We start from the raw sequence: 71,018 nt of genomic DNA, 5'->3' as shown, positions 1-71,018 counted from the left end.
TTATAGTGGTTTTTTTTTCAAGTTTCTTTGGTGAGGTTTACAGAAAAAGTAGATGAGATATTAAGGACTACTTCTCAATTTGCTTCCCAAATTCCAGGAAGAGATTTTTGTGTGTGTGTCTCTAAGAGTTTGAAAGAGAAAGGTCATGGCACGGAAGTCTGACTTCTGACAGGGGACTTCCCCCCTTAACTAGTTGGGCTGCAGTGCCAACTAATTTGAATAAAATGGAAGTGTCACAAACATCTCAAATGAAATAATATCTCCAGTGAAAGCTTGTCAAATATAAACTGTGTGCACTTGTTTTTTTTTTTTTAATCAATTACCTGTGACAACAGCTCTGCGCTGACTGTCGTCTCAGAAGTTGCCTGGAAACTGGTTCAGGGGTGTTCCCTTTCACTCCCATTACCTAACACTTCCTCAGCAGAGGCCTGGGAGGGTCTCTAAAGACCCACTTTAGAAAAAAAAAAAAAAAAAAAAGACCCACTTTAGAGATGGGCACTTCTCTGCACCAGGTGCATCCCAGGCATTATCCCTCATGTTTACAGACCTGGCTAGAAGCTGTCAGTCGGGTAGTTTAGACAACTTGGTGGAGATCCCATAATCAGGAAAAGGGAAAGGCAGAATCCGAACACAGGTCTTTTGAGTGCCACAATCTTGCCAGGATCCCACCTTGCTCCTCAGTGTGGATGTGTTGATGCTGAGGGAATTGGGCGTGGCAGTGGAACAGTAGTATTTCTTTCACACTTGCCTAAACTTTGACTCCTCCTCTCTAAAAAGCATGAAGCAGATGCACTATATTCCCATGTTACAGGTGAAGCACCAAAGGTCAGAGGTGCAAAGTGATTTGAACCCCCACCGTCTAGAGTCCCAGCCTGTATGGGGCCTTGACTACCATGCCCTGCAGCCTCCTGGTGCACTGACTGGAGGGAAAGGCCTCTTCAATTGTCTCGATGCTTGGCAAGCACACTTCTATCAGGAGGTGTGTTCATCTGCAGTGGTTTGTCGGGGACGGGGTCTTGGATGGTAGGTTGTGAAGGGAGGTTTTTACGATGCCATTGTGTTGAGTGAAATTTATAGCCTTAGAAGTCCTTGGATCCTATATTATTCTCTAAATTACTTTCATTAATTCCAAAAGTGTTTATCGAGCACTTAACACATGTGGGCATCGTTCCAGGTTCTAAGGACGCACAGTGAGCAAAACAGTCTCTTCTCCAGGCTCAAGAACTGGAAGGCCTTTCTTCTCCCGGAGGTCCCTTCGAACGTGCCGTTCATGTGGGGGAGTTTCAGTCCTCCCAGAGATCACCCTCGGCATTTGCCTCGTGCCCTGGGCTTCAGCTTTAGGTCTCACCAGAAAACAAACCAAGCAAGTGACAGAAGTAATCCCAGGCTGCCGGAGGTCTGCACTGCACGTCCCCAGCAGAGGGCCCTGAGGGGAGAGTCGTCCGCGGACTGGCCCAGTGGCCTTTTCCTCTTGGCATTCTTGCCTGTTGCAGGTTGGCCGCATCCTCTGCCATCACGTTTGGAGGGCACTTCCAGGATGGGCAGCCACTTGTGCCCTTGCTCCCGGGGCGCCCATAGAGAGGGGGTCCTCCCCAGGCCATGAGAACCGTGCACCGTGGTGGACGTGCCTTCCTGCTGTGGCCTCGCTTGGTCCTCTCTGACTGGGGCGGGAGGAGAGGCCCTCTCCCCCAACATGCTTGGGGGTCATGTGCTCGCGCTGATGCTGGTGTCCCATTCCTGGGAATGTCACCAGGCTCCCGGCATCGGGAGATGCTCCTGAGCTGGGTGTCCCGGTATTGGTCTGGGATTCTCAGGTTGTTGTCCATCCTCACCTCTCTGGTGACCACCCACATACAGGCACAGGTTTCCCTTTTCAAGGCCAAGACCTGAGAGGTGGGTTACTCCCTCCCTGCTGCTTCCAGAAGTTTCCCCAATCCAACGGTTGCACCCATTAACTTACCACATGCACATCAGGAGCAAGAATAGGTCCCTCGTTAATCAGCTCTTTTTCTATTTTCAAAAACCCTTTAAGTAAAATTACCCAAAAGATCGTGTGTAACTATATATTCATTTTATAAACTTCAATCAAAATCTGACATAGTTTTCAAAATATATCAATCACTACATGATCAATGTTGTCCATTCCTCTCTTCTCCACTAACTGACTAGGATACTTGGAAAGCAAGTATCCTGGGACTTCTGGAAGATACGGTTTAAATGCCTGCCCCAGATGCTTCAAGTTTTTGAAAGCCAGCTCTGAGACACATGTGCCTGAACAACTGAACTTTGCCTGATTTGTGCCCTGATTCAGGGCCCTGGCTTCCCAGCTGGCAGGCAGCCTGGTTCTTTGTGTTGTGGTGTGTAGGACATTTAATTCCGTTGCCTGCATTAGTGGCCAGTGGCCCTCAGGCCTTGGCTGCTACCCCATTCTCTTGCTTTCTTCTCACTACATCTTGGGGGAAGCCACAAGTCTTTTTCCTCCTTCTGTCCCTCAAGTGCTGACATTTCTGCTTTGAGGTCCAAGGAAGAGAAGCTCACACCCTCCGTCAGGCCTCTAGGAAACTTCTGAGGAGAGGGATTACGGGATCGGAGCAGGTAGAACCTAGGGCAGAGTGTGAAATAGGCCTTTCCTTCCCACGTGCTGGAGGTGGGATGTGGTGAGTGCGTCCCCCAGGGGTTCATGTGCTGGGGGGCTGGTCCAGGGTGGTGCTGTTGAGAGGGGTTGGGACCTCTAAGAGGCGGGGCCTAGGGACAAGAGGCAAGCCAGCACCTCCCCTCACCCTGGCTTCCCATCTCACCTGTGCTCTCCTCCTCCCTTTCTCTGTGTCAGGGAGCAGCCAAGGGGAGCCTTCCCCGAATCTAGAGCTATGCTCTTGAGACTTCCAGCCTCCTGGCTGTGATCTAGACAAACTTCTTTATAAATTCCTGAGCTTAGTGTAGTTCAGTACAGTAATGCAGAACAGACCTGTCTTGAGTGCCAAGGACATCTGCCTGAGGCTCCAGCCCCTCTGGCCTGGCCCCCTGGAGCTGTCCCTTCCTCCATCCATTAAGCCCTTCGTTACATTATCTCATGTGATCCTCTGACAGCCCCTCGGGCAGATATCGCTCCCCTCTTTGGGCACATGTGGAAACAGAGGGAGGCTCAGAGAGGGCGAGGAGCCTGCAGAGCTCAGGGCTGGACCAGCTCTCCGCCTTCAAACCCACGTTCTTGTCCCTCAGTGCCGTTTGCCCTTCTGAACCAGTGGTGACTTTATGGTGGAAATCCTGGCTGGGCGGGAGTGGGAGTTGTCAGTGGTGGGGCAGCGAGAGAGACGTATTTGGGTTGGTGGCACCTGCCTACCCCTCTGGTCAACCCAGACTTGGGCTGCCCTCCCCCACCATCGTTGGCTTCACAATTACGTTCAGAAAGAAATAATGGAAAGAAGAACAAAGTCCAGAGACAGGCACAGCAGCGAGTCAGATGGATCACTTGGCCTATTGTTCCTGACATGAGTGACAGGTGAAGAGAGGAGGCCAGGAGGGGGTACCCAGGGGTACGCTGGTACCCCATGGGACGCTGCTTCCAGCTGGAAGGAAAAGGATGCTGAAAGTGGTGGAGACTGACAATGGGGCTCGAAGAGACCCCCGGAGACAGTCAGTCTGGGCTGGGCATTTGGGTTTGGGTTTGGATGGTTTTTAGGGTGGGCTCCCTCATGCCTAGTACTCCCTCTCAGGCCACAGGGCCACCAAGGGCACCCAGGCTGGAAGCCAGAGGGAGGGACCCCGCTCCCCTCTGCCTGTGTGGTCTGGAGGGACCCTCATCTGCCTCAGAGTCTGTTTGGTGCTGTATGAAATGAGGTGGTGAAATCAATCGATGTCCATTTTCTTCAAGGATCTTTTTGTTGTGACACCAAGGAACTGACATTTCAGGTCAGTTAGCTGACATCTCAGGTCACTCCAAGTCAGACTTCCTGCTTGCTCCGTCTCTCCACTGATTCATTTAACCTGTACATGTGGGGATAAAGATTGGATCTTGGACAAAACAAAAATATAAAAATCTCCAGCTTTCGCTATTAGAATACACAGAGTAATAAATGGATATACACTCTGTATTATTAAAATTAGCATTTAATGGGGAGTACGGTCAGGAAAAAATGTTTTAAAAAGCTCCTTATGGGCAACATGATGAGAAAAAAAGAGAAGATTGAGAAATGTAGATCTGACCGCTGTTGGGGGCTGTGCCATGTTGGTGGCGCCAGGATGGCGCCTGATCACATCGGCAGCGAGGAGGTTAATTGACATAAGCACACTCAGGTGATTTTCTCGTCCACGCACACAATGTATGCACATGTGTTCTTGAGCACTAATTGCCTGCTCGAGCCTCTCGCCTAATCTTTGCGTAAGAGGCGTGGCCCTGCTCTCCGCCTCCTGGAGGTGATATAAGCGTAGGCGGAGCGAGACAGAAAGACAGCAGCCATTAGCAGAAAAGCTAGTAGAAGAAGAAACACCCGCAGCAGCAGCTAGAGGGAAAAACGGCGGCAGGTAGCAGGCGTAGCAAGTCTCTCTTCCTCTAAGCAAAGCCTGTCCTTCTTTCAAAATCTCTCTTAAGCAAAGTCTCTTTCTCTGATAAGCAAAGTCTCTCTCTCTCTCCTCTTAAAGCAAGTAAACCTCATTTCCTCTATCCTCTATAAACAAGCAAGAAAGCAGTGCACTAAAGAGAAAGATAGAAGTGCCTCAGTTTCCACTCCACCACCCATAAGACCCGTGCAAGTTGTTGCTGCAGGCAGTGACAAATATCCACGGATTTGGGAACTGCAAAGAGCCAGCGACAGACCACAAGGTGTGTGGGGTGGGTGATGGGGAGCTGGCTTTGAGAGAGTGAAGGTCCTTTACCCCCAAGAGTCCATCTGGGGCACCCACCTGGCTGGTTTGGTTCTTCTGCACCACGTGTCTTTCCTTTCTTCAAAATCCTACTAAACGCTCACTTTCAGCACGTCTGTGGATACATCTGTGGATTCTGGTGGCTGTGGTTTATTTTTCGTGGTTTTCTTTCCTCTAGCTACGGCATTGCTGGCTCTACCAACGTGACAGGCGACCAAGTTAAAAAGCTGGATGTCCTCTCCAATGACCTGGTTATGAACATGCTAAAGTCTTCCTTTTCCACCTGTGTTCTCGTGTCCGAAGAAGACAAACACGCCATAATAGTAGAACAGGAGAAAAGGGTGGGTCTGGAAGCCCCTGCCCAGGGTTTGAATGGAGCCCCTTTTCTTTTTAGCTGCATAAATGACTTCACTTGTTTATTCAGACTGGTCTCCTTTCTGTCATCTTCCCACCAGTTCCACCTACTGGCGTCTCTGGAGTCTGCCCTCTCTCCCCCACGGCCACCCTGGCCGGGGGTCCCGCTGTGTCCACCTCTCCCACGGACTCGTCCTTGCTCCTCGCTGCTCGAGGGCACATTCATGCTCTCCAAATCTGGCTTCTGTTCACTGCCTCTTCCACTGAATCTCCATCCCAAATTCCCAGCCTTCTCTGCTGACCTTGCTGCCAATGCCACCTGCTCTGAATTCTGTCACTGATCTGTGCACTGGAATCCATGGGGTGCCCAGTGGCAGGACGGCTCCCCTAGGACAGGGGACAAATCATCTTCTCTGTATCCCAGCGTCTACCACGATGCCCGCCACACGGTAGGGGGTCCGCACCAGGTGCCTGTCAGAGAAGACTGTGGAGTGAAAGAGTAAACCAGCTCTTACCAAACAACAGTGATTCTGATGAAGACTGCTGAGACCCCCAGTGCGGTTGCATGGGCTCGTTACCTTGTCCTGGTCACCATGACTGGGGACATGGAGAAGGATTAGAAAAGGAAATCAGAAGATAAAGAGGCTGCTGTCCTCCTAATGAGGGTAGAGGACACAGCATATTAACTGGCTTTACATCTTTCCTAGAACAGCACGGCATGTCCGATTCACAGTTCATGGTTTTCTCCGCTGGACTTTCATGGCCTTTGGCAGTTTGGGGACACATGGGTTGAATTCATTTTTGAACATTCTCTACCAGACCAAGCTATTCTGACTGTCATGGTAGACCATTTCCATTTTCCAGTTTCTCCTGCTAGCACAGGGTGATTTGTTAAGAGCAACAGGCCAGAAAATGATCTTAATCGAGTGCAGAACATTTAAAAGGAGGGTAATTTGAAGAAGGCAAATTCCCAGTGATGTGCTGGTAAGCTGGCTCTCAAAAAACAAACAAACAAACAAACAAAAAACAAAAACAAACTCTGATTTGTAGTATTTACCAAAGTCAATGGTGTAAATACACTAACCATAGACTGACTTTAAGCTACATCATGACGTCTTTGAAAGCAGAATCAGGTGGGCACCATTGACTCTTGAGAGCCCATATCAGCCAGCCTCAGCATACCACGGAAAATTCCATTCTAGGAATGGATCTTTGGTGGCCCCACTACAGCAGAGGGTCGGCTCCTCTGGGAGTTACAGTAGGGGTATTGTTGAGAACTGGCAACCTCCTGTTGCATCTTGAGACCTGCATGGAACGTTTCTTATAGGTTTGAATGCTAGGAAAGTCTTCATTTCACCTGAGAACTTGTTTCTTCCCTTACAAATGAGGAGAAGTAATTACTCATCTCGCTTCTCTTTTTTTGTGGCTGCCTGGACTCTCAAAAACCAAAATTGTAATTAAATTCTACCAATGGTGTAGGACATTATGACTTTTTTATCTGTGTTCTACCGCCTCCATGTGTACTTCCTATTCTAAATGGCATTTTCTCTGATTAATCATCTTTTGCAATCTCTTTCTGTCTCTCGTATCTTCCCTCACAGTGTAAATGAATGACTCACATTTCTTAAGCTGTGCTCTAGAGTCCCATTTTGACCACTTGGTGTAAACTCCCTGTCTTGTTACCATGTTTAAAAATTGTATTTCTTTGTATTATTAATATTATTTTAAAATTGTGCTTCTTTTTTCTTTGCTCAGGGTAAATACGTGGTCTGTTTTGATCCCCTGGATGGCTCTTCCAATATTGACTGCCTTGTGTCCATTGGAACCATTTTTGGCATCTACAGAAAGGTAAAATGTGATCTATCAAGTACCTGGTTTTGGATCAAAAGAAAAGTTAAGGTGGAGAATCCCATCCTGTTTCACCAGGGGAAGCATCTAAAATGTGCAGGACGAAACTCTGAGGCCTGAATTCATTTGCATGTCACCTTCTGACTTTTCAACATTAATTGCTGAATAAAATCCATGAAGCTGTTAGGAGAAAATATAGTAGTAAAATGTGAGGGGAAACAGAAAGATAGTTCACTCTTTTAGCTCTATCTTACTTTCTTTTATGTTGGAAAATTAGATTTTTAAAAAAAGTTTAGTGATGATACTACGGAATTGAGAGAGTAAGAAGTAACTGAGGTTATTTATATAAACATTGTCCTTTAAATCCTATAAATCAGGGGTCTTCAAACTAGGACCCTCTCATGCAGGCCAAATCCAGTCTGCTGCTGAAACTGGGTGGCCTATGAGCAAAGAATAACCATTTTACATTTTTACATGGTTGACGGAAAATCCAAAGAATATCTTTCACTGGTCCCTGAAATTCACGTGATACTCTTTAGTGCTCGTGAAGTCTTGCTGACGTAGGATCACGCATGTTTATGCACACATCGCCTTTGGCTGATTTTTGGCCACACTGTCGGGGGTTTGACAGCCTACAGAGCCTGAGACGTTTACTCTGTCTGTCTGTCTGTCTGTAGATCCCACCGTTGGTCCTAGGAAGCACACTGGTGCAGGACAGGGCAGGTCCCTCTGCTGAGGCCTGGAATTTCGTGACTTGGTCAGTCACTCCATCCCCAAGAGCCTCTTTCCTTCATTGTCTTTAAGAGTGTGTGTGTGTGTGGGGGGAGGGGGGTGTTCAAATACAGAGAAAAGTGCAAAGGAGAACGACTGTCCCTACTGCCATCCTAAGATGTGCCATCTGCAGCGTGCTCTTGGCTTTGGCTCTCCTTTATTTTGTTTCACGATTCTGCAGCCCTGGGACAGGACTCAGGGTCACTGCACGCTAGGCCATTGCTCCACGTGGAGCTGAGCCCCCAACCCAGCCTTACCTACTTAGAAATAACCGCTCACAGGTGACAGCGGCCCCATCTTGTCCCTTCATCTTCATGGAGGAAGTGGCTCATCCCACTGAGCCATATCCTGGTGATAAAGGCTGGAGCTTAGTTGTGAGACCCAGAGTCCCCTCTGCTTCTAAAAGTGACTTCCTGTCTACCGCTATTGCTGGGACTCAGCTCCTTGGTGAGCATGGTCAGTGGAGAGCTGGGATCAGACCTTGTCCACCTGATGCCGGGAAATAGGCTCAAAAGGGACCTGGATGGGTGTGTGGCCCAGGGTTCCAGCTGTTCTTGCCACAGCTCACCCTACTTCTGGCTGGAGACAAACGCACAGGGCAGATTTCCTCGAGGCGCTGGGCCACACCATGGCTAGAATGTCCAAATGCTGAGTCGACAGCTGTCTTGTTCTGCTCCTTTGGCTTTTCAGAGCATCCTACAAGATTCTTTTATGTGTTTGGGAACAGATTCCCTACCCCCCTTTTTTTCTTCTTTGAGTTAAATACCTCTCATCTTTCCATCTGAGATGATTTTTGGCCTCCCTGTAGCCTGCACCCTCTCCTGGACACACAAATTGGCAACATACTTTGAAATTATTCAGTCCCCACAACTAAAAGCAGAGATTCCAAAGGAGGGTTAGTGGCCTCTATGAGGAAAGTCCTTTGGAGACATGATAGTCCTCTTCCTCCCCTTTCTGCCCTCTCCTTCGCCACCCCAAGCTTCAGACTTCATGGCCCCATCCCCTGTACTGTTTTTTATTTACTTTTGGTACCAGGGATTGAACCCTAAGGTGCTTAATCACTGAGCCACACCCCCAGTCCTTTTTTGTGTTTTAATTAGAGACAGAGTCTTGCTGACTTGCTTTGGGCCTTGCTAAATTGCTGAGGCTGGTTTTGAACTGAAGATCCTCCTGCCTCAGCCTCCCGAGCTGCTGGGATTCCCCTGTACTCTTCATGGGTGATATGGAATAAAACAGAAGCCAATACCTACAGCACATGGTAACCTCGGGTAGAAACTTTCTAATTTTGCCAAGTGCTTTATGCCCATTACTCGCCTTCCCAGGCATCTGCAAAAGGATGGATTAGACAACCTGGGAAGAAAGACATGCGTTGCTTGGGGTTTGGAGGAGGAAATTCATGCACTGGAATGGTGGTGGGCTGGAAAAGAACTCCTCCCAATCTCTGATTCCATGTGTTTCTTTTCCCTCTTTTGAGAATGTGGTGTCATAGAGGAGGGGTGTCTTCCTCCAGTGGGAGAGAGTGTTTCAGGGAGTGGTGGTTTACATTAGCATCTTTGCTACAGGCAGGCATGGATGGTTCTGGGCCAGGTGACTCTGGAGGACTGGAATCCTGAGTAGAAGGGGAGGATGGCTAGAGGCCCAGGTCTTCCCACTGTGTCCCGGATTCAAGGGAAGCAGCTAATTGTCAACATGACCTCTGACAGGTGGTCCATATTGACCAAACCATTAATTTCCCCTTTTCAAGGGGGTACATTGGCAACATTTGCCATTTAGGGAAAACAACTCAAATTTTTGATCCTGGTTGAGTCCATACTATACTATCTGGTGAATACAAACCAAACTAAATCAAATGACTGGACCACTTAACCAACCAGCCACCCAGGCGAAAACCACAAGGAGGAGAGATGGCGGGCGGAGCGGAGAGGATGGCTTTCATTTTTCCTTGTATATGAATTAGTTGGTACAAAGTCACGTGTGGCACCTGATGAAATGCGGATTCCAGACCATCCTGGACAGGTGGGTGAGTCTGGGCTAGAGCCACAGAGTACTCGTTTTTCATAAGTATCTCAGGTGATTCTGATCCAAATGGTCTATGGGCCACATTTTAAAAAGCTCTAGGAAGAAATGACGTGGATTGTTTCTGCTGGGAAGCTTGCCGTTCAGCTCCTTGTCAGAGACACTCTCAGCTTCTGAAATCTCTGGTTGCTGAGGAAGTAAAGGAGATTGGAAGAAATTGGCCATTTTAAATTTCTGTTTAAATTCAGGCAGAGAGCATCAAACTTTGGGGTTTGAGAGCTGAAGAAGCCAAGCAAGTGTTAATAAAGAACATAATTATCAATAGGAAATCACTGATTAGGAGCCACTTTTTAAGCTATTTCCCTCCTTTTTATTAGACAAACTGGGTCACATGACTCAGTGGGCTATGTTTTGAAAAAAATATAGTGTACGTCACATTCTAAGTATAGGTATTGTTGGTTGAATTTGTGTGTGTGTGTGTGTGTGTGTGTGTGTGTGTGTGTGTGTACATAAGCATGTGGGTTGCACTGGTTCCTGATGTGTTTCTTTTCTCTTAAACTGACCACGATTACTTATGGGGTCCCACGTGATGCTTGCTCCATGCACACATGGTGTGATGTTCAAATTGGGGCAAGCCTATCTTTTTCCTCATTTCTCATTTCTTTGGGTGAGAACATTCACAATCTTTTCTTCTGGCTTTTCTGGAATACACGGTCCATTATCATGATCGGTAGTCACCCTACCATTTGGGAGAACACAGGAGCTTGCCTCTCCTGCCTAAATGGACAGTGTCACTGCCTAACCTGCCTGGCCCTCCTTGACCATCCTTGCCAGCCTCTGCTAACCACCATGTACTCTCAACCTCTATGAGATTGACTTTAAAATGTGTTTCTTACTGTGGGTCATGGTCAAAAGCTGGAGAGCACCTGCCCTTCCCTGCAGTGACTCTGGGGAGATACTGCAAATTCTGGGCATTTCTTGGACAGGAGACAATGTGACCCCACTGAACATGTGCTGTGATTGGCAAGAGCTTGTGAAATTGATTTCCTCCCCAGACTCTCTGCCCTGCAGCCTGGTGTTAATTTGTTTAAATAAAGATAAAGTAGGCAGGTAAAAGACATTGATGCCCATAATCAGATTAAATTAGAGGGAGCTGGCAAGAAGCATGCTGTTTTTTGGGAAGTGATAATGGAAAGATGAAGGATTATCAAATTAGGAGAGTGGGAGGAGGACCCTGATTGGAAAAAAGCATCCAGATGCAGGAAATTCAGGGTCTGGTGGGAAGGCTGCCGTGGTAATGTAATAAGGATGTGACTGATGTGGAGGAAAATCCCCTGGGGAAGATGCCTGCTTTGTTAGGAGAACACCTGGACAATGCATCCTGCTAATGGTTGACACGGAGGAAAGAAGCACAAAACAAAACAAACACATGGTTTGTTTTCTTTCTTGCTCTAGCAATCCACTGGCGAGCCTTCGGAGAAGGACGCTCTGCAGCCAGGCCGGAACCTGGTGGCGGCTGGCTACGCCCTCTACGGCAGTGCCACCATGTTGGTCCTGGCCACCGAGAGCGGGGTCAACTGCTTCATGCTGGACCCGGTGAGATCGCGTGAGAGGCTGGGTGCTGGGCAGAGGCTGTGAGTCAGTGTCTGCCGTGCGTACACAGAGGTGGGCCACGAGGGGTGGGGGTGGGTGGGAAGGGGAGGGAGATGGACACAGAGGGTCGGGGAGGTGAGAGACCATGTCTGTCCAGAGCACAAGAGGGGTCTTTGCTCCAGGGTGCATTCTTTCAAACGGCTATTACTCCGATGACCCAAATGTCCACAGTGCCCAGGCAGGTCAGATGAATCAGTGAAGTGTGCTGGGGAGGGCGGGCCAGGGGCACTGGTAGGGACTGGGGTGAATGGTGAGGTCCAGCAGTCGTTACTCCTTGGGAATAGAGGCCCCTGTCTTGCCAAATTTCAAGAAACATTGGATTAAAAAAATTGGATCCAAAGTTTCAAGAAACATTGGATTAAAAAAATTGTAATGTTTCTAGACGTGTAAACACTCCAACAGCCAACTCAAACACTGTGGGGACAGATGGGGCCTGAGAGGGTCTGCTGGCCGCCCACCATGTCCATTGATAGCGTTTCCACCTTATTCACCAAGACGGGAATTCATGAGGGGAGCCCAGAGGAAACAGGGGGGTACCTCTTCTTCAAAATAGCTGTCGGGAAGGATCACAAGTTCAGGGCCGGCCTGGGCAATTTAGTGAGACCCTGTCTCAAAATAAAAAGCAAAAATGGCTGTGGGTGTCGTGTAGCTCAGTGGTAGAGTGTTTGCCTAGCAGGTGTGAGGCTTTGGGTTTGATCCCCCGTCCTGTAAAAAGAAAACAATAAGCAGCTCCCAAATTAAGTTGGTTTTATATGGAGGTGCACAAAGTCTCAGTTCGCCCTTACAGTTTTGATAAGACTTTGATGAACTCAAAGGAAATGAAAATAAAGAGAATGAAGATTATTCCTTAGCGTACCATATAGAGAAAAGTCACATTGCAGGGAGAACCAGGCTGCCTCTCTGAAAAATGTTCACTAACAGTTTCTTAAAAAAATATTTTGTTTTAGTTGTAGGTGGACACAATACTTTTATTTATATGTGGTGCTGAGGATCGAACCCAGGGCCTTACACATGCTAGGTGAGCGCGCTACCACGGAGCCACAGCCTCGGCCCGTCATTAATGGTTTTAATTTATGGATAGTTTCTTCTACATGTCCATGAACTTGCCCATTTTTTATTTATTCAAGTAGATGACACTTCTAACAGAACTGGTAAAATTAGAGAAAGAAATCTCTTTAAGTACTTGGTGTAACTAAGCCCACCTTTGAAACGACTCAAAAGACTACTCGCCAATGCCTTGACACAGTCATGATGCGCTTGGTCCAGGGCACCGGGGGACATAACTGGATTTTTAAATTCCTTTTAATTTTAGAAGTGTCTTCACATGACATTAAGGACATGCTCTCAAGGTATGGGCTGCACACTGGAATCCCCCGTAAAGGGCAGGTTGCTGACGGGCCGCGGGGTGGTGTGTGGGGGCAGGTGTGTTAACCAGAGCAGGGCCACCTTTGACCCACGCACTCCCAACAGAGCTGGACTTTCACCTCCTCAGAAGCACGGAACTTAATAAGTCAACAAGGGCAGGGTAACAGCCCCAGTTAACAAATGAGGCGACCTGGTGGAAACTGTGGGGGAACCAGAGCAGAGTTCAGTCTGAGCCGGGACCCCGCTTCTGGCGTCAGTGAGGTGTGCTCATGCCTGGCCTGGCAGGCACCGCTTCCCCACGTGACCTTCTGGTGCTCTCCCTGTTACCTGTGGGTCGTGGACATGGAGGGAGATCAAACCTCTTCTTGTCTCCAGTGTGGAGACTGGGTCTCCAGGAGCAGGTGTCTGTGTATTTGATGGTCTTTTCCTGCCTCAGGCCTAAAGGTTTGCCAGAACAAGGCGGTTGCTAGGGTTGCGCACTGCTGGCTGCCCCACTGCTTCCTGACCATCTGTGCGGGGCAAGCCTCCCAGCAGGGAGATGCTGAGGGCTTCCTCCTCTTGGTGTAGACACGCTGCCGGGATGGGCAGACGGTGTCTGCTAAAACCACTGCCGTGGCTATCCCAGCATTCCTAGCAGGCTTTGACTTTTGAGGAGCTTTTATGTCTCTGGCCTCCCTACCTGGGAATCTCCCCTCCTAGCACCCTGTTCCTCAGCCCTGGTCCAGGACAGGGGACTGGGGACTGGTACCTATTGCCTTCATGTTTCCTTTTCCAGATGATTTTTTAAAAAAATATTTATTTACTTATTTTGTCTTATTGATTATAAAAGAATGTTCTTATATATTTATGGTCAAAAATTTTGGAAGTAGAAAAATAAAAAAGCAAAAAAGTAAAAAGGAAGAATCCTTTGCAGGGATACTTTCAGTGACCGCAGGATCGTTCCCCCTACCTGCCTTCTGGCTTGAACACCCGCCTCACCTTCAGGAACGATCTTTGTCTTCTTAATGGTCACCTCAGTAGAGCCCCAGAGCCCAGTCATCTTCTGCCACACAGGCATCCATAACAAAAGAGCAGCAGGAGTTATGGGCACTGTCCCTCCCAGTTCAAGTCTCCTTCGAAGGACCAAAGCCCCAGAGGCCTCTGCTCAGCACTGGGCTGTGTGGGAGGAGGTGTCTGTAATCGAGTTTGCACATCAGCGAGCAAAGGTGCCTGAAGTGACGTACACAGGGACTCCAAACTTGGGGCTCCACTTTGTTCTACGGAAACACACAAATGGGCCAAGATAGAATGAAACGCAGCTCGGAGACTGTGGTTCTGCAGTTGCGTGTCTTCCTTGCAACGCCTGTGACCTCTGACACAACACCAGTGTGTGGACAGCCACACAAGAGAATTGCTCTGGACACACAATTCTTACTCTCTCTGAAGCCTGCTGCTGTTTTGTACATTTCCGCTTGCTCTTTATCTGTATGGCTTCTTCATTTACTGAAATCATTTGCAAAGAATCAGAAGTCCCTTTATCACCCTGTTGACTTTTGCAGTAACCTCTTGCCCTCTCTCTCTCTCATTTTATTTTAGTTTATTTTTTGGTACCGGGAATTGAACACGGGGACACTTAACCATTGAGCCACATCCCCAGCCCTTTTTATATTTTATTTTGAGACAGTCTTGCAAGACAGTCTCGCTTAGTTGCTTAGGGCCTCACTAAGTTGCAAAGACTGGCTTTGAACTCAAGTTCCTCCTGCCTCAGCCTCCTAAGCGCTGGGATTACAAGTGTCCGCCACCGCATGTGGCTTTTTATTTTATTTTTTGCAGTACTGGGGACTGAATCCACAGTGCTCTACTGATGAAGTATATCCTTAGCCCTTTTAATTTTACCTTTAATTTCGAGACAGGGTCTGGTTCCTTTGCCCAGGCTGGCCTTGAGCTTGCAACCTTCCTGCCTCAGCCTCCCCTGTTGCTGGGACTGCGTCTCCTTCCCACTCATTCTCACTGCTCTCTCTTATCTCACCTGCCCACGGTTCTTGGGGCATTTGGCAGGAATCACTGGTGCCCCGGGGTGAGGTATGACCATAGGCCATGGGCCTCCCCGTGCAGCCCCTGCTGGCCATTGCACACCTTGACCTGCCGGGGGAGGCTGATCGAAGCCTCTGTCTTTCCTTTCTTGTTTCAAAGGCCATTGGAGAGTTCATTTTGGTGGACAGGAATGTGAAGATCAAAAAGAAAGGTAACATCTACAGCCTCAATGAAGGCTACGCCAAGGACTTCGACCCTGCCGTCACTGAGTATGTCCAGAGGAAAAAGTTCCCGCCTGTAAGTGAGGGGCAGGGTGGGACTGGCACGGGGCTGGGGCCTTTGGCACCAGGGGCAGCTCTCGGGGGAGGGTTGTCCCCTGAGAGGGAAAGGGCCTCTAGGATTGAGAAGGGCCCTGGACCTCATTGGGAGCCTTGAGTCATGTGGAAAGCTACTGATTCATGATTTAGCCTCCTTTCTGCAAAAGGAGGCAGGGACGGAGTGAGCTGGATTTCAGTCTGGGCCGAGCTGGGATTCGGCTTTCACCTGGGTGCTGGGAACAGTGGTTCTTGCCCCGAGATGTCAAGATTGGAGAGTTATTCCAGCCTTTGTCACTTGCTCTTTGAAGAAGATCAGGGGAATGACGATGTCAATCAGATGAACGAGTTCAGGACACAAGCACTCCTGTCTCGGGGTCCACGGTCCCAAGGGTACAGAATGTGCTACTCGCACACAGACACCTGTCAGGTGGTGGGTCCCTGCAGCCCACGTCTGAGGTGGGTCTCTACCTGTTGTCCCAAGACAGAGCGTGTGCTTCCTGGCATCTCTCTAAAGAGCTAACAGTTGGTGACGAGGAAGAAAAGCGGGGCTGGTCATGCTGCGGGCTGTATGTGGGCACGGCTCATCTTGTGGTACCCTTGCTTGGAAGTCACTGGTGATGGCCATTTTCTCAGGATGAGGCCCAAATGTCGCAGATGCCAAGATGTGTAATACGCTGACACCCAGGGTCTCTAGAGCAGCCCCAGGCTCTCTCCCCTTTCACTCTGTCACTCCATCCCCTCTGGTGCCCAGCCTGCTCGCACACCCCACCGGGCAGGCCCTGTGTGGACAATTTTTGTCGAGAGCCGTGCAGATTCTTCTGCCATAAAACCTACGGTGCCGCTCTGCCCGGCTCCGTAGGCTGCCCAAATCCCCCCGACTTTCACGGGGCTGCCAAATGGCCCAGTTTTAGAGACGCCTGCTTCATTCCCTTGGTCAGAAGCAACCACACTCACTTGGGGTGGTGGGCTTCTTCCTGTAATTTGCCCTATTGGGAGATGGGTGGGAGGCCGCTTCCATGATTCCATTTTCTGCTCCTTGGACTCGGGCTTTCATCGCGTTTCTTAGCGCAGCTCTGCGGCTGCTCCATGAACGACTGGGATCAAGTGTGCCGCCTTTATCCCTGCACTCCTGCTTACTGCTCTTCTTCTCTTTGTAGGACAACTCAGCACCCTATGGTGCCCGCTACGTGGGCTCCATGGTGGCTGATGTTCACCGCACGCTGGTCTACGGAGGGATCTTTCTGTACCCTGCCAACAAGAAAAGCCCCAATGGAAAGGTGAGAAAATTCCCTGAACAGTGACCAAGAAGCAGTGGATTTCATTTTTAGCTGGGGGATTCGACTTCACGTGAAAGAAAGATTAAGACAGATTTATGTTCTCTGGTTGCTGCTGAAGACATTCGTGGCATGTTCTTTACTAGATTCAAGGTAAAGCCAGACGACATCAACTACACATAAAAACCTTCTCTTGAGAGCCCTGCCAGTGCTACAGCAAAGAGGATTGATGGCATTTCAGTCAGGAGGGGACTAGAAGGGCTTGGAGCTTCCAGGGGGTGCGTGGTTTGGCTCCGACAAAATGAGTTTCATTCATAAAGTGAAGCGAAATGGTCCAGTCTCATTACCAAGGCAGCAAATCAAATATATGTCACAAGTAGAGGTCTTTGATCATTTTCAAGGCATAAAGTAGAAATAACCAGTGAGCCTGACATTTGCTGCCTTAAAAAGGATACCTTTTAAAGAAGGATTGACTCTGGAGAACCTGGAGCTTTTCCCAGGCCTGCATGGTGCTATCGAGACATGGGGTGGGCCAGGCCTTCTTATGCTGACTGAGGACCACCCCGTTCTCTACACAAAGTGACAATGGGTTTCCTTCCCCAGTATTATGTCCTCTTTATTTCTCCAGTGGACACATTCCTTTTTTTTTTGAATATGCAAGAATGAATAGCAACAATAATCTCCTTGGGACAGTGAGCAATTGATATGTCTGCATCCCTGTCTGTGGCACATGGTGGCCAGTGACACAAAGGCCTTCTTTACCTAAAACCCCAGGTTTCACTGCCACAGGTATACTCCAGCCGGTATGATTAGCCTGCTTTCTAACACTTTGTCTAATGCCTAAAAAATTGCTCCTTAACACAAATATAGAAGCTCCTCCCCTTTTTCCATTTTCCAAGCTTGGAGCTGACACCTATGTAGGAATGAAGTCAGGAAACATCTGCACAGAGCTGTCTGCTCAGGAGGCAGACTGCAAGAAAATGCATGTGAGAAAAAAGTTTATATTTAAAAGTAAATGCCAAGATGTGTAACACACTAAACCCCAGCCCTGGAGCCATAGGAGAGTTGTAAAAGAAGCACAGAATCTCGAACAATGTCACACTGTTTGGAGGCGCCCGTCTGTTCTCCAGATGTCTGCAGCCAGACACTACTGTGGATTTTTAGAAATGCTTTTAGAATCGGCACAGCTCCATCCAAAACACGCACAGAATCCGTTGTTAAGTCCAGTTTCTGTGCTGTAAAGAGGAGGGGCCACCAGTGGTGCCAAAATGTCATTTTGTCCTAAATCCAGGTGGTCGGCCTCACGTTGGCATCAGGGCCTCTCTTGCTGGCTGGGTGAATGGCTCTATTTAACCAAACGGGTAACCATTTTGTCCCAAATGCAGCCTGGGGTGGGGAGGGAACTTTTGCAACCTGGAAGAAAAGAGATGGGTTACCTTGGGAACATGGGTTACCTTGGGAACTCCGACCAACTCTGCCCTGCTGGGCTATGGAACAAATCCCCTCAATTTTCAATACCTTATGGTGTGAGGACACCGGTTTCTGGTCTTGTTTTCCAGCTGAGACTGCTCTATGAATGCAACCCGATGGCTTTTGTCGTGGAGAAGGCAGGGGGACTGGCCACTACCGGGAAGGAAGCGGTGTTAGACATCGTTCCCACCGACATCCACCAGAGGGCGCCAGTCATCTTGGGGTCCCCCGACGACGTGGCCGAGTTCCTGGAGATATATAAGAAGCACTCTGCCAAGTGAGGAGTCGCCTGGCCTCACCGCAAGGAATCGCCTCTCACCTCACGCACTGACCGCACTGTGCATTCCCAGACGGCAGACAGAAGGCACGGTGGACACCTTCACCCCATGGAATGCGTCTCAATAATGCCACCTGTGGGCGAGATGGATTCTGAGTGGAAGGAGGAGAAATAAACTTGTTCTTCCTGTTAAAAAAAAAAAAAAAAAAAAGATCTTCATTGCTTTGTGTCCAATGATGATGATTGTGATAGCAACGTGCACAGAACCTTAGGTCACTCCGTGAACCTTCACGCTGACGTATGCATAAACACCGTGAGCGACCGAGTGACCCGTTTTACAGGGGTGATGGAGAACCAAGAGTTGAAATCCGCCCAAGGTCTCCAGTGAGTGGAGACCCATCTGTCACTCAGTCAAGGAGTGACAGAACTGGGATATGAACCCAGACTCAGGGTTCAAGGGTATTGTTTCTCCTACGTGTTGTTCCATAAAGTCAGAACTAACCTGAACAAGAAGAGGAAGTCTTATTCAGTAGCTATGTTTGGGGGTAGCTGTGTGAGGCTTGGTGTCCTCCCCCTGTGGCTGTAACTACCTGTCATCAAAGAAGGTTTGCCTGCTAGTCAGTGGTGATCTTCCGCAAGAGTGTTTTATAAACAATTATTAATATTAATAAAAATCAATCTATTAATAAGTTAATAGCGCCCAATAATTCCAATGGTCTAGTTACCATGAGGAAAAGGACTCATCATAAGATCCATATTTAAGGAAATACAAGTTAGGGCAAGCAAGAGTGTACCTCACTCAGCTCCCTCTACAAACAGTCCACCCCTTTAGCTAAGCTTGGGTCTTTCTGGACCAGAAGTTCAAGATCATGGCCTGTTATATCACATATTAAGTAACACCAGTGGCCTTCCTTGGCTCTAGATTTAAGTGTGTGTGTGTGTATGTGTGCATGTGCATAAAATATGTAGTTTTTCACTTGCTAACTTAAAATAGTGGTCTGTGTAAATCCTGCTTCTTGCCCTCCAAACGCTCCCATTCATTCCATGATTCTCGGACAGGAAATTGACTTTAATCCTGAGGGTTGGATCTGGTTTTGTCCATTGCCTGGACCCAAATCCCAGCATTTCCCTGGCTCCAGCTGTGGCTGACCTTCTCAGGAAAGTCTTCCGACTCACAAAGCACCTGTTGAGTTTTGACCTTGTAGCTCAGTCGGTGCCTGGTTCTCAAAGCTCTGGAGGGGATGTAGCAGTCTGGGGCGTCTTCCTCTGCTTGGGACTGCTGTATGGGTAGCAGCTCTCCCCCACCCTGGTGCCTGAGGAAACCGAGCAAAGTAACTAGGGGACCCATTTCCCTGCTTGTGGTTGTCATGTTCTGAGTGCTGGCTTTGGTGGAGGCCTGGGTTCTTTAAGAGGAATATTTTCAGTTGACACTTATTTGCATTCTACTGTGGGTATGCCCATGTCTTTCTGTGTCCTGCCCTGAGAAAGCTGGACACGGAGCCAGCAGTGCAAATGGCGATTCTCCTCTGGCGATCCCTAGAATCTCAGTGTGGGATATGACCTGGGAGATTCTTGGATGCTGCCCTTGGACAGAGGTTGGGAAGGATTCGCACTCACTGAGAGTCACGCAGAGATGTGCAGAACCCCGGGCCCCACAGTCACACTGCCCCTAAAATGGGAGACTTTGCACTTCTAACCAAGCACACGTGCCCCGGTGAAGGAAGCACACAGCTGGCTGCTAAGTCTCTTGACCTTATCAGTGTTGGCACTGGCGGGATTTGTGGAGGGGCCCCTTCTTCCCCTTCCTGACTTCCAGGTCTGATCTTTGCTGGCGGTTCCACATCCCGCAAGTCACCTTCCAAGGTCAGACTTGGCCCACAGCCTACATTCTGAGTGTTTTAACACAAATCAGCAGAAGGGTTTCTCCACAAGAGTGTCCTTGCTGCTTGTGTCCTTTGCCAAAAGCTCAGAGAAGGGCTTTCCGGTGTCATATATGCCCTTGGTTTGTCACGGGGGGCAGGTTAGACACGGCTTATGCCACAGAGCATTTGATGGAACACACCGGGCGGGGACGGAGGCAGAAGTGCCACTTGAGCACCATTGGCTCCCAAGTGCCAGAGTGGCTGTGATCTGGCCCCACCTCAGAGGTGGGGCTCTTTTCAAGATGGCTGTGGGGGCTGAAAGGCGTCCCCCACGAAGACACGCCCCTGCCCAGATCTCTGGGCCCCCGAATGTGAACTCTTCTGGCAAAAGGGTCTTTGCAGATGTAATTAGATAAGTGATTTTGAGAAGAACTCATTCTAGATTGCCTGGGTGGGTCCTAAATCCAGCAAGGGTTCTTCCAAGAGACACCCGGAGGAGAAGGCGATGTGAAGATTGAGACAGAGGTTGGAGTGAAGTGCCAAAAGCCGACGCCACCAAGGAAACACCCAGAAGCCGGAAGAGGCGTGGAAGGACCCTAACTCCAGAGGGAGGGTGGCTTTGTCATGGCCTTAATTTCAGGCTTCTGGATTGAAGCCATCTGCTCTGTGGTAATTCTAGAAAACATCTCCTATTCATGTTCCCCAGGGGGTATAACTTGGGGTCCCTCCTGCAACAGAGCTCAGGGCATACTCCTCCTTCATGTGGCCATTCTCAGCAAACGGGCCCTGGGCACACAGGCTGTTAGGACACCATTCTGCGAATTTGAAGGATTAAGCTCAAAGTGGCCTCACTCCTTCACTGAGATGCTATTTCTGGTTTCCTTGAAGCACCGAGCTGCAGGAATGCCCTGAGACTCCATAGACAAGGTGGCGAGGGTGGAGGGGTGGTGAATTGGGACTCTGCTGGGGGTCCTGGCAAGCTGCAGGGAAGACAGTGTGGCCACAGGGATGACTGAGATCCTTTATGCTGGGGTCAGGGTGAAGTGGGTTCAGTCTTGCATCTCTCCTTACCCGCTGTGTGAGCCAAAGAAGAACCCCCAAGAAGACTACATTTCCCAGCTTCCCTTGCAGCTAGGCATGGGCCATGTGACAGGGTTTTAGCCAGTGGGATGGGGTGGAGATGACAGACTGCTTCTGGGCTGACTGGCAAGGCACATCTGTTCAGTCTCTCTCTTTCCTTCCTTGCCACCTCCGAAGCTGTGCGTTTTCAAGATGATGGTGCAACATGGCAGCAGTCTGGATGTCTGAGCCGCAGTCCATTTCAGATGGAGACGATAGAGAAAGGGACCTTTCTTTCTGTCATGCTATGGGGCCATGTCCTAGGCCCTACGGACTAAGGTGGAGCTTGGTGATGCTTTTTAACCTCTTTGAGCCTCAGTCTCTTCCTTTACAGATGTGAGTTGTAATAACATGTTGGATTGATCTATTGTTGTAGTTAAGGCCATTTTCACTGTAAGTGATAGCCACTGGTCAGGGCTAAATCAGAAAGGGGATCTGATGGAGAATCTCAGAGGGATCTTGTGAAGCCCAGAGTCCATTGCTTTCCTACCTGCAAGGACACATTTCTCTTAGTTCCAGTATCATTATCCAATTCACTGATGTCTCTGTGTCCCACCCTAAGTTCCTAGGAGAAAAAAATCTGATTGGCTCAGCATGTGTCCAGTGTCTACCCCTGGTCCAATCAGCTGTGGCTGGAGATCAGAATCACTTAAGATAAATGTGACCACGAATAGGGCGTCCCTTCCTCTCAGTCTGGAATCATAGGCTGAGCAGGTACCCCAAAGTTGTCTACCATGTTCTAGGCAGGACTGCTGAGTTTTATGAAGGAGCGCGTGTTGGACTTACTCGAGAGGGGGCACCCACAGTTTCTCAGCAGAGTTTTGCCAGCAAAGAATGATCTTCCAGTTAAAACTCTGCAGGCACATTTCTGAACTTTGGGAGGATCTCTGAATGCTCCCCATGAGCAAGACTGCCTTAACTGCTCAGAGGGTTTGAATGTCCTGATGCACTTAGACTTGGGCTGGCGAGCATCTTTCACCAAGCACAGCAGGTCATAAATAGCTTTGTGGTCACCCACGGATCAGTGGCAGTGAAATCACTGTGAGGGAATGTGGCCCTCCCTGCACCCCTCCGGCTTTCAGCAAAGCCGCTCTGTCTCCCCTCTGTTCCGTGTGCCCACTCTGGAAGAACTTTGGCATTTGCAGAAAGGTCAGCAGCTGCAATTTCAGGCCATGTGGGTAACTTGAACTTCTAACATTTAAATGTAGCTGCAAAGGGTATGACTGTCAGGCCTGGTGTCAGCCTGGGCTAGAGGGGGGTGAAATAGCAGGCCTTCCTTGCTCTTTGCAGGCGGTAGTTGATTGCTTATAAATGGCACAAGTCAATGTTTCTCCCCCTGAGTCCCGATTACCCAAACTTTTCATTCCTGACACCTGCAGAGTGCCCAGTGGCCTGTGTCTCTGCAGCGATCTGTGTTGAAATGCTGGCTTGGTTCGTCTGTCTCATTGCTGATTTGTTGTGAATTGTTACATTTATAAAACATAATAAAAAGAATTACCGGAATGGCCAACAGACCTATGAAAAGATGCTCAGTATTGCAAATCATGGGGGAAATGCCATTCTAAGCCACAATGAGACACCACTGTATACCTGTTAGAATGGTTATTGTAGGAAAAGGGAAGTAAGGAGTGCAGGCCTTGTTCATGGCCGGTGGGAATGTGCAATGGTGCAGCCCAGCAGAAATGGAACGGCAGCTTCCCAAGAAATTAAATGACATTATGTGCTCCAGCAATTCTTCCTCCTAATATATGCCCCCAGAGAACTAAAATCGGAGACTTGAACAGATGATTGCTCATAGCAGCGTTATTCACAACAGCCCCAACGTGGGGCCATCCAGGTGTCCATTGACAGATGAATGGATCAACAAAATGTGATATACACATGCAATGGAATGTTATTCAGCCTTAAAAAGGAGAAAAATTCTGACACAGGTTACATTGTGGATGATTCTGGGAATACTATGCTAAGTGAAATAAGGCAGTCACAAAGGAACAGACGTTGCCGGGTTGCATTTACGTAAGGTACCTAGAGTAGTCAAGTTCATAGACACAGGAAGTGTAACAGTGGCTGCCAGGCCTGGGGTCCGGCGAGGTGGGGGTTTATATTTAATGGGGATGGAGTTTCAGCATGGGAAGCTGAAGAAGTTCTGCAGGTGAATGGTGGGGCTGGTTGTCCAGGGATGTGAAGGTGCAAATGCTACTGAATTGTGCACTTACAAGTTGATAATGTTGAGGCCCTGGGTTCCATCCCCAGGACTCCCTCACCCGGCCCCCCAAGATTAAAGTGGTAAAAAGAATTACTGAAAAATGACATGAAAAAGAAATATATACAAAATAATGTTAGATGGTAGCTTTGCTTAAATTTAAATGACACTCCTCGTTAAGTTTAAATTACATCTTCAGAAATAAAACGAACATAATTTAGAAAAATTGCTAAGACATTTCTAATTTTTCTATTGACCCCCTAAGCAGACCAATAGGGTTTGCAGACCATGATCTACTTTGTATTTTGACAGTAAAACAGACTTCTGAAAAAAATGCAGAGTTCTATCTATGAATTTAACCTAAAATGCAGATTAAAGCAAATGTCTTCGTAATCAGGGCTCAGAACAATTTGGTCATGCAGGACTCTCCCTTGGCTGATGCTCTCCCTGGACCCTCCCCCTTGGCAACCTTGGCAACCATTGCTGTCCTGTTGTCCTTTTGGGAACATCACACACATGGAATCACGCATACGCAGTCCTTGGAGACGGCTTCTTTCACTCAGCACAATGCCATTGAGATCCATGTGGTAACAGTTTCTTCTCTGTATTGTGGAGCAGTATTCCATTTCGAGGATCTATCAGTTCCTTTACCCATCCCCTGTTGCGGAGCATTTGAGTGTTTACGGTTCCTGAGAGTTAAAAATAGAGCTGACAGAAACATTCACACATGGGGTTTTTGGTGAATACACATATCCATTTTTCTAGGGTGGATGCAACGGTCCCCTCGAGCGGTGTTATTGTGCACCATCCCCTGGGAAACCCTCTTCACCAGAGGACAATGGCAGATTGTGAAAGAAACTTGAAAACCATTCAAAGACTGCTCTCTTCATCTTTCAGTCATCTACTGGCCCAGAACTCCAAAAATCCAGCTGCTACTTTTTCTATAATCATGTCAGAATTGTCACTGGTCTCCCCATGTGAAACATAGTTCTTTGTTACTGGGGAAATGACATGTAAGGATCAGAGAAGCTTCCAGGAGCCTGGTGATGTCGAGATTGAAACCTTCTGACCCAGCAGCTCCTCCCCCAGGTCTGTATCTTACTGAAGCACTTGCAGCAAATTCTCTTCTGAAATTATCCAGATGTCCACACACTGGAACTCAGTAAGTCTCTGTGACTGACTCAGATATGTTCTGCTGTGTGGACACTTTGGATTGGTTGATCCAATACCAGTGCCCAACTCTTATGTCACAGGGTCCACATATGACAGGAATCTGGCCAATGCTTGGTTAAGTGGATATCTACTGGGGGTGGGTGGATGGGTTGGGGGAGATTTTTCTTTCCTAATGAAAGGGCACTAATATTTCCTTTTTATTTTCCACTCTTTTGAGTCTTCAATGTGGGTGAGGTGGTCAGAGCTGGAGGCCACTTTGTGATCACAAGACGACAAATAGGCGGACACATGCCAGCAGACCTGGGGTGACAAAGGGACACAGGAGGGTCCCCAACAGGACCTCTGAATAGCTGAAAGAAGGCCACAGCCACTGCCCAGCAAGTGCACGAGAAACAAAACCAAAACAACATGCATGCGTACCAAGTGCTTTGTGTTTATTTTCTATTACTCGCCGCTAAAGACGTAGGTGAGCGTCAAGGGGAAAAGACCAAACTGAAGAGCAGGTGTAAATTCTTAGCTAGTCTGTATACATATTGTTACAGGCACACTGAAAAACTGCGAGTGAAGATTGCTAACGAAGTATTGAGCACATCCGGTCATTTTTTTTTTTTTTTTTTTTTTTTTGGTGGGGGAGGGTACCAGGGATTGAACTCAGGAGCACTGGGCCACTGAGTCACATTCCCAACCCTATTTTGTATTTTATTTACTGAAAGGGTCTCACTGAATTTCTCAGGCCTCGCTAAGTTTCTGAGGCTGGCTTTGAACTCTGATCCTCTTGACTCAGCCTCCCGAGCTGCTGGGATCAGAGGCCAGCACTGCCACACCCAGCTCCCCTCCTCATTTTTAATCCTTGATCTCGCAGGTGAGTGCTTTGCTGCTCCCACATTAATGAGCCAGAAAACTGGGGTTCTGAGGGGTTTAGTAACATTTCAAATTGTATAACTAGCAGAAAAGGAGCTTTGGACTCAGAGCCAAGTCTGTCCCTAGACAAAGCTCTGGCCAGCATCTGCAATGTCCAGGGTGCCTTTCAGCCACACTGACCCCGGCAGCTCTCAGCACAGTTATTTCTAGGGGGTGGGATGAGGGGCCAGGCTGGTGGTGGGGAGTCACTTTTTCTTTATACACTTCTTTAGCAAGTATAATTTTTAATAAGTATTATTTTTGTTCTCAAAACACAAATCCAGAAAAATTGGTAGAAAGAGACTGGTGCTGGCCACTATGCTTGGGATATATTTTTCCCCTCTGGATTTGGATATGGACTCTGGGCCTCCATTCAGTCCGATCATACGTGGCTTCTGGAGGCTCATTTATTTGAAAGAACCTGGTTAGGAGATCCCGAGGCTGGCATCATGTTAGTATGTGACCCATGCCCCAGATTCCATCTCTGCCAATCCGCCTCGGATAACCGTGGGAGATTCGGGTTCTGCGGGAGACCCACCGGAGGAACCCCTTTGTGTCCTTGAATAAGAGACTTCTAGGGGCCACTTTTTATGGGCTGGATCCCGCCCACTCCGATTACTACAGGGTTGCTTCTTGGGATCCTGGAAGAGGGGCGCTCGGGCAGGGAAGCGGCCTGGGTTTCCGGGCAGCCCAGTTCTATTTACGGCTTGCTCATGGCGCGTTGGCAGCTGTCGCGGTCAGGGAGGCCAGGAGGTTTCCTGGAGGGCTCGTCCAGTTATTTCTGTCACGCGGGTCGGGGCCCTTTGCCTTAAAGGGCAGGTTTCCACCAGCTTCCACTTTGCAGAGCCACAACCCCTCAGGATCAGGCAGGGACCGCAGGGAGGAAGGTCTGAAGCATCGCCGGCCACCATGACGGACAGGAGCCCCTTCGAAACCGACATGCTCACCCTGACCCGCTACGTTATGGAAAAGGGGCGGCAGGCCAAAGGCACCGGGGAGCTCACCCAGCTGCTGAACTCCATGCTCACGGCCATCAAGGCCATCTCCTCCGCGGTGCGCAAGGCCGGCCTGGCCCACCTGTGAGTCGGGGCGCATGCGCGGAGCGGGCGCAGGGCCGGGCCACTGGGTGCGGTCCTGCGGGTGCCAGGGCGGGAAACCCAGTCCAAAGCGTGTTTGCTTCGTGTGCCCCCAAGGAAGCTGTGTATCTAACTGCATGCTTTGATCAAGGAGCCCCTAAAGTGTTTCAGAAAGGAACAAACTACTCTGAGGCGCCACAGAGAAAAATAGATCAAATGTCCCCAGTTACTACTTATAATGATACCGTGGCAGTGACTTGTTGCAAAACATTGGATTCTCATGACTTGTATCTGCATAGAGGGATTCTCGTGGCAGCCTGAAATTTCTCTCCTCGTCCTTTGCAGATCTGAGTGCTAGTCGTGACCTTCGTCAATAGCCAGGAGCTAGAAATCATTGACAAAACAGAAAACTCCACAGTCGCCCATCCTTCACCTCCCCTCACCATGGAAACGTTTTTGCAGGCGACGTTTTAAAATTTCTTCTCTGTGACTCTCTGTCTCCACTTGGTGTGCAGGAAGCTGGGGGTGCTCCACCTGGGAGTGGCGTGAGGAGGGCCCTTCTCTTCGTTCTTACTAGGGCTTTTGCCAAGTGCAGAATGAGGCCAAGTTCATGCTAATGCTGCTGAGGGTCACCGCCAAACGTCCAATTCGAATCTTTCTTCCAGCTTCCACTTTCTTGGTAGTAATTCCAGGGGAGAGCCTCTTAGAAATTGAGGGAGCCACATTTTGGGGGTGAGAGGAAACGCCAAACGAAAAACTAACAAAGTTCAATTATTTCAGTTATTTCTTCTTAACAATGTAGCACTTCTAACATGAAAAAAATGTGACTTTCTATCACAAGATGTAATCACAACAAGATCATAACAGACTTTCTTTATGTAAGGATTTGGGACCTAGTAAGGGGATCCAGGTTAAATAAACATTAGGCTCCGCTTGTTTCCCCTGTGAATCGTTATAACTGTATTATCTCATTTGACAATAATGGCCAAGCTCTGCCTTTAAAGGCCTTCCCAAATGTGAGGGACCCTGTCTTGCTGCTGCCAGGGGGTGGGCCCTCCTGAATGACACTAGATAGCACCTTTGTCTCCCCTTACACAGGCCCTGCTCTACTCAGGGCAATGCCCTCAGTGATACCCCAGGATTATTTGTCTACACTAGTGGGGTTCCTCCTCACTGCAGGACTCTGCTGGCTTGAAGCCACCTGGCTGAGTCCTTATGTGCTTTGTGGTAGTTTAGCGTCAAGACAAAGTGGTCTTAGGAACTGGAGAATCAGGGTGCTTATTTAACTTGGCTTTTCCTACCGAGTGATCACAGCAATGGTTTTCTCTTGCTGGACCTGTTTCCCCATTTGTAAAATGGAGAGGCTACTCATTGCCCCTAACTCGTAGGGTCGTGGAAGGGGTTGGAAAGTTCATGTGCTGGCGATTTCTACAGTGCCAGCCCCATAATAAATGCCCTGTAAACGCTCAGGTTGTTACTACCAGGTGGCCAGCGCAGACCTGGAGAAATCTGCCATCCAGCCTATGCAGCCAATTGACCACTAGGTGGCAGGCACAGCTCTAGAGACGTTGTCAAGATCCCATTATTTTTTGCAGGCGTGGTTGTGGCTGGGGGCTTGGTTCCCTAGAATCTCATCTCAGAGGACCAAGTGCAGAAACCCTGGCCCCTGTTACAAGAGCAGCCTCACTAATGCCTGTAGGACTAGGACACGTTCCTTCCGCTGTCCCATTCTGGACCTCAAACCCCTCATTCCTTTGCTCCCCCTTTGGGATGACATTTCCAGGCAGAGCCTCGAGCCACGCTGTTCGAGTTATCAGAGGTTCTTGTTTTCCCCGTGTTCTCTCTTACTAAGGGAAGAAGGCTGCTGGAGTGCTATCCGGAAAGTTCTCCTTGACTTCATGCCCGCACGGTAGAACATTCCATTCAGAAGTTGTCAGTGAGCTTCAGAGCTAGGTAAAATGCTAAAAGATCCTGCCCTTGGTTGGAAAGTACTTTTCCTGTGTGGTCTTGCTTGCAAAGGGACTGGCTGTGAACTCCGACTCTTCCTGGAGGGAGAGGTGTTGCCCAGGACAGGGAGGGAGGGCACAGAGAACAGGTGGAGGTGGGGGCAGGGTAAGCTTGCAAAGCACAGGACAGGCAGAGCCTGCATCCCACCTCTGCCCACATGAGTCTGGGACGTTCTAGCTGTTCATTCCACAGCAGGAGCTGCCTCAGTAGTCCATTTTAAACAAGAGGATTGGGCTTGTGATTTCTTTAAATGCCCAGTCAAAAATCACCTCTTTTAATTGTCGCCATTATTTATTTTGCTTGCTTTTGTCTTGAGCCAGGAAGTCAGTGCTTCAGGTCAGGCTGCCAGCTGGCTTATCACAGTAAACACCAAATGATGAGTGGTGGGGTGGGGGTGGGGGAGGCTGTCATTTCGGCAGGAGGGGGTGACGCATTTGTCCCCGGCTTAGGGTAGATCAGTGGTTCTCAACTCTGGCTACCACCTGAGGATTTCTTTTACGGATAAATGGAATTAAAATAAGGATGAGAAGAAACCTTACTTTCTTCCATTCTTTCTTCAGAATTCAGGGAACATTACTTGAGCATTGACTGTGTACTAGGCCCTGTGGAAAACCAGGCAGCAAGGCTTAGTTCTTGTCTTCCGGAAGCAGCTAATCCAGCAGGAACAGTGTCCCAGGAACAGACTGTGTGCTGCAGTGGGAGGGATGATGGGTGTGCCAGTGTGTGGCGGGGACTGGCAGGAGGTCTAGGAGGCCTCTCCGAGGTCAGGAGGCAGGCAACGGGTGTTGCTGCGTGGTGGGCAGCAGGAGTAGAGGCGAATGGGGAGGAGTGGCTTGCTGGGGGCTGAGGCCACAGGACTTTTGAGGCTGGTGGAAGGCCAGTAGTCCAGGCAGGACGTGACTCACTGAGGAGGTGGGGGGTGGCCAGACTAAGGTTACAGCTGCCACCCAAATAGAGAAAAAAGGTCCCTTCTAAATCAATCTAACCAATGCGAGATGGTGGTCAGGGCTAAGGAGAAAAATGAATCAAAACGATGTGGGGGTGGGGAGTTGCTGGTTTAGGCAGGTGGTCAGGGAAAGGAGCCTGGTCAAGGCTGGAGTGGGTGGTGGCCATGCGGCTGTGGGAGGGATGTGCTCAGGTATATGCGGGGGAAGCCGAGCCAGTTGTCAGTGGGCCCAGGAAGCTGCATGCCTGGTGGGTTCCGGAGGAGGCGGAGACTGGCTGAAAGAGAACAAGAGGGCCAGGAGGTCATGCCAAGTGTGGGAACAGATCTGTGGCTCTCAACTCTCACGTGGGCTCCTGGCTTTGCCTCTGGGTGAGATGAGTGATGTGTCTGCCACTTTAGAAAGACCTCTTCTGCTGAGATGGGAGAGGGTAGGAGTGGGGAGACCTTTGCCTTTTAATGCTGTAAAACATAAGATAAACTTTCTTTGGTGGTGCTTGGGATCGGATTGTGAGCCTCCTCTGTGCTAGGCAAATTTCCTACCACTGAGCTACCCCACCCAGCCCCTAGACTGAATTTTTATAGCTCTGATCTTGTAGTCTTGGGATAGTAGTGAAGAAGCAAATGAAATGAGTGAAGTCTGTCCCCAGATTCCCTTCTTAGTTCCAGTAGTGAGTGCCAAGTTACCACAGGGCAATTCAAATCCAACCCAGTGGGACACTATGTGAGGATCCCCCGAGGTTTGGGGTTTTCGTGCTGGAAGCCAAGCCCCGTACTTCCTGGAGGCCTGAAATATGGTGAGGTGCCTGTCTCTGGAGTCTCCCGTCCTCTCCGCCTCCCAGTGCTGAGCACAGGTTTGTATTTTCGTGAGATTGAATTCCGGTTAATCTCCTGGGAGACTAAGAAAATGTGACCACGTCCCCAAGGTGTAAAGGAGGCAGGGCTGAGAGTCGCTGCCAGGAGGCTGGTGTACTTCAGTGTGTTCACGCCCGAGGCCGCAGAGATGCGAGGAAGGGCGGGCGCGCTGCTCCGCTGGGGTGTCCTTTGCTGCGTCGCGCCTCCCGGTGACCTAAGTCAGCCTCTTGTCCTCTTAGGTACGGCATCGCAGGGAGCGTGAATGTGACTGGAGACGAGGTGAAGAAACTGGACGTGTTGTCCAACGCCCTGGTGATCAACATGCTTCAGTCCTCCTACAGCACGTGCGTCCTGGTCTCCGAGGAGAATAAGGACGCCATCATCACCGCCAAGGAGAGGCGGGTGCGTCCGGGCTGGTGGCTGGGCCCTGCTGACCAGTAGAGGGCGCCGCTGGGCCGGAGACGGGGGCCTTTCCCCCTCTTCAGCTGCAGGAATTTTCTTCTGTTTCTTAGAAACTAAGATCGCACTTTGTTGTTGTTGGGTTTTTTTTTTTTTTCTTCTTCCTTTCTCTTTCTTTTATGGTCCTGGGAATCGAACCCAGAACCTTAGGCGTGCCAGGCAAGTGCTCTACCACTGAGCACTATCCCCAGCCCTTGCTTAGTGACATAAGCCTCAGTAGCAGGGCAGTAAGATAAATCAGAGGGATTTCCTAAAGTGCCTTCGTGGAGGGTGCCATTGAAGAATACCAGTGACAGGGACGGTGACCTTGGAGACTTGAACTTGTGGAGTCCTGTAAAAAGCGGAGGTTACTTTGGGGCAAGTTTTCTTCCTTTTGGGAAGAGCCGTTCAGAACAGCCTCTGGTTCTTCCCGTCCTTGTTTCTCATCTCTGCCCTCCACCCCACCATGCCTCACGGGGGTGATGGGTTCAGCACAGATGTTTCTGTGCCTGAAAAACTATCAGAATATCCCAGAAAATAAATCATATAGACCCTGTGCTCTCGCCTTAATGTGATGGTAAAGTTGGTTAGTGCAGGGTCTGACTGGAGAGGGTCTGTGTTCACTTAGTTCACAGGTTATCAGAGAGGGAGGTTTGCTGGTAGCCAAAAGTTTCAACCAATGCTCTGCTTCAGCACAGTAATAGAAAATAGATGCTGGGACTATCGGCTCTGGTTTTATACAGTAGGCCCTGGTAATGAGGGCCTATTTCTTTATGATTACACGAAGGACAAAAAAGACAGAAAAGATAAGGAAAACCAAATTTATTAAATACCTACAGCATGCCAGGTATTGTACAATTATGTGAAACTTTTGCTTTTGTCTCACATAATTTAAGCTCACACCTATTATTTTTAATATTCAATATCAATGAAAATAACCCTTGTTTTGCTCTCCAATCTAATCTACCATTGTCTTTCCTAGTTGGCTTGAGCTACCCAGATCTGCGTGCTAGTTCTGGAAAGTTCTCCATCCCTGCTTTCCATGCCAGGAGCACTTGCTAATCTCTGTCTTCAATGTGCCTTTATTCCTTCATTGAACATTCCTCATGGAATGTCCCCACTCTGTAACCCTGACCCTGCTTAGATTTTCTTTAGAACACTTACCACACCTGTTAGTCAACTTTTTGCCACCATGACCAAAATACCTGACAAGAACAACTTAGAGGAGGAGAAGTTTATTTTGGTTCACAGTTTCAGAGGTTTAGTCCATGGTCAGCTGAATCCATTGCTCTGAGCCTGAGATGAGGCAGAATATTAATGGCGGAAGGGCATGGTGGAGGGAAGCCGCTCAGTTGATGGTGGCCAGGAAGCAGAAAGACAGAGAGGAGATGGGGGAGGGAGGGACCAGAGGACAAGAGAGAGTCCTCAAGGGCACATCCCTGGTTACCTCTAGCCCACCCTACCTGCCTACAGTTACCACCCAGTACATTCAAATTATTAATCCATCGAATGGATTAATCCACTTATGAGGCTGTGACTCTCATAATCAAATCATTTCACCTCTGAACATTCCTGCATTTACACACAATATTTCCAAGGGACACCTCGTATCCAAGCCGTAACAGTCCCATGAGTGTGCCCAGACCGGTTCTGTTTCCCACGGGAATGTGGGAAACAGTACATGAACTGGTGCCTGCTGCTGCTCCTGCCTGGAAACCCACCCCCATGAATGTTTTCAGCAAAAATCTCTTGAATGTGAGACTAAATGGGTGAAGCGGATCACTCACAGGGAGGCCCAGGAAGTTCCAGGCTTATGAATCATCCCTTGTTTCCTCTCCCTTTGGCTGAGCAAGAAAAGAAAAAGAAAGAACACTGAAGTAAAGCTGGGACACTACTCATTAGGAAGTCAGGGAAAACTCTTCTGATTGGAGGGAGAAATGACTCCAATTCTACTTGATATTTCGTGACTGATGTTTGATTAGTCAGAGACCCAATCCCACCCACAAGGGCTCTGGGCACTGGGCACCTGGGAGGCTGTGCAAATTATCAGGGGCTTTCCTTCCATGGAACATTGACAGGGGCTACTGTGTCAGTGAAGGGGGGACCCAGGCCTCTCAGGACCCCAACTCGCTCTGCCTTCTGGTCTATACGTGGGACGGGTGAATTGGGGTCTTTTTATTCTCCCAATGTATTTAGGCACACCGACTATCTTAGTAAGATAGACCCAGGGGCCCTGGGAATGTTGTTTTGAGATTTTCTGAAATCTTTTGTCAAAAATGCTGCCAGATGAACAATCAAAACAGAAAGAGAGACCCCGGGGGTGTGAGCCCCTAACTGCCCTTTCTGTGGCCGGGGCGGGGCCCACCCTGGGAGACCACGCAGTAGGCTGTCTTCGCCTCCCTCCTCTTCTCTGCAAGGTGGCAGTTCCAGGCCTGGGCTCCTGCCGCCTCACAGGCAGGCTTCACCCTGGTGGGCCCAGGTGGGAGGGGAGGGCAAGACCGGAGCAAGCAGGAAGAGAGCCATTTGGGGTGGGCGGGTGGGCCCTCCCATGCCCCGTGCCCCCTTGATCTGTGTAGGGCCGTGTTGGCAGGAGCTGCAGTCCTCTCTGCCCTGTGCAGGTGATGGCATATTTGATGAGGATACACCTGTGGCTCTCAATCCCTTTTTGGTGTGGACTTGTCTGCCACGCCCAGCCCTGACCTAGAGCCCTGGTGTGGTGGGACGTGCTGATGGGTGGCTCTTCCCTCTGTGACCTAGGGGAAGTACGTGGTCTGCTTTGACCCCCTGGATGGATCTTCCAACATCGACTGCCTGGCCTCCATCGGGACCATCTTTGCCATCTACAGAAAGGTGAGTGGACGGCTGACTTTTCACACCTCCCTGCTGTGGGGGTTTCCAGAACATTCCTCGGCTGAGAGCTTTGAGTCTGGAGTCTTAGCTTTTGTCTTCCCACTAGCTGGACACGCCACTGAAGGCAATCGGGGAGCCTCTCTCTGCCTCGGACTCCTCACTGGTGGTTCTTCCTCTGCCTCCTTCCTGGCATTCCTGGGAGGGACCTTGCTCTGAAGGTCTGGCTGGAACACAAATGTCAGATGTGGTACACGTGAGGACTTGGTATCCAAATGCCTTGGACCAGAAGTGTTTCAGATTTCAGATTTGTTTTCGTTCAGATTCTGGAATATCTGCATGTGGATAATGAGCTATTTTGGGGATAAGACCCAGATCTGAACAGGAAGTTTGTTGGTGCTACATGTGGCACCCTGTGCACATGCCCTCGTGTGATTATACACAGTGTAACTAGTGCGCTTGTTTGACTGATACCTGTCACTGGAGTTCAGGTGTGGGACTTTCCACACATGACATCTTGTTGGCCCTCCAAATGTTTCAGATTTTGTTTTTAGATTTTGGGCTTTTGGATAAGAGATGCTCACAGTGTTAGGGTCTGGGTGCACCCTCTCTTTCTTTGTGCACCCCAACCTCACTGTATTAGTTTTCTGTTGCTGCCCTGAGAATTTTCCACAAATTTAGAGACTTAAGACTACTCCCATTAATTATCCCTGAGCTCTGTAGATCAGAAGTCAAGCAGACTTGGCTAGGCTCTTTGCTTAGGATCTTGGAAATCCAAGGTCAAGGTGACAGCCAGTCTGACCTTTTACCACGAGGCTGGGGACTGGGGGATGGGGAGAATTTGCCTCCAGACTCCATTAGGCTGTCGATGGAATTTGGTTCCATTCTGTAGGATGGAGGTTCCAGGTTCTCCTTCCTCTGCTGGCTGGTGGCTGGGGGTCCTTTTGAGCTCCCAAAGGCGGCCTGTATTCTTTGGCTGGTGATCTCTTAGTTTTCAAAGCCAGCAAAGGCTGGCCAAGGCCTTATTCCTCTCAAAAACTCTCTCCTCACCTTCTCCTAGTGAAAGCAGCCAGAAACCACTCCGGACATGGGAACTCACGCAAGAGATTTTATTAAGCAGACAGGCAGAGTGTCTGCCTGCAGGGTGAGAGAGAGAGAGAGAGAGAGAGAGAGAGAGAGAGGGAGAGAGGGAGAAAATAGAGGGAGAGAGCGCACGCGAGAGCGAGGGAGAGGGAGAGGGAGAGGGAGAGGAAGAGAGAGAGAGAGAGAGAGAGAGAATATGAATGGTGGTGGAGCTATTCTTAAGTGGTCGACTTCCGAAGGCTGATAATAATGGACCAGTGATGGCCTAGGATGTTCGCAGACTGACAATCTGGATTGTAAAATGGTGTTGGAGGCCAGAATACTGGCAGCAACTGATGCCAGTCCCTAGTCCCCCTTGCCTCTAGCCACAGGAAGTTAAGTGCTTGCAGGGGGCCATTTGATTAGAGTGTACAAATTGAATCCGGACAACCCAGGAAGGTTTCCCTATTTTAAACTCATCTTGCTTTTGCGAAGTCCTTTTAGCTGTGTAGGGAAACATGTCTGCAGGTTCTGGGGATTAGGACATCTTCAGGGCCTCTCTGCCTGCCCCACAAATGTAGGGGATCTTGTAGGTTGGTTTGTGTCCATCCGGCATGACCAGAAACTTCGTGACCACATAATCCAGACTGACCACTTGGCGGAGCCTTCCCGTGGTGACCCCAAGTTCTTGCTGCAGCCTTCAAGGTCAGGCCTCGTCCCTGGGGCTCTCAGGCAGAAGGAGATCACAGGTGCTTGGGAGCCTCATGGGCTGCTCAGTTGGTGACCTGCCCTGGAACTGGTTCTAGAGACTTATCTCTCTGGCTCTGGTTTTCCACTTAACTATTCATGATCACACAAGTGGAGACACCTCTGATTTTCTGTACTACCCACTTGACACTGGATCTCCAGACTCATCTCCCCTCATCCTCTGGGGACATGTTCCAGGATGCCTGGGGATGCCTGCACCCAGGGGTAGTACCAAACCCTCCCTGCACATTCTGGTTTTTTCTATACATACCTATGGTAAAGTTTATGAGCTAGGTACAGTAAGATATCAACAACAATAATTAATGCAGAAATGGACCAATTATAACAATGTGGGAGTCATGTCGACATACCTCCTCTTGGGTTGTCTAACGACCTGCTGTGCTCATCCTTCTTGTGGTGACGTGAGATGACCCCAGGCTCCTGTGACAAGAAGTGAGGTGAATGGTGTAGGTGTTCTGATGTAGGGTCAGGTTACCAGTGACCTTCCATGATACACCTGGAGAAGGATCATCTGCTTGGAGCGAGCCTGGATCACGGAGCCATGGTGATGCTTTCAGACCACAGCTGACTATGGATGACTGAAACCAAGGATAAGGGGAGGCTGCTGTCAGGAGCTTCCCATGAGTGTCCCTTCCAGCTTGCCAGCCCAGCAGAGGGTTAGCTGTGACCCAGGCCACTGGCCCCATGAGTGGTCTCCAGATAACCCACATTAGGGACCTATGTGAGCTCTGCTGATGCTTGTCCAAGGTGGGGGTGGGCTAGACTTTGCTTTTAGGGAGAACCTGTCAAAAGCTTAGCAGATAATACTCTTGAGCAGAATATGTGAATCAGCCTTAACTTTTCTGCCTGGGAAGAATACCATGGAAGTAGGAGTGTGTCATTCACTCTGGGCTTGAGGGGCGGAATGGAGGCCCACCCACCTGCACAGGACAAAACTGTAGGGGATTTTCTTTCCCTGTTGGTCTCTCTCTCTCTCTCTTCACAGGGAGAGGGAGAAGGGAACTTGTTCTGAGGGATCAGGAGAGAATGACACAAGGTACTTTGATGTCCAAGAAAGTTTGAGGATTAAGCCAAACTGAAGTGAGGAAAGATTTGTTTCTAAATATCTAGAAACAGTGTCATATGCATGCAGTTCTGAAGAAAGACGCTTAGTTGTATCTTTGGGTAGCTTTGGACCTTAGTGTCCTTCTTGGCTGATTCCAGGCCCAGACTGGCTCACTGCTGGCCCCTCACCCCTGGGCTGGTCCTCACCCCTGCCCCAGGAGGTGGGTGCAGATACCATTGCCACTTTTTGACTGATGAGAAGTAGGATCACAGAGAAGGTAATTCGTTTGGCTAAACTCACACCAAATGACAGACCAGGGGTTGGAGCAGGCCCTCTCACTCCCCGATTGCGACTTGCGATCTCTTCTAAGGCCAACTGGTTTGAAAACAAAGAGGAATGTTATCTTCACAGTACAGGTTACCAAACCCTGCATTTAGGTGAACTTGAACGGAGATTTCTGCCTTCAAATTTAAATAAAGCACAGGCTTTCAAGGCAAGACCAATAACCAGGAATTCCCTCTGATGATATTTCTGAAGATGAGTCAGATGTCAAACACATTTACAAAAATACGCTGGCATTTTCTGAGAACCAGCCGCGAACATTTATGTCCCCAAGAGCCCAGAACACCAAGCCATGGGGTCATAAGGCTCAGGATAGGACATTCCAGTTTCCAAGGCTTCTAAGTTCAACTCCACCAGAATACTCTACCTCTGTGGGCTTCATGATGTTGGATGAGTTGTCCAATTGCTCAGGCTTCCCGTTGTTCACCTGCTTAGTGGAGGCGACAGTGCCGTCTGCCTCGGAGGGCTGGTGAGTTCGTGGTGAGATGCGGCACAGAGCCAGAGCTCAGCGATCTTGGTTGATTATGCGTTAGAAGCATGGATCTTGGCTGTGCAGAGAGGTGTGACCTTAGCATCCTGGAGGGCTATCCTTGGCGGGATGTGGACACATATGCTTGGAAGACAGGACGAAGGCCATCTGAGAATGCCCTGGCTAGATGGCCTGGATATCTCCTAATAGGAAGGCTCGGTGAGTCACCTGGCGACTCATTTCCTCCGGACACACTTGCTGGAAATTGCTTCTCATGTAGGTCCATTTTTCCGCCACACACAAGATAAAGTTTGTTCGTGACATGACTGAGTGTGGAGACGGGAGGGCAAGCCTCGAATCTGCCTCCTGGGGACGGGGCTTGGGGCTGTCCCTGGGCTGAGGCCCGGGGACAGCCACTGGAGGTGAAGCAGATTCAGTCTGCAGGGATGGCTCAGGTTGCCCCGTGAGAATGGGCTTCTGCGGTTGCTCCCGGAGATCAGAAGCCCAGGCAGCCGGCGGAGGATGCCCTCGGGTGACAAGAAGACAGCGCATTTCTTCTCTCTCCGCAGACCACCGAGGAGGAGCCTTCAGAAAAGGACGCCCTGCAGCCTGGCCGCAACATTGTGGCCGCAGGCTACGCGCTCTACGGCAGCGCCACCTTGGTGGCTCTTTCCACGGGGCAAGGTGTGGACCTCTTCATGCTGGACCCCGTGAGTACCAGACACGGCGGCGTCTGTGCGTGGGGCCATCACGGGCTTCTGTGTTTGAATTCCCACCTCCTGGTCTTTCCTGACCCTTGCTTTTGGAGCCAGGGAGCTTGGTTTGGGGACCTGATGGCACCATGAAAAGCAGTCAGGACCCCTGTCCACCCAGGCACTGGTGGGGATTCTGTGAATACGTGAGGAGCTTCCTTCCTTCTATTTTTTTATTAATCACTTTATTTTAAGCTGATGCATAAAAACATGCAAATTATACATACTTATGGGGTACCGTGTGACACCTGGTGTCATGTTAAAGTCTGATGGAACATGGTCATCTTCTCAAGCATGGATATTTCTTTTTTTTTATTGTAAACAAATGGGACACATGTTGTTTCTCTGTTTGTACATGGCGTAAAGGCGTACCATTGTGTAATCATAAATTTACATAGGGTAATGCTGTTTGATTCATTCTGTTATTTTTTCCCTTCCCCCCAACCCTCCCACCCCTCTTTTCCCTCTATACAGTCCTTCCTCCATTCTTGCCCCCCTCCCTAACCCTAACTCTAACCCTAACAGTAACCCCTCCCACCCCCCATTATGTGTCATCATCCACTTATTAGCGATATCATTCGACCTTTGGATTTTTGAGATTGGCTTATCTCACTTAGCATGATATTCTCCAATTTCATCCATTTGCCTGCAAATGCCATAATTTTATCATTCTTTATGGCTGAGTAATATTCCATTGTATATATATATACCACCGTTTCTTTATCCATTCATCAATTGAAGGACATCTAGGTTGGTTCCACAATCTGGCTATTGTGAATTGAGCAGCTATGAACATTGATGTGGCTGTATCTCTGTAGTATGCTGATTTTAAGTCCTTTGGGTATGGGCCAAGGAGTGAGATAGCTGGGTCAAATGGTGGTTCCATTCCAAGTTTTCTAAGGAATCTCCACACCGCTTTCTAGAGTGGCTGCACTAATTTGCAGCCCCACCAGTAATGTATGAGTGTACCTTTCTCCCCACATCCTCGCCAACACCTGAAGTTGCTTGTATTCTTGATAATTGCCATTCTAATTGGGGTGAGATGGAATCTTAGGGTGGTTTTGATTTGCATTTCTCTTACTACTAGAGATGTTGAACATTTTTCCATATGTTTGTTGATTGCTTGTAGATCTTCTTCTGTGACGTGTCTATTCATTTCCTTAGCCCATTTGTTGATTGGATTATTTGTATTCTTGGTGTAGAGTTTTTTGAGTTCTTTATAGATTCTGGAGATTAGTGCTCTATCTGAAGTATGATTGGCAAAGATATTCTCCCACTCTGTAGGCTCTTTCTTCGCATTGCTGATAGTTTCCTTTGCTGAGAGAAAGCTTTTTAGTTTGAATCTGTCCCAGTTATTGATTCTTGCTTTTATTTCTTGTGCTATGGGAGTCCTGTTAAGGAAGTCTGGTCCTAAGCCGACATGTTGAAGATCTGGACCTACTTTTTCTTCTATAATCTGCAGGGTCTCTGGTCTGATTTCAAGGTCCTTGATCCATTTTGAGTTTAGTTTCGTGCATGGTGAGAGATATGGGTTTAGTTTCATTCTGTTGCATATGGATTTCCAGTTTTCCCAGCACCATTTGTTGAAGAGGCTATCTTTTCTCCATTGCATATTTTTGGCCCCTTTGTCTAGTATGAGAAAATTGTATTTATTTGGGTTTGTGTCTGTGTCCTCTATTCTGTACCATTGATCTACCTTTCTATTTTGGTACCAATACCAAAGCGTGGATATTTCTTTATGGTGAAGACATTCAAGCTCCTTTTGTCTGACTTTTCAAAAGGAGTTCATTTTCCAAGTGTGTTTGCCCTCCGGTTCTGGGAACACCACCCCCGAGGAGTCCCAGTACTGCCAGTTTCAGACCAGATCGTCCATTTTTGAGAGCAGCACCGTCTAACAGAATGCTCTGGTGATGGGTGGGCTCTGTCACCTGAGCTGCCCAGGACAGCTGCCACCAGCCCCTGTGACTGCCGAACCCTGGAGGTGTGGCCAGGTGATTGGGAAGTGGGACTTCACATTTCGTTTCATTTTTGTTAATGTCAATAGCCAGCAGTGACCAGTGGCCACCGCAGTGGGCAGCAGAGGCTTGGCGGATCTCTGCTGGTGTGTACCTGCTTCCAGTGGTTCAGGTTCTAGTCCTCTCCGCGCTTTGGAAAGTGTGGGAGAGGGCGACCTCTGGGAAGATGAACGGTGTCACAGAGCATCCTGACTGAGGGAAGAAGTTGCTGGATACGGGAGGAGCACTTAGGAGATAAGGCTCAGCCTTCACAGCACGTGTGCATTAAAAATGTTAGGGAGACATCTTGCAAAGATATTTCTAAATCGTAAAACTTTTCCCTTAAATTCTGGATGCTTTGTCTATCACGTATGAAGCGCTTTGTCAGATGCCATCAGGTCTTGTGGAAAACAGCAGTTTTTCCTAAAGGCCATTTCAAAGTCTCCAGCATTCACTCAGTGGAAAGTGGAAAGTTCAGTGCTTCAATTTAGTTCAGGCTTACAAGTGCTTATTGAGCATCTACTATGTCCCAAGTACTGTTCCAGGCAGCAGAGATACAGCACCGATCACACAAACACTCCAGCCCTGGTGGAGTTCATGTGTTGGTGCATTTGTGTGAAAGGGGGAAGCTGTCACATTTCAAAACAGAATAGAGTTAACTAATAGCACAGAGTTTACAGCGTGGAAGCCCAGTAACTCACATAAACTTTTCACATAAACCCCTTACACCAAGACCACCTGCTGTGTCAATTTACCAATGCCCAAATTTCCCTTCATTTTCAAGGAAGCAGGCAGAACCTGAGAAATCCTGTGGGATACAAACATGACTTTCATACAATAAAGTTGCCTCTGGAGTAACAGCTGACAGGTAGTGCCCGTGAAATGTGGGCAGGAATCTGCTGAACCCTTCACACCCCTGGGAGAACACACGCCTCACAGCTGCCCTGCAAGGGGGCCTCTGCTCACTCCCACTTCCCAGTGAGTGACTGGAGGTGACTTGCCCGGTCATGCTGGTGACCCATGCCTGGAGCAGTGCTAAGCCAGACGGAATCGCGAACAGGCCGCCTGCAGGCAGAGCATTCCCAGAGCACTCTGAAGAGGTTCTGGAGGCCGCCGGAGATGCCTGGGCCTCAGGACCTGACTGGAGGCCTCGCGGGCACTGACAGAGCCTCTGCTCTCTGCCTCCAGTCACAACAGAAGGCACCAGCCTGGACAGGGCCCTTCTGTCTAGGAAGCTTGTCTACGTGTCAGAAGGAGAGACAAACAACACGGTCATCGTTCCTGATCTCTCTTTAATAGCCTGAAACCTTTTGGGTCACATTGTCCTGCTGAAAGTGACACTCAGAGAGGTTTTTCTTCTTGCATTGCAGTCGTGTGCGATCATGGAGCTCATTTGGACATAATCATACGTGCATGGAATATAATATGCTCCACTTCAGTCCCCAGCACCTTCTTTCCATCTCCCCTTCCCGCCCTGTCCCCCTTCCTCTCCTCCACTGCTCTTCCTTCTATTTATTTATTGTTTTTAAACTGGTGCTGCATAGATGCACCCAAAGGAGGGGTTCCCTGTGGAACATTCATGTATGCACACAGTGCAATCGGTGGATTTCATCCCCCGGTCCCCCTTTTCCCACCCCCCTTCTCCGCCCCTCATCCCCGTCCTCTCCTCCGCTGATCTCTCTTCTGTTTTCATGGGACACCCCTCACCCACTCTCCCCCCTTATTTTGCTTTCATTTTTGTATATGAGAGAAAACATTCAACCTCTGACTTTCTGAGCCTGGCTTCTTTCACTTGGCATGATCTTCTCCAGTTCCATCCATTTACCAGCAAAGGCCATAATCTCATTCCTTTTTTTGGCTGGGTAGGACTTCACTGTGTATTTATACCACATTTTCTTTATCCCTTCATCTGTTGATGGGCACCTGGACTGGTTCCATAACTTGGCTACTGTAATTGCACTACTGTAAAGGTTGATGTGCCTCTATCTCCATAGTATGCTGACTCCAGTTCTCTAAAAGTGACGTTTAAGCAAAGACCTGGTGTAGGAAGTTTGGGGACTGTTAGGGTGTGGACCTGAAGCTGAAGGAGCTGTCTAGAGTGTCAGCAGTGACTGAGGTAGGACATGGAGGGACAGAATTCCCTGGTGGGTCAGTCAGAGCCTGTTGGATGGTGGGTTTACAAGGATGGCAATTTAATCACGCAGGAGCACACAGGTTGCTCAGGCACAGAGGGACAACCTCATTTTAACCAGACTCTCAATTGTGGGGTCAACCTGCACATCAGGGTCATTCATTTAAAAATGAGAGCTCCTGGGGTTGGGGACATAGCTCAGTCGGTAGAGTGCTTGCCTCGCAAGTACAAGGCCCTGGATTCAATCCCCAGCACCCAAAAAAAAAAAAAAAAAAAAAGAGTGCTCCCGTTTCAGGGTGACAAGGACATGGTGCCCTACCATCAGGGACTCTGGTATCACAGGGTCTCTAAAGCCATGTGGGTAATGGTTGTGGTGAGGGTTCATAGCCACATCTGCCCCCCAGGTGGGAACAACACTGAGAGGCCCTGGCACAGGCCTGGGCGGACCGACAAGGTCACCTCCCTGTAGCACGTGCTCTGCTCGTGTCCCCTCTCAGGAACATCATCCTCTGAAGGAGACTTCGTGTGTCTGCTGAGCTCTCTGCAGATAAGCAAGACAGAAAGCAAGCCGGCTCATCAGGCGGCTCAGTGTGGCCTTGTCTCTGTTCATGAAACCAATGTTCCTTGGACATACTTGGTCCAGCACCAGCTGTGAGCTATAGCTCAGCCTCGAGATATGCCCACAGGGCTGGTTTCCAGGCCCTGGTTTTCCTCCCAGCGCCTCAGACGTGACCTTCGAGATGGTATCTCCATCTATCCCATCTCATTCCCTGGGGACCCATGGGGACCGATAGGAGCAGAACCCGATGGAGCTGCCTGAGGCAGGGCCTGCAGATCCTGACCCCAGTGGTGTAGAGGGCCCCATGGGGCCCCGGGCACAATCTTATGTTTACTGAGGAGTCTTTGAGTTTTGTGTTCACCTGCTTCCTTATGCGAGTGGACCCAGTATCTAACTGGAGGATGCCCTCTTCAGACAGAAGTGTTCAGGTTACTAGGAGCCTTTAATGGTTTCCAAGAGAGGCTCATGAAGATTAGCAGAATCACTAGACCACAGCTTAGCATCAAGTGACACCCCTCCCTGTCACTGTAACTTCTTCCTCTCATTGTTGATGGCTCAGATCTTCCTGCAAACATTAAACCAGGCATGAGATCTTAGGGGGTAAATGCAACAAGATTCATTGAAAATTAGCTGATGTTGAGGGCACAAAGATAAAGAGAGAAGACCGGGGCCATGATTCCTTTGAATTATTTGACCTCTTAGTCTATTACTGCTAGAGCTTCCTGGGCAGGCTCAGCATTATGGCTGTTCTCTGTAGCACTCATGTGAGCACCACAGGCCGACCCCTGGATCCTCCCAGCAGGCCCGCACCCTCTCATGCCCCCTGATGGTTGCGAGATGCACTGTGGTCTTCCTTTTCCTGGTATCTCTCTTCTTCCTGATGTCTCTCCTCTTCTCTCTAGGCTCTCGGTGAATTTGTGCTAGTGGAAAAGGATGTCAAGATTAAGAAGAAAGGAAAGATTTTTAGCCTCAATGAGGGCTATGCCAAGTATTTTGACGCTGCCACCACTGAGTATGTGCAGAAGAAGAAATTCCCTGAGGTGAGTGAGGGAAGCTGAGGCCAGGAGCAGGGAGCAGCTGTCTCAACCGGGTCCTGTTTGGATGGGGCATTGGGAGCCTTGGCGAGAGAGGGCGGCGCCACTGTTTGTGACTCTGATCTGTATGAGTCTGGTGGACTCTGCCTTCTTCCCAAGCAATCAGTCTCCTTTGTAGATGAAATTCACCCATTAAAGGAATGTGCCTCAACAGAGTCTCTCCAGGGAAGTTGTTTATAAAGAAAGTGGGACCTTTGTGGGGTGGGTCCTTCCTTATCAATTCTGGGGGGGTGAGACCAGAGAAGCTCTTTTGCTGGAAAAGCAGTGGTGTGACGTGCAGGCCTGGGCGTCCCAGGATGGAATCCAGGAATCCAGGTGGAAGAGCCCAGACTTCATGGTAGCAGGTGGCTCTCACTCAAGGATGCCTGTGTGCCTCCAGTGGAAGCTCCCTCGTTCTTTCTTCTAATGACGTGAGCATGACTCTCGTAGGGCAGCTCCTGCTCTGCTCCTTTGTAGGCTGTTATTGTCCCCTCACCCACACCCGACAGAAGCCTTGCAACAAAAGGAACAAGGTTGGTGATGTCACCACACTTCCAAGTGGAGCCCGAGCTTGAAGATAGCTTCTCAGTGGTTCCACTCGTCGGCCAAAAACTGCCCCCTCTGGAACACATGGAGGAAAAAATCGATTTCGCCACTAAACTAAGACAACTTCTGTACAAAATGAATGTTTAGGAGGACAAGTTGCAAGCTGGGTGGACGTCACTTACTGCTCGTGTGACCGCTGCTGGGTGCATGGTCTTGCTACATGGTGACGCCTTATAACTCAGTGGGACAAGGACGAGCCCCAGTCAGGAACCCAGGCAATGGTCACGTAAGTCATGGAGGAAGCACACATGACCGTCAGCATGGAAGGATGCTGGTGAAGAAAGAAATGCAAATTAAAACAGCCCTGCTGTGTCACGTCCTCACGTGAGATTGGCAAAGATTGGAAAGCTGAACTGCGCTCGGTGGTGTGAGCAAAAAAAGCCCTCTTAGAGATGGTTAGAGAAGGCAGGAAAGTTACAGGATTTCAAGGGGCAGTCTGGAATATGGTTTCAAGTATTTAAGATTCTTATCTTCTGACTCCACAGTTTATCCTAAATTCCCTTTTATCCAAGGAACTAATCAGTCAAATAAATAAAAAAGATAAATGTGCAAGAATATTCCATTAAAATGACAATGAAAGGAACAATTGAAATGTCCTTTGATATGTTCTGGTTAAGGTATTATGGGATGTCCACACAGTGAAACATGCTACACACCTAGTCATTCATTAAAAAGGTAAGTCCAAGGCCAGGGATGGAGCTCCATGGTAGAGCGCATGCTTAACTGCACAGGTGCTGAATTCCACCCCCATTACTAGACAGCTTCAGCCACAAAAGCAGGTCCGCTTTCATGTATTGATAGTGGAACATGCCTACAAAATATTAAGGGAAATATATGGGTTATAGAACAAAATGTGATCTCACCCAGTAAATGTGTATGTTTACAAATTTATATACACATGTCTGTGTGTATGTGTGTGTGTGAGAGAGAGAGAGAGAGAGTGTGTCCACAGTCTTCAGAGATGTGCCAACTTGTTGCTAGTGGTTTCTGGATGTAGAGATAGTAGGGTTGTTTACTTTCTGTGTATGGTCTGACCGTGTGCTATGAGCAGTGGACCATGTGTTATTTTTGATCCTTCTGTTTTGCCAAAGAAGTCTCCTTTCTTTTTTTCTCTTGTTCTTGTCTCCAGTTTCCCTTACACACTGACTTCCACGGGCTTGGGAATAGGAGTGGATTCTCTCTTTCCCAGGGAGATTCTTCCCGTTCTGCACACAGCCCATCAGCCCTGCAGAAAGAGTCACGGGTGATTTGGGTTCCAGCCTTTTCTGGAATCGAGTTGTGCAACTCATTTAACTCTACTGTAAAGTTGGAGTCCCTAGGAGATATGAAGATAATTAAACTCTCTACTCTTTCAATGTTTTTTCTCTTATATCCTTTCTCACAGCCAGCCTAAATATTTTGAGAAGTCTAGACGGACACTAAAGTTCTAAAATGAAGTTGCTCTCTGCAGCTTTATAAAGCAGAGCAAGTGCCTTAAGCAGATTTGCATCTGCAGTTTTCTGAGGGATGCCAAGGAATAAGCAGGGTTTATTAGGACAGCATTTCCCAAACTGTCTACATGACCACTCATAAGAAATGTATTTTCATCTAATCTGGAATATGTACACACACATGTGCACACACACACACACACACAAACACACACACAATTGAATCAAGTCAAACTGCCTGCTTCTCTACGACACTCAAATATCTATTCTGTTCTTTTCCTTTATTGCATTTATTCTATTTCTCTTCTTCTGTTCCATTTCAACCCCTTCCGTTCGTTTAGGTTCCCTTTCATCAGTGGGTTTCCACCCACAGTGTGAGCAAGTGCTGCCTCCGTGTCCTAGATGTTCCACCAGAGCTTAAAATTAATCTACATATTCTGAGCGGAGATGGTAAAATAAAGACGATGGGCCATATATTCCTCAGGTGCAGGAGAGGTTAGCTCGAACAGGCCATGTGGCTGACGTGACATGCAATCAGTGCATTGAGTAGGGGGCATTGTGCATTGGCAATCTAGAAAGCAGTTGTTTCAGTCTCCTTTTCATTCTTAAAAATCTGCCTGTCTGGAGAAGCTCCAGGATGCCCACAGAGCCCCTGGACTCTCTGGTCACTCTGAGAAAATAGGAAGTCTGATCATCACTTAGGCTGTAAAACGTTAGCTTATAAGCCCAATAGATGAATTAATATGTCAGTATTAATTTAAGAATTTTGCCTGTCTTATTAAAAATAGAAATTCTGAACAACAAAGCAAGTTACCTAATTCCCTAACATAAATTAAGGCTCTGAAATTCTCTGGTTGTCATTCATCTGGTTGTAGGTTTAATATAATCTGTCCCTAATAAAATAATTGTTTTGTCTGTAGATTATGGTTTTGCTTGTTTTAAAGGTTCCACAAATCCATGCCCACAGATGAGTTGGATCTGACACCAAAGGACCAGGCAAGCTAGTGTCAGGAAACTCGTGTGAATGCTCGATAATTCACACAGGCAACACCTGAGCATCCTGGGAGAGGTTTTTCTTATGGATGCAAAAACAATTTTGACTGAAGCCTGGAAGCCTTGTGGGGCCCGATTCTGATTCTGATAAGACACAGAGATTTAATGGAAGCCCAGAAACACATTATTGGATCCCAGAAGCTCCGTCTGTAGATCCAAGAAGAAATTTGGCATTAGATAAACAGGCGATGCTCTTGACACAGTGCTGAGATCCTCAAATGCTGTGGTTGGGGGAGGGCAGTTAGGAAAGAGGGCTCTCCACCCAGGAAAACCTGTTTGGGACTGCAGCTGGTGGCCAGAAGACAGGATCTGAAGGGAACAGAAGTCAGGTGTGTGGGCTCTGGAGGCAGAGCGTGTGGCTTCAGATCCCAACTCTGATCCTTAAGCGCTCTAAACTCATAATTGACATCATACTGTCCAAAGCACCTTTCTGCAATGAGGGAAGCATCCTATATCCCCGTTGTCCAGTGTGATGGCCACTGGACACACGTGGGCTTGGAACGTGGTTCACCTGACTGAAGAACCAAATTTTTAATCTTTCTTAATTTTAATTAGTTAAAATTTAAAATCAGGCTGGGTGCAGTGGTGCATGCCGCTAATCCCAGCGGCTTAAGAAGTTGAGGCAGGAGGATTCCCAAGTTCAAAACCAGCCTCAGGAACTTAGTGAGGCCCTAAGCAACTTAGCAAGACTGTGTCTCAAAATAAAAGATAAAAAGGGCTGGAGATGTGGCTCAGTGGTTAAGCACCCCTGAGTTCAATCCCTGGTACCATGGTACCAAAATAGAAAAAAGAAAAAAGAAAAAAATTAAATGTCCACATGAGGCCTGTGTCTACTGTCCTGGATGGTGTAAATCTAGAAGGCAGCGTATGGAAATATGGACATCTGGTCCAGCCTGGTCTAGTTGCTGATCTGGAGGCCGTCATGTTGCTTAGATCTTTTCTTCCTAATGAACAACAGTAAGTAACGGAGTGTCCAGACCAAGGGGTCCAGGGACCAGGGACCCTGGTGGGAGTCGGGGGGAGCAATGAGTCACACAGTGTAAGTACTGTAATTATATTTGAGCTGTGCTCAAAAATGGGAAGAGGCTTGAGAGAACAGCGTGGTCTAGTGGCCATGTTTACTGTGAAAGTGAGAGGCCACCTTATTTGCAGAAAATGAATGATGGAAATCACTTTGGGAAAGAGACAAGGGTGCAGAGGCCAAGAGTGTGGGCCTCCTTTCAAATGTGACCGCTGTCCCTGAGCTTCGGCCAGTATCTCCGTTGCCTGTGCTCCGGTCTCCAGGCCTCCAGGCTATTAAGTGATCACGGCAGCTCCTAGCTTAAAGGATTAATATAGGCCTTTAATGAAAAAAAATCCACAGTAATTTCCTGGCACCATGCTTGATGCATCTCAGCTCTCAGTATCTCCACCGAGGATGGTCTTTCAGAAAGATGATGTACTTGGGCAGAGAAGTGGACGTGAAGTGATTTCCTAAGTTCAACGTCTTCTCCTTGAGTTATGGCCATGGAATAGGGTCTAGAGTTAACGGTCAGTTCATTTAATTTTCTTCTCTGGAAATTAAGGCTGGAGTGAACTGGACAAAGGAATGGAGCTGATTGATCAAGATCGAATCCCTCTTCTGAGAATACTAGTGTGGTGGTCAGCGTGAGCTGGTTCCTCAGCCCGAGGAGATGTTAATTTGGGGGCTCCAGGCTAGGCACGCTTGGCTATGTGCCCTCTGGATAGAGCTGGTCTGCAGAAAGAGAAAGGTTGGCAGAAAGTGGGGTGGGGGTGGGGAAGGTGGGAAGGCAGCGGGTGGTGGGGAGAGAACAGACCAGAATAATGAGTAGTTTGTGGTTCCTGTCCTTTATTTCCTTTTCAATATCTATATTGGTTTGTTTTTAATGATGAAGTAGGGTGAGTCAATGTAGTTTTAAAAGATGGTTTTTGAAAGGAGAGAGGTGGAGACAGTGTGTAAAAACTCCCTCCAAGAGGACCTGGCTGTGGAGTCCAAGAGAGGAAGGGACTGGCAACCAGGTGACGGGAGGAAAGGGGGACAGAGGTTCCTTTCTGCTTTCTAATACAGCCTCGATCCAGGACTCACTCTGGCTGGTGTTCACATTTTGAAGTCTGTGCGTCTTTTGACAAGTACTATTTTTTTTTTTTTTTGGTGCTGGGGATCGAACCCAGGGCCTTGTGCTTATAAGGCAAGCACTCTACCGACTGAGCTATCCCCCCAGCCCCGACAAGTACTATTTTGAAAGGTGCTTGGCATCACTCATCATTTCTACCATGCTGAGCTAATCTCAAGCTTTGCTGGAATGCAGAACGTGGTGTGGCCACCCCGAGGAATTTGCTGCCTCCTGTTACGATGCCAGAGAATCGTTAGGTTGGACAAAGAAATTGTAGGAGGTCACTGGATAGGGAGAAATAAATCCACCTGGAGGAAAGATTTGATCATAGGCCCCAGCTTTGCCTGTGACATCCTTCTTTGAGAAAAATCATCATGACCTTTGACTTACTTCTCTTTGGATAAACGTTCCTTCCATTACAAGTCAATAATGCAATCGAGGTTTACAAATACATCGTTAGATGATATCTTTGAGTGGTTTCTAGAGGTGTTTAAGATTTGTCCAGTGCATAAAGACTGCTTGCAGGAAGTACAAAAGTTGTCATTGCCATTGATCAAGGAGATTCAGTTCTTGGAAAACTAGAAGTTCTGGGAACTCCAGCGAGTCAGTAGGAACTTCCACACAGCTGTTGCTGGAAATCCAGCCATCCTTCAGTATCTGTGGGGTTTGATTCCGGAACCCCCCTCAGGACCAACCCCCCTTGGATGGTCAAGTATTAAACAGCCTGGTTTTGCATATATCCTATGCACGTCCTCCATATAGTTTACATGATCTCTAGATTACTAAAAATAGCTAATGAAATGTGAATGCTATGTAAATAGTTGCTATGCTGTATTGTTTAGGGAATAATAACAATAAAAAAGTCTGTATATGTTCAGTACAGATGCAATTAAAAAATGGATTTGATCTGAAGTTGGTGGACTCTGTTCATGGGGACTGGTGGATAAATAGGGCTGATGAACTTCTTCCCTTTGGGGGCAGGTGAGCGGTCCTGCTGAGATTGCTCAGGACACTGTGACTTTAAATAGTCCTACATTTAATGGATTCAATCACTGCTGAGGTTTGCAGGGCTGTTCGTGACTGAAGTGCTCAGTTGCCCTAATTCCTTGGTTCCTAAGCTGAGGGAAGGATGGCCAAGGGCCAGGGATGCAGAGCTGCGCCAACTGGGCTCGGGGCCAGGCGGGTGCGGGGAAGGCTAGTTGGCAAACCCTCTGGATCTTGTCTCTTCCTGTCTTCCAGGATGGCAGTGCTCCCTATGGGGCCAGGTATGTGGGCTCCATGGTGGCCGATGTGCACCGGACCCTGGTTTATGGAGGGATCTTCTTATACCCAGCCAACCAGAAGAGCCCCAAGGGCAAGGTAATTCTCCTGTGAGCAGTGGTGACCTGATCAGCGAGTCACATGGCATTCTTTCTTCTCAAGCTTGCTTCTCACGCTTCGGTGCATCCTTGGCATTGGTGTCTGTGAGCGGGCAGGGGAGGGCAGCAGGCTTTGCTTCCCGTGGTGAGTTTGGGTGTGGTAGAGGTTTGGAGGAGAGGCGGCTGGTGTGACGTGCCTGGGGATTCCTCCTGGCCCTCACCTCCACCAGCTTCATGCAGCATTTGCTGTGGGTCACCTGTGTTCATCTCCTGCTTTCTGCAGGCCAGCTCTCACTTTATCGGCAGCACCAGCTGACTTGGCGATCACTGATACTAAGAGAATATAGTGAACCCCACCAACCTGCTTCCCAGAAAAAGTCTACATAATCAGGCACTCCACATTCATTTTTGGAGGGTTTGCAGAGACCCTAAGGTCCTCCCAAGAAGCTCCTAGAGAGTTCCCAAGCTCCAGAATAAAAAGTCCAGCTCAAATCTCTCGGTATTTCTGGGAAGGGAGCTTCTGGAAGGTCTAATTGCAACTTTATGGCACAATCTTGAAAATGCTCATATTCCCAAGCAAGAATCATTTCTTATGATCCAGGTTTATTGATAATAGAGGCGCCCATGGATATGTTTCTGAATTTTAGCCAAATCACAGAAATCACCGGGAACTGGTTCATCACGTAAAGACCCACATTTCCCTCTGTCACACAAACAGCTAGCCACACACGTGTGTGTTGTTTCGACTGGCCATTGAGGTTCGAATTAGTGGAATGCCAGATTCAAAGCCATCATAAGAAATCCAACGTAGCGCAGGAGCCTGAGAGATTCTGATGCTTGGGTCGGGTGCTGGGTGTTTTTCCTGATGAGAGTGTTTAGTGGTTAGCTGAACTAAGAAGCACAGAGAAGCCTGCATGAGAGGGCCGAAGGACAGAGGAGAGCAGTGGAGAGTAAGCGAGGTCCAGCAGAAGATGGGGAGATTCTTCAGTAGAACCACCACTTTGCCCGGGAGGGAAAGCGTGAAGGCTTATTACTGTGATTACTAAAATGATTCTGCATGAGTCAGGAAACACCCACACAGAATCACACTCCTGTGTCCTGTGGCCACAAGCAGTCCCATGTGCCACCTGTACTCATTACCCCTGACCACTGCCCGTGCTGAAGTCACCATTGGTTCTCTTCATATGGACACAGTAACTTTATTTATTTATGTGGTGCTGAGGGTGGAACCCAGCGCCTCACATGTGCTCGGTGAGCGCTCTACCACTCAGCCCCAGCCCCAGCCCCAGCCCACCGATGGTTCTCGATCTCCACATTTCAGCTCTTACGGTCTCTGAGACCACGTCCATGTGTGTGCACACATGTGTCTCATGTGTGCGTGTCTCTGTATAGCCATGTAGATTTCAATTGCTAAAAATGAGTAGATTGTGTGGCCCGCAGGTCAAGGTACTGTTGAAGTCCTGGGCGTTGTTTGCTCTTAAGACGAGCATCTGAGGACAGGGCAAAATTAACTTGGCCCCCAAACAAGAGCATTCATTACCTGCCAATGCTGAGCTTTCACTTTTCTGTTTAAGTATGTGACTCAACAGGCTAACTGGCTACGGTCTGAGACTTTATTATCTGACACCCCAAATTTCCCCTGTCCTCAAGTTCCCAGGGCAAAGGAAAGGGGGAGGAATAAGCCAAGCTCTGCAAGCTACCACTGTTTGAATCCTTCCTCAAGATGTAGGGGCATGACTTGGGCTGTCTGTCTGCTCACAAGAGCTCGTCTGCTGGCTCTGTTTCTCCGCAGCTTCGGCTCCTGTATGAGTGCAATCCCGTGGCCTACATCATTGAGCAGGCAGGAGGCCTGGCAACCACAGGTACCCAGCCAGTACTGGATGTGAAGCCTGAGAGTATTCACCAACGAGTCCCCCTCATCTTGGGATCCCCAGATGATGTGCAGGAATATCTCACCTGTGTACAGAAAAACCAGGCAGGCAGGTAGTGAACTTCGCCTCACGAGCCCTCTTTTGCTTGTCTTTACCTTGCACTGAGGACCCTATGAGTGATACGTGGGGACAGTGGTGATGAGAAAGAGGCACACCCGCCAGTCACATTTGGAAGAACCACAACCAGCTGCGGAAGGTGGGGTCAGGAGTCCCAGGGGATTCTGTGGTTCATAGGAAGGGCTAAAAATAAAAACTGACTTGTGAAAAGAATGACTGTGGATTTGTCTTCTGTCATGAATAATAACAAACAGGGTTGCAGTTTAAAGTCCATCAATGCAAGTAGTCAGCCACCATCTACCAGAGGGTAAAAACTACACGGATGAGGTAAGAATTTGTCCTGGGCTGGGTGTAGCACAGTGTGGAGCATGTGCTCAGCACGTGGAAGGCTCTGGGTTCAATCCCCAGCACCATCCCTCACGCACATCAGAATTTGTCTGGATTGGCTTGAAACTTGAAGCTCATGTCTCATCCTGTAGTGATTGGGACGTTCATTCCATTCTCAGAGGCTACATATAAAACACATGAAGATGTTGCTGAAAAGCTGCCTCTGCACTCTGTGTGCTCTGGGACAGCACAAGGGCCTTTGAGGGATAGTTAGCTCCCAATTTACGGCAGCCTTTAAAAATTAAGTGTGTTGGGGATTATGGTTGGACGTGAGGTCCCAAAGCTCCTGTTAATGCAGGCCTATTCAGAGGTGAATCGTTGTGTTGTGAGAGCTGGAACCTAACCAGCCCATCCTATCTGAATGGGCTCTGTGGGTGGTAGTTGTGGGCAGGTGCAGCATGGCTGGAGGAGGTGGGTCCTGGGGGCTGCCCTGGAAGGGTCAGCTTCCATGCAATCCCTGCCCCTTGGTCTCTCTGCTCCCTGAACCTGCCATGAGCTGAGCAGTGTTCCTCTGTGGTGCCCTTCCGCCATAATATTTTGCCTCACTTGGGTCCAAAGTGATGGTGTTGGCCAACTGTGGACTGAGACCTCTGAAACTGAGAAAAATAAAAATTTTCTCTTCCAAGTTGTTCTCGTCAGGTATTTTGGTAACAACAATGAAACGCTGATTAATACAGTTGGTACTAGCAAAAAAGATAAGAATAATTTAAATGTCCACCAGGAGGGAGAGAGTTGATATTTCGAAAACCATGTAGCAGTTTGAATAAATTGGAACTTATAAAACCACTCTAGTCTCTTATGAATATGGAAATACCATCTGTATTTTTATACAAAGGTGTTTTTTTTTTTTTTTCTAATTTGGATGAAATTTTACTTGTGTCAATTTGATCAAAGCAAAAGAAAAGCAAATATTCACATTGGTACTATCATTTACATAACCTCTACTCTTGAAATTTGGTGGGATATTTAATTTTCAATCAAGCATGTTCTACACAAAGGCATTCTTGACATCAAAATATATAAACACAGAAAGAAAGAAACATACTGGCTGGTTCCTTAAGGCCTTTGACTCCCTTCTAATCTGATGACAGCCAAAACATTCTTTCCCCTCTGGCTTCTTTTCATCTAATGACATCTAATCAGTTCTTATTTTCTGCAAGGAAGAGAGAAAACATGAGGAAGTTATGAAGGAAAAATGGGAGACGGTGGGTGAGTCTGGATGGTGGATCTGAAGGTGGGTCTGTGTGTCTGTCAGTGTTCTTCAGAGACGTGAATGGGGTGGGTGGGGGACTCAGGCGGGACTTCCAGGTTACACTCTTCAGGCAGAAATCCTTCTGCCCTGGGAAACCCCAGTTGTATTCTTAAGGTCTTCAATGGATTGGATGAAGCCTACTCACATTACCAAGAATAATGTCCTTGCTTCAAGTTAATCACATCGACAGAGTAACCTCATGGCAATCTCTAGACTGGTATTTTGCCAAAGATTTGGGCACCATAACCTGGCTAAGTTGACACAAAAATTAATCATCACAGTCTGTAAATACAAAGATGGCAAGATGGCCAAGTGTGATAGGTAAGAAAAACATTCTGCAAATGGGCATGACATGGTACCACTCTGTACAATCAGAAAGCACAAGAAATAAAAATAAAGAGCAAGGTTGTTGAGGAGCAGAGCAGGAAGAGTCTTCAAGCGTTGTCCCCTGACCTGAATGTACTGGAGTCTAGTGACACTAACTGGTGCTGGAGACAGACACGTGTTTCCAGCTGAGGCTCCGGGAGGAAATGTCTGTCAGTATTTTGGGTGTTCAGCTCCTGAGTGCTTGTCACATGCTGTAGACATTCTGGTGTGTGCTGAAAGGGGCTTTGGGCATCTGGAGGGTCCCCCTGGCTTGGTGAGGCTTCTTGCTGCTGGCTCATGAGAAAACAGAAGCCATCTGTAGGAGCAAACTAACACATACGACCAACCATTGAGCAAGTTATCTTGGAGGCCCAGCCTCTTCAGACCTACAGATGTTGCCAGCATGAATAGAAACACGAAGATGATCTTGTTCTTCCTTTGCTGATTACTGAACATAAATCTGCAGATGACTTCTATATCTGCCCTCAGAACAATGACCTTCCATGGAACCACAAAATCAGAGAAAGAAAACAGAGAACTTTGGGGCCAGGTAAGTTTCAGAATTAAGACAGCTTTCAGAATTCTGAAATGTAACAGTCCAAATACCATCTTATACCCCCAGCATGTGCAAAGATTGATGCATACTAATTGTACATATTTATGCAGTACACTGTGATATCTCAATACATGTTTACAACATGTAATGCTCAGATCAGGGTAATTAGCATTTCTATCACCTCAAACAGTTGGCATTTCTTTTTGTTGGGGACATTCACAGTCCTCTCCTACTGTACTTTTGAAATATACAGTAAATAGTTATTGACTAGTGCAACAGAACAGTAGAATGTATCCCGTCTATCTTTTACCTGTTAGTTATCTGCTCATTATTACACCCTCCGCCCCCTTCCCAGTCTCTGCTGACCTCTGTTCCATTCTTCCATGAAATCAGCTTTTCCTGCTTCTACATGTAAGTGAGAGCATGTGGTCATTGTCTTTCTTTGCCTGCCTGTTTCACTTAACACCGTGTTCTCCACCTCCATTTGTATTGCCGTGAGGGACAGGATCTCATGCTTTTTCATGGCTAAATTCCACTGCATAGATGTATCACATTTTCTTTATCTATTCTTCTGTTGATGGACACCTAGGTCGATTCCATGTCTTGGCTATTATGCAACAAACACGGGAATGCAGATCTCTCAACACACCGATTTTCTTTCCTTTGGGAATATTCCCAGTAGTGAGATTGCTGGATCACATGGTAGCTCTATTTTTAGTTGTTTTGAAAAACCTCCATATTGTTTTGCATCATGTTAACAATTTACGTTCCCACGGGTGATGCAAGAGTTCCCCTTTCTCCACATCCTTTTCAACAGATTTGAAATTCAAGGGCAAGATGATAGCTCACTGTGGTTTGGATTTTCATTCCCACAGTGGTTTTGAACCTTTTATTTTATACTTGACCTTTTCTTCTTTTGAGGAAATGTCTGTTCAGTTAATCTGCCCATTTAAAAATTGCATGATTAATATTATTATTTTTGCTGTTGTTTTCAGTTCTTCATGTTTTCTGTGTATTAGTCCCTTGATTTGATTAACAGTGTGCAAATATTTTTTTAATTCTGCACTCTGTTTCTTCACTCTGTTGATTGTTTCCTTTGCTGTGTGGAAGCTTTTAAATTTGGTGTAATCCCATTTGTCTATTTTGGCTTTCGTTCGTTGCTTGTGCTCTTGGGTTCTTATCAAAAAATCTTTGCTCAGACCAATGTCCTAGGTGTTTCTTCTATTTTTTTCTAGTAATTTCATAGTTTCAGATCTTGCATTTAAGTCTTTAGTCCATTTTGAGTTGATTTTTGTATATAATGAGAAATAAAGGTGTAGTTTCATTCTTAAGTATGGATTTCCAGTTTCTTTTTCTCATTCTGTGTCTTAGAGGAAATACTTTCAACTTTTCCCCATTTGGTCTGATTTCAGTTGCGGGTTTGTCATGTGTAACTTTTACTGTGTTGAGGTACAATCCTTCCAATTTGCTGAGAGTTTTGATCATGAAAGGATGTTGAATTTTATCAAATACTATATTCTGAATGTTGAGATAATCATGATTTTTGTTCTTTGTTCAGTTAATACAATATATCACATTTATTGATTTGTGTATATTGAACCATTCTTATATCCCTAGTATAAGGCCCTTTTGATCATGGTATATAACCTTCTTGTTGTATTGTTGAATTTGGCTTAGTAGTATTTTTTTTTGAGAATTTTTGCATCTATGTTAATCAGGGATATTTGTCTATAGTTTCTGTGTGTGTGTGTGTGTGTGTGTGTGTGTGTGTGTGTGTGTGTTCTTATATGGTTTTGGTATCAGGCTAATGCTGGCCTCTTGAATGAGTTTGGCAGAGTTTCTTCTCCTTTATTTTTCTGAAATAGTGAAAGGAGAGTCAATGTTATTTCTTCCCTAAAAGTTTGGTAGAATTCAACAAACCAGCAGGTCTGGGGCATTGGTTTGCTGGAAGACTTTTTACTACTGATACAATCTCCTTATTCACTATCTGTCTCTTTGGGTTTTCTGTTTCTTCATGGTTCCATCTTAGCAGGTTGTATATGTCCAGGAATTTATCCATTTCTTCAGGTTTTCCAATTTTTTGGTGTTTATTTGTTTATTAGCTCTAATGACCATTTGTATTTCTGTGCTATCTATTGTAATTTCTTCCTTTTCATCTCTGATTTTATTTATTTTCTCTTTTTTTCTTAGGTTGGATAAAATTTGTAGATTTGATTTTTTTGTTAAACCTGACTTTTCTTTTGTTAATATTTTTGGTATTTTTTTTTAGTCTCACTTTCATTTCTTTCCCTTCTGATTTTTGTTCTTTCTTTCCTTCTGCTAATTTTAGGTTTGGTTTGTTCCTGCTTTTCTAGTTCCTTGAGGTGCATCATTAGGACATTATTTGAAATGTTTTTGGTTTTTTGATGTAGGCATTTATTGCTATAAATTTTGCTCACAATATTTTTTCTGTTTTATCAAATAGGTTTGGTATATTGTGTTTCCATTTTCATTTGTTTCAAGAAAATTTTCAACTTTTAATTTTTTTCCATTGGTTGTTAAGGAGCCTGTTGTATAATTTACATGGATTTGGACAGTTTCTAGACTTTCAATTGCTGATTTCCAGTTTTATTCCATTGTGTTCAGAGAAGATAAATGATTTCAAGTTTTGTTGAGATTTTTTTTTTTTTTTTTTGAGGTCTAACATATGGTGTGACCTGAAGACTGTTCTGTGCAAGTAAGAAGAATTTATTTTCTTTTGCTGTTGGATAAAATGTTCTGTCAATGTCTGTTAGGTCAATTTGATCTATAGCTTAAATATCATTTTTTCCTGGTTGGCTCATCTCTCTATTGTTAAAAATGGATTATTGAAGTCGCCAATTCTTATTGTTTTGGAGAGTCTCTCTCTCTCTCTCTTTAAATATAATAATGTTTGCTTTGTAAGTTATATATAATTATATACATAGCCTCTGTATGATTGTTATATAGTCCTCTTGCTGAATCGATCCCCTTAGTTGTATGATGACCTTGGCTCTCTCTGTGGTTTTCAAGTTCACATCCACTTTATGTGATGTCAGCTCAGTTTTGGTTTACACCAGCGTGGACCATCTGTTTCCTCCCTCATTTTCAGTCTGTGTGAGTTTCTACTGGTGATGTGATTTTCTTATAGACAACATAGTTGGGTCTTCTTTTTTTGTGTGTGTGTCCAGTCAGTCTATGACTTTAACTTAGGGAATTTAATCCATTTAAATTCGAGTTTATTATTGGCAGGTGAGAACTTGCACTTGTCATTTTGTTATTTTCTCATTGTTTGTATGTCCACTGTTTCTTCCTTTATCATTACTTATCTTTGTGATTGGTAGTTTTCTCCAGCGATATGGTTTTATTTCTCTTTCCCATTGTGCATCTGCTCTGCTACTAGTTTTATACTTTCCTATGTTTTCATGGTGGTAGCTGTTGTCCTTTTGCTCTTAGATGTAAAAATCCCTTAAGAATTTCTTGTAAGGTTGGTCTAGTGATGGTGAATTCCTTCAGATTTTGCTCATCTGGGAAAGACTATTTCTTCTTCGCTTGTGGAGAAGAGCTTTGCTGGGTATAGTATTCTTGACTGACAGGTTTTTTTTTTCTTCCAGAACTTGGAATATATCAGCCTATTCTCTCCTGGTTTCCAAGGTTTCTGTTGAGAAATCTGCTGTTAATCTAACGGTGATTCCTTTATTTATGGCTTGATGTGGTCTCTTAGTGCTTTTAGAATTCTTTCTTTGACTTTTGACAGCTTGATTACAAGGTGCCTTGGAAAGGACCCTTTTGATTTTAATTCAGTTAAGGGTTTTGAGCTTCATGGATCTGGATGTTCATATCTCTCCCTAGATGCTATCCTTGGACTTGGTTTGAATATTTCCCAAGGCCTCCTCTGCTGTCATTCAAGCCACACTGTGAGGAATGAAAGGGGTGGAAACTTAATCAGCCTATGCTTTAGAAACATGTTGCTTTAGAAACAGCAACTTTGGAAAGGATTATATGGTAATTAGGGTAAAGCCCCCATGTTTAATTCCCAGTGCCTTCTTAAGAACAGGGTAAGAACCCAGACACACATACGCATATACACTCCCTGTCTCTTGTCATGTGATGCCCTGTACGGCCTTGTGTTTCGCCAGCACAAAGTCCAACACCAGATGCAGTTCCTTGATCTTGCCCTTATTGAACTGTGAGCCAAAATAAATCTTTTCTTTATAAATTAGCTAGTCCATGTGTTATCAGCAGGAGAAAATGAACTAATACACAAAATTGGGAAATTTTCAGCTATGATTTTGTTGAATTTTTCAAAAATTTCCCCCGTTTTAACACCTAGAAGGAGAATATTCGTTTACTTAGTGGTGTCCCATAGATCTTAGAGGTTTTCTTTGCTGAATTTGTCATTCAGATTATGAAATGTTCTCCTGATTTCATTGAACTTTCTATATATCTTCTCTTGTATCTTGATGAGTTCTCTTAATATCATTTTGAACTCCTTTTCAAGCATTTCATATATTTCTTTTTCTTTGGGTCTGTTAATGAAGAATTAATGTATTTCCTTAGAGGTGTCATTTTATGTTTCTTTCTCATGCTTCTTGCGTCCCTAGGTTGATATTTGCACATCTGGTGGAACAGTTTTCTCTCCTAAATTTACAGGGTGGTGTTTATACTTGAAGACTTCCTGCTGGAGATGTGACCTAGGACATGGAATAGGTATTCCTCATTTGGGTGTGTTACTCCAGTCTATTTGCTGAGTGACCTGAAAGGTGCTGGTTTTGAGTGGACCAGAACAAGAGAAGGTTCTGCAATAGGTCCAGGTTGCTGTGTAAGCTGCTTTGCCCCTTGGGTCACATGGTCCAGCAGACACAGTGGTGCTTGAAATGTCAATGGCAATTACAGATGCTACCTGGGACATTTGGCAGGTCCCTGTAGGTGAATCACATTGCAGATCCTTAGAATAAGTCCCTTATTGGAATAAGTCCTTGCCATCCTCTGTGGATAACTTCTCTCTCTCTCTCTCTCTCTCTCTCTCTCTCTCTCTCTCTCTCTCTCTTTCTCAATAAATAGTTCTTGGCCTACTACTCATCCTAACCACTTACCCATGGGTTGTAAGCTATCATGCAACCTGAACTGCCCACCATGAACTGAGTTTATCTGATTTACCATCCATGCAGCTGGGTGTACAGAGGGACTCCATCATCCAATCAAAGTGATATGTGTGATTAGACTCAGCAGTCCCTGAAGGAACGAGTTATAGGAAGAAGTGGCCCCAAAGTCTATGGTCCCCACTTTTGCTACACCACCTTCTCTTTCCCAATTTGCACTGTAGGTTTCATGGAGAGGTCTCTGTAATTCATTGGCAGAGCCAGAGAAGACTCAGAACTGGTTTACAGTTGGTTCTACTAATAAACAGGTACTAAAATTGTTCAAAATCTGTACCATGTCACTGGAATGTCATTGAAGGGCAATAATGAAGGAAACTTTGCCTAGTAGGTAGAACCTTGAGCAGTGCAACTTTGCTTGAGAGGAGAAAAGTTTGAATGTGCAATTATATACTGATCCATGTGTCGCAGCCAATGATTTGGCAATGGTTCAGATGTGAGGTGTCCCCCCAAGACTTCCTGTGTTAATGCAAGAATATTCAGAGGTGAAGTGTATAGATTTTGAGAGCTGGGACCTAATCAGTTCATCTTAGTTTGAATGAACTAACTGGGTCGTCACTGTAGAGATGGGGTGGGGCTTGGCTGGAAGAGGTGGGTCACTGGGAACATGCCCCAGAAGGGTTCATCTTCCTGGTGGCCCTTCCCTTCTTTCTCTGCTTCCTGGCCAACATCAACAGAGCAGTGCTCCTCCACCATGCCCTTCTGCCATGATGTTCTGCTTTACCTTAGGCCAGAGCAGTAGCATCAGCCCACCATGGAGTAACCCTCTGAATCTGTGAACTTTTCTTCCTCTAGGTTGTCCTTGACGGGTATTTTGGTTACAGTGACAAAAAACTAAATAACACAGGCAGTATGGTGAAGATGTGGAAGGAACATAAGTGGAAAATTGATGACAAGGAAATTTAGGGAAAGGGCATGTGAATAAAACTTTCTGAATGGCCAAAACACATGAAGATATTTTCATCCCAGGTAAGTGTTCCCCCAAGGTGACCTCAACAGTGGAAGACTTTAATAAACAAATGAATGGATTGACTCATTCTGTGGCTATAGTCAATCTCTTTCTCCATTCATCCCTGTCATCCAAAGTGTTCATGAACAAAGTGACCTTGCTGGCAGGGATGGAGGTCATGCATGGGCTCAGCAACATGGGCTTCCACTCACCAAGACTGCCTGGCCATGGCCACTACCGTGTGCCCAGTCAGGTAAAAGGAGAGATGAATGGCAAGTACCATGGTGCCATGCTGCAGGGTGATCAGCCAGCTACCTGGTGGCAGGGGATCAAATTGGAATGCCTCCTGGAAGGGGAAGTGTTTTATTCTTGTTGGATCCTCTGGATTCAGATTTGACTTTCCTGTATGCAATGCTTTTTTCTACCAAAAGCTTTGGTGGACTTACCCACCATCATGACATTCCACAAAGCAGTGCTTCTGATTGGGGACTCCCTTCACAGCAAAAGACATGGCAGTGAGCCCAGGGTCATTGCTTTCATTGGTTTTACCCTGTTCCTCACCATCCAGAAGTTGCTGGATTGAAAGACTGGTGAAACAGTCTTCTGAAGACTCAGTGACAGCACTTGCAGGTGGCAGGACTATCACATTTTGCTTCCTCTTCCTTCAGTCTTATGGTCTTAGTCCCTGAGCCAGGAATGCTTCTACCAGGAGACACAACCATGACCCCACTGAACGGGGAGTTGAGATTGCATCCCATTGCTTTTGGGCTTCTCCTGCCTCTGAGTCAACAGGTAAGGAAGTTCTGGTGCTGGCGGGGGTGACTGATCCAGATTTCCAAGGGGAAATGGGACTGCTGTTCCACTCTGAAGGTAGGGAGGGGTCTGTTGACTAGCGGGGGCTCCTTCGGGCATTTCAGTGTTACCATGCCCCACGAGTGAGGTCAATGGGAGCATATAACAGCCCAGTGTAGGCAGGACCCTTCAGGAAAGAAGCTTTGTGTCAACCAAATGGGTGAAGAACCATAACCAGCTGAGATGCCTGATGAAGGCCAAGGGAATAGAGACGGAGTAGAGGGAAGAGGCAGTTAGAAATGTCAGGTGCAAACACAGGACCAGTTACTGGCCACAAGTATATCACCCACCTTTGGTCATGAATACTTTTGTGTTTACTTATGATTGATAGATGTCTGTATGCTTAGGTACATATGTGCATATGTATGTACATACATAGACACATTGACCAGGGGTGGATTTATAATAATTAATGTAATGTGACTACTTCCTTGATTAGGTCGCAGGACATGCAAATATACCTTTATTCTAGGTATATCTGTGAGGGTGTTTTTGGATGGGATTAACATTCGAGTTGGTAGAGTGAGTAAAGCAGAGCCATCTCCCTTATATGGGTGACCCTCATCCAATCAGCTGAAGTGAGGAAATAAGTGAGGGCTGCCTGTGTGTCAAATCCTCGAGGAAATATTTTCATAACTAACCGAGACCTCTGGAAGGATTTTGCCTTCGACCCCCATAGTAAAGCAGTATTAAATTAGCTCTGCTATAATTTTTATCCCCATTTCCTAAATGAGGAGACTGAGGGTCAGGGAGTTGCATGACCTGAGTGGCTGCTGACCACCCACTCTGTCCTGGGCTCTGCTTTCTGGGTGCAGAGCAGTGCTGGAGGGTGGAGAGGAGAGAACCCCAGATACTTTCGCGGAGGAATTTTGGGGTTAGAAGTCAGTGAGTGTCTCCAGGGTGGGAGTTATGTTTCTACATGGAGCACAATCAGTGTCCAGAGGGCCAATCTGTCACCTACTGAGACAAACATCTTTGCTCCATTGACTGTGTTTGCCCCAGTTTTGAAACCCTGCACAGCTTCCCGCTTACAGTTGTCCCGCCTGGCCAGCTTTGTGAGAGGAAGGACCTGCTGCGGTGGCCTCCCTCCCAACCAAGGCTACACGTTTCTCATTGTTTTTAATTTCAAAGGAATATTTACCATCATGAAGTGTGTTTTTTCAAACAATAAAAAAGTGTAGACTATATTGTTGAATGGAGGAAAGTAAAGTGTGAGGCAGGAATATAAGGTGTTACCTTTTGTGGAAAAGGAGAGAATGGGGATCTGTCCTGTGTTTGTTCTTAGAATCAGACTCAAAAGATTTGGAAGGAAACTTCCCAGAATCCTTTCCTAATGCCCTTGACCAGTGAGAGATGGCCAAGTCTGTAAAGATTTGGAGAATTTTCAAATTTCAGGGCAGATGCTGTAGATCGAGATGGAAAACCCTAGAATAAAAAACATACTGGAATTACCACAGGAAGACAACTGTGCAACTAGTTCCACTCATTTCATCTCCTGATTTTAGGTGGCAATGCAGTTGAACCCGCCCATGTTCTTTTTCTTTCTTTTTTTTTTAATTTTAGTGCATTATAGTTATACATAATAGTTGGATTCATTTTGACATAATTATACAAACACGGAATATAATTTGCTCCAATTCAATCCCCAGTAATTCTGCTTTCTCTTCCCCCCTCTTTCCCCATTTCCCTTCCTCTACCGTACTGGTCTTTGTTCCATTTATTTATAGTTTTTAAAATTATGGATATATATACAGGTGAAATTCACTGTGGTATATTCAGATGAGTATGTAGGATAATCTGGTTCGTTCCATTCCACCCTTCCTCCCTTTTCTTGTCCTTCTTCCCTGCATCTCAATCCCTTCCTCTGCTCCACTGACCTCTCTTCCATTTTGATGAATTCTCCCAGCCATTTTTCTTCATTATTTCACTCTAGCTTCCACATGAGAGAAAACACTGGACCCTTGGCTTTCTAGGTCTGGCTTATTTCACTTGGCATGATGTTCTCCAGCTCCATCTATTTACCAACAAATGCCATGCTTTCATTCTTCTTTATATCTGAGTAGAACTCACTGTGTATATATACACCATATTTTCTTTTACTTTTTGTGGTGCTGGGGATTGAACCCAGGGCCTTGTGTATGCGAGGCAAGCACTCTACCGACTGAGCTACATCCCAGCCCACCATATTTTCTTTATCCATTCATCTGTTGATGGGAATCTGGGCTTGTTCCATAATTTGGCTATTATGAATTGTGATGTTGATGCTATAAACATAAAGGTGGCTGTATCCCTGTAGTGTGCTGATTTTATTATTTTTATATTTATTTATTTATTTTGGTGCTGGGGATCGAACCCAGGGCCTTGTGCTTACAAGGCAAGCACTCTACCAACTGAGCTATCTCCCCAGTGCCTAGTGTGCTGATTTTAGTTCTTTTGGATAAATATTAAGGAGAGCTGGGTCACATGGTAGTTCCAGTCCTAATTTTTGGGGAATCTCCATACAGTTTTCCAGGGTGGTGGTACTAATTTATAGTCCCACAACAATGTATATGTGTACCTTTTCCCCCACAGCCTAGCCAATATTTATTATCTGATTTCTTGATCACTGCTGTTTGACTGGAATGAGGTAAAATCTGAATATAGTTTTCATTTTCATTTCCCTGATTACTAGAAATGTAAAATTTTATATATTTGTTGGTCATTGTATTTCTTCTTTTAAGAAATGTCTCTTTAGTTGTTTTATTAATTGGGTTTTTTTTTTGGTGTTAAGTTTTTTGAGTTCTTTATATATCTTGACATTAATCCCCTGAGGACCAGGTGACAAAAATTTTCTTCCACTGTGTAGGCCCTCTCTTCATGTTCTTGTTTCCTTTGCTGTGCAGAAGCCTTTAAATTTGATGCTATCCCACTTACTGATTCTTGGTTTTATTTCATGAGCTTACTTAGGAATCTTACTAAGGAAGTTGCTACCTCTGCCAATATGTTTGCGTGTTGAGCTGACATTTTCTTCTGGCAGTTGCAGTTTCTAATTCCTGTGTCTTTGATCCATTTTTGTGCAAGGTGAGAGATATGGATCTAGTTTCATTCTTCTATATATGCATATCCAATTTTCCGAGCACCATTTGTTTAAAAGGCTGTCTTTTCTCCAACATGTTTTTGACACCTTTGTCAGGCGTCAGATGGCTGTGAGTGTGTGGGTTTGTCTCTGTGTCTTCTATTCTATTGGTCTTTATGTCTGTTTTGGTGCCTTCAAGACCATGCTGTTTGCATTCGTATAGCTCTGACGTATAATTTGAAGGCAGGTGCTGTGATGCCCCCAGCATTGCTCTTCTTGCTCAGGATTGCTTTGGCCATTCTGAGTCTCTTATGCTTCCAAATTAATTCTAGAACTATGTTTTCTAGTTCTGTGAAGAACACCATTGGAATTTTGATGGAGATTGCACTGAATATGTATAATGCTTTGGAAGCATGTCCATTTTGATAATACTAATGCTGCCTATCCAAGAACACGGGAGGTTCGTCCATCTTCTCGCATCTTCTTCAGTTTCTCTCTTCTGTGTTCCACAGTGTTCACGGTAGAGGTTCTTCACCTCCTTGAACCAAGACCATCCTTCCATTGTCACCCTCTGATTTCAAATTGCTCCTGGCTGCTTTCTATCCTCTTAAATTCCTTCAGATAAAAATTGAAATAATAAACAACAGGTCAACGCCTGTCTGAGAGGCACGTCCATGCATCCTGTGGCAACAGTCATCCCAGAGGGGCCGGTTGCTGGATGTTCCCCAGAGACCGCGCACTCGGACCTGTGTCTTCCGGCTTCCTTCTCTCCCGACACGCTTCCTGGTGCATTTCCACTGTGTGCATATTATGTCACTTAAAAACAACCCAGAGGCACCATCAGATGCCCGAGGGCCACAGAGTCCTTCGGTGTTTGACACATTTCATGTAATAAGTAAGATCTCATTTACATTTTTCTATTGGAAAATCATGAGCAGAATTTTCAAATTGCTTACCAAAAGGCACAGAAATAACTTGTATTGTTTTTTAATCATACAACGGCTTCATTACTCTTCCTTCATGTGGTAATTTTGAGAAGTAAATGAAGTTACATCTAGGCTGTATATAAATGCCTGGCCCACGGGCTGTCAATCCGGGTAACTCGTGTTAACATCAGTGTTTTATGATAATGTCCAGGATGATGATAAACATGATGGTGAAAATAATAATGCCTTGAATTTGCAATAATAATAGTTTTGAAATTAGAATGTTTCCCAAAGAGATATTAAAGCAACAAATTTTGCCTATAAATGTGTTAGTTTATAAATGGTGAGAAAGTGGACATCCTCATTCACTACAGGGAATTTCTTTTTTCTTCCAGCAGATGGTTCCATTTCCATCCAATAAAAATAGAATACTAACCACTGAGTATAAACCACTGAAATGTTCACTTTGAGATGATGAATCTTTTGCCACATAAGGTGTCGCTCAATAAGAGTCACGCTATATATATGTAAAAAGAAACACCAGTAAGCAAGAATCACTGCCTGTTTCATGATGGTCAGGGCAATGACAGATCTCTTTTTACCTGGAGATCCAGGAACCTATATGCCTGCCATGGGGGCCGTTCCAGGAGTGGGGCTGCCATCTGTGAGCACCTGGTACTCTTGGAAATGAAAGCATTATTAGAAACTGTCCCTGTCGTGGTATGACGATTGCGATGGCACTTGGCAGTGAAGTAACACTTGGTGACAAGCCTCTTCTGAGCCATCTGTTTATTTATTTATGTGTTTATTTTGCTGTCTGGGGTTGCTCGGCCACTGAGCCACATCCCCACTCCTTTTTATTTTTAATTTTGCCACAGGGCCTGGCTGAGTGACTGAGGCTGGCCTTGAACACCGGCTCCTCCTGCCTCGGCCTCCCGAGACCCCGGGAGTGGGCTCCAGCCCATGAGCTTGCCTGTTCTGGGCGTTTTACTCGTGCTGCTCACGTCGTGTCTACGGCAGCACCACGACGGGTTCTTCAGCATGCATCAGCAACGCCAGCAAAAGGTTTCTGAGCACCTGTCCCCCACACACCAGGTTCTGACTCCGTGGATCTGGGACAGGCTGCCCACCTTCGCTTTTCTAGGAATTCCCAAAGCTGCTGCTGCTGCTGCTGGTCAGGGACCCACTTTAGGAACCCTGCTCAGGAGACGAGCGCTCGGCGGGCCGTTTTACCCGTTTTACCCGGCAGTGCGGATACAGAATCAGGGTGGTGCCAGGCGCCTCCTGAGTGTGAAGAAGCAGCTGAAGCCAAGCCAGGCCTGCAGGGCTCAGAAGAGGACGCCCAGCTTCGGGGCCTTGGCCCTCAGCCCTCCGCCCAGCCTGCACCACTTGATGGACTACCTGCCCTGAGAGCCCCAGGGCACCAGGACTAAGTGGAATGTGAATCCTGAGACCTGGCTCGGAGGAGAAGTCCCCAGGTTCCTCGGGCCTTGTCTCCATTATCGCGCAAGCGCCTCTCACCTGGTGTCCTGCTGGAAGGTGAAGAGATAGGCGAGCCACCGGGTCAGAAGAAATGAAGGTGCTGGATAAGCGGGTCAGTGGTGGGACACTTGCCCAGCACACCCGAGGCCCTCCCTGGGTTCCAACCTCAGCACCAAAGAGAGAACTACTTAATTACATTGGTTAAAGCCCAGCTAGGAACACTTGTTCAGGACCACTGAAGGAGGTACAGGGACGGCTGCAGGGAGGGGAGAGATCGGCCTCAACTCCAAAGACACGGCCAAGTGGGAATTTATAGCAAGGAGTAGGGTGGGGGTCAGTAGATGAAAAACTATAAAGAAGAAACATCAGGGGGAAGGGGCCTCTGGCTAAATTGACCTAACATGCCGGCGAGGTGTCACACACCTGTAATCCCAGCAACTTGGGAAGCTGAGTCAGGAGGGTCACAAATTCCAGGCCAGTCTGGGCAATTTAGCAAGACCCTGTCTCAAAACAAAACGAAAAGGTCTGGAAGGCAGTTTGGTGGTAGAGGGCTTGGCTAGCGTGTGCTGGGCCCCAGCACGGGGTTGGTGGGGAACAGACTTAACAGGATTCTTGCTGAGGACAGACCAGGGTGACCTGACATCACCTGGGGATGGCAGAGGAGGGGAACCTGATAATATATGGAGAACACAGAGATCTCAAGGGTGGGGACTTCTTGCAGGGTCCTTTGCTAAAACTAGGTTTTATGGGAAAGTGCACAGATAGGCAGAGAATTCAGAAGCCTGCCTGAGGGTGGCCTGGGTGGGGTCCCACCTCTTCCTTCTCTACCATCACCCATGAGGGCTTTGCTTGGTGCCTTTTATCCACGTCCCCCTTGATCATTTCTAGTAGACAAAGGTCCTGTGCTTTCCCGAGGAACAATTCATTGATAGATTTTTAAGCATCAGTGGGGTGAAAATGCTTTTAAAATCTCAGATAGTGAAAAATACAATGAGATTGTTTGATCATCAGTTCTTCTTTCCTTTTGTTTTGATACTGGGGTTTGAACTCCAAGGGTGCTTTACCACTGGGCTACATCCTCAGTTGTTTTTATTTTTATTTTGAGACAAGGACTTGCTAAATTGCTGAGGCTGGCCTTGAACTTGCAATCCTCCTTCTTCAGCCTCCCGAGTTGAGTTGTTGGGATTACAGACAGTGTACCATTGCACCTGGCAACAATTGCTTTTTAAGATGTATTTTATATCACAGGGTCCTTTGCTTGGATGGTGTTTTCCTTTTGTAGGAAGAATTGGGTGGTGGTTCAGGAGCATAGATCAGGAGGGACTCTGGCCTTCAGAGGTGAGTTTCTGAACCACAGACGTGGGAGTGAGGACAAGGGATGTGGGAATTAGTCCCAGGAGATCGGCCCTGGTTACCTCCTACATCAGGATGCTTGGCCATAATTTCATTTAAATCCACCTGACATCTTCTGTGCCTATTTGCTATAAAAGCAAGATTATTATAGTTAATCTCAGATTCACCTTGGAAAGGCTGAGCCTCAGAAAAGCTGTTAGGAAAAGTACATGCAGATGGTTTCTAAGGAAAAGCCCAAACTGTCCCAAGAAAAGGACAAGGAGCATAAAGTGAGAGTCCCATCAACTCCTGGTGACTGATTCATCTCTTTCCTTAGTGGACTGGCTCTGGTTTACCCCTTTAGGTACAGAAACTTGGAAAATTAAGTCACTTAACGAGTGGCTTCATAGGTACATCTATTCATCAACAAACTGCTTTGCATGCAGTTATAAAAGGCAACAAACCCCTTTTCAGGTGAAGCTTTGCACTTCTCTCTCTCTGTCTTTTTTCTTTTTGCAGTGCTGGGGATTGAACTCAGGGTCTTACACATGTGAGACAAGCACTCTATCAACTGAGCTATGTCCCCAGCCCTAGGTAATGCTTTCTAAAGAGTAACTCTTGGATCAGTGAATTTAAACAGATTGGTGGGATTGTGGGGTATGGTGGTGCAGGCCTGTAATCCAAGCAGCTTGGGAGGTTAAGGCAGGAGGATCACAAGTTCAAAGCCAGCCTCAGCAACTTAGCAAGGCCCTAAGCAACTGAGTGAGATTGTGTCTCTTTAAATAAAATATAAAAAAGGGCTGGGGCTGGGGCTCAGTGGTTGAGTGCCCCTGGATTCAATCCCCAGTACAAAAGCAAAAAGTAAGTGATCAGCAATACCACCTCTTTCTGTTGCATTCTTTAACTGGTTTTGTGTAAAGAGGTGCTTCAGTGATTTAGAGCAATAATATCAACCATTCTCTTGCTTAAGTATCCTCTTCCCCTACTTCTGAATTCAGATATTCCTTGGTTTAATTTTTTTATTTTGGTCGTGCTGGGTTCTATAAAGGAAGACAGGTATCATCTCTTTCCTTCCCCATAATAAGAGTCTTTGTTGACACTTCTGTAACAAAAGCCAGGTTAATAAAAGAAAAATATAACTAATCTATTCGCTCAAAGTTTTATGTGTCTTGAGACTTCAGAGATGAGGATCCAGAGACCTGAGGCAAACTGTCTATTTTTATGCTTAGGTTGGTTAAGGAAGGGTCATCTGTGTAGAATGCGATTTCACAAAAGATAGTCTAATGGGGAAGCCCACAAGCCTGTCTGTGCAGATTCCTGTGGGCTCTGTGCAGCTGTCTTTCCTTCCAGGCGTGGGGTGGACCCCTCTGGAATGAGGGGCCTACAGCCCATTATCGACAGGCCCGGTGAGAGAATTCCTGTATGGCCAGACTTAGACAGATAGCAAGGGGGAAGGCTGGGGGAGTATTTCTAGGATTTATGACTTGCTTTGCAAGAGAGGGTACTTTGTTCCATGAACACAAGGGGTTCTTTCTTCTCCTAGAAGAAAACACAGGGGAAATGCTTTGTGACATGGCACATTTTGTCATGATTTGGGGATGTAATGTAAAAAAGAACACAAAAGAAAAAGTATGTAAGTCACATTTCATCAAAGTTAAATTTTTATTAAATAACACTAAACAGTGTAAAAGCCATCTACAGATTGAAGAAAATATTTGCAAGTCATTTATCTGATAAGGAATTAATACCAGAATATATAAAGGATTCCTAAAATTCAACAACAACAAAACAAACTCCATTATGTAACATTACATAACGGGCAAAGGACTAGAGTAGATATTTTTCCAAAGAAGAGATACAAATGACCAATAAGCAGAAGAAAAGATGCTTTATAACACTAATCATTAGATAAATACAAGTCAGAACCATGCGATTCCACTTCATGCATATTAAGATGGCTATTTTCAGAGAGAGAGAGAGAATATAACAAGTTTGCATGAGGTTCTAGAAATCAGAGTCCCTGTGCACTACTGGCCATTAAGTGCAATGATGAACAACTGGAAAAAAATGAAATGGAATTATATATCCAGCAATATCCACTTCTGAATATGGACCCCAAGGAAGCAGAGATTGGAAGATATATGTGCACACCTCAGATGACAGCAGCATTACTGACAAGAGTGAAATGTGGAAGCAACCAAAGCCCATCAAGGGATGAGCGGATGCGCTTCAATACGACACCTACGTACAACAGAACATTCTCCAACCTTACAAAACCAAGGAGGCCTGACACGCGCTGTACTGGGGTCTCCTCATCTCT

At 46.9% G+C, this 71,018-nt stretch overlaps 2 protein-coding genes across 2 annotated transcripts in view; both read left to right on the top strand.

The window, feature by feature from the left end:
* Positions 1–18,269, top strand: part of FBP1 (fructose-bisphosphatase 1) — a 24,042-nt gene extending 5,773 nt beyond the window's left edge. Inside the window, exons 2-7 of the mRNA XM_079108896.1 lie at positions 5,039–5,201; positions 6,970–7,062; positions 11,305–11,445; positions 15,040–15,177; positions 16,355–16,474; positions 18,031–18,269. Of these exons, the coding sequence (XP_078965022.1) occupies positions 5,039–5,201; positions 6,970–7,062; positions 11,305–11,445; positions 15,040–15,177; positions 16,355–16,474; positions 18,031–18,222 (847 nt within the window). The 3' untranslated portion in view covers positions 18,223–18,269. The remainder of the gene's footprint in view (positions 1–5,038; positions 5,202–6,969; positions 7,063–11,304; positions 11,446–15,039; positions 15,178–16,354; positions 16,475–18,030) is intronic.
* Positions 18,270–26,245: 7,976 nt separating this feature from the next.
* On the top strand, positions 26,246–52,598 carry FBP2 (fructose-bisphosphatase 2). The gene is made up of 7 exons (XM_079108895.1): positions 26,246–26,554; positions 30,596–30,758; positions 33,552–33,644; positions 37,897–38,037; positions 43,666–43,803; positions 50,279–50,398; positions 52,190–52,598. The coding sequence occupies exons 1-7, from the start codon at positions 26,385–26,387 to the stop codon at positions 52,382–52,384; spliced, it is 1,020 nt and encodes a 339-aa protein (XP_078965021.1). The 5' UTR covers positions 26,246–26,384; the 3' UTR covers positions 52,385–52,598.
* The last annotated feature ends 18,420 nt before the right edge of the window (positions 52,599–71,018 follow it).

Source organism: Sciurus vulgaris (genome assembly GCF_902686455.1).
Source record: "Sciurus vulgaris genome assembly, chromosome: 13".
Taxonomy (NCBI): domain Eukaryota; kingdom Metazoa; phylum Chordata; class Mammalia; order Rodentia; family Sciuridae; genus Sciurus; species Sciurus vulgaris.
Note: the sequence above shows the minus strand (reverse complement) of the source record. Positions and strands in the feature narration are given on the sequence as shown.

Coding starts and splice junctions, on each gene's coding strand:
- FBP2 (XM_079108895.1), top strand. CDS start 26,385: ATGACGGACAGGAGCCCCTTCGAAACCGACATGCTCACCCTGACCCGC. Junction 26,555..30,595: donor AAGGCCGGCCTGGCCCACCT/GTGAGTCGGGGC, acceptor TTGTCCTCTTAG/GTACGGCATCGCAGGGAGCG. Junction 50,399..52,189: donor AGAAGAGCCCCAAGGGCAAG/GTAATTCTCCTG, acceptor GTTTCTCCGCAG/CTTCGGCTCCTGTATGAGTG.